Raw genomic sequence first — 72,089 nt, 5'->3', positions numbered from 1 at the left:
TGTTGGCAGTCTGTATATCTTCTTTGCAGAAATGTCTATTTAGGTCTTCTGCCCATTTTTGGATTGGGTTGTTTGTTTTTATGTTATTGAGCCGCATGAGCTGCTTATAAATTTTGGAGATTAATCCTTTGTCAGTTGCTTCATTTGCAAATATTTTTTCCCATCCTGAGGGTTGTCTTTTGGTCTTGTTTATAGTTTCCTTTGCTGTGCAAAAGCTTTGAAGTTTCATTAGGTCCCATTTGTTTATTTTTGTTTTTATTTCCATTTCTCTAGGAGGTGGGTCAAAAAGGATCTTGCTGTGATTTATGTCATAGAGTGTTCTGCCTATGTTTTCCTCTAAGAGTTTGATAGTTTCTGGCCTTACATTTAGGTCTTTAATCCATTTTGAGCTTATTTTTGTGTATGGTATTAGGGAGTGTTCTAATCTCATACTTTTACATGCACCTGTCCAGTTTTCCCAGCACCACTTATTAAAGAGGCTGTCCTTTCTCCACTGTACATTCCTACCTCCTTTATCAAAGATAAGGTGACCATATGTGTGGGGGTTTATCTCTGGGCTTTCTATTCTGTTCCATTGATCTATCTTTCTGTTTTTGTGCCAGTACCATACTGTCTTGATTACTGTAGCTTTGCAGTATAGAATAAAATATCTAGGAATAAACCTACCTAAGGAGACAAAAGACCTGTATGCAGAAAATTATAAGACACTGATGAAAGAAATTAAAGATGATACAAACAGATGGAGAGATATACCATGTTCTTGGATTGGAAGAATCAACGTTGTTAAAATGACTCTACTACCCAAAGCAATCTACAGATTCAATGCAATCCCTATCAAACTACCACTGGCATTTTTCACAGAACTAGAACAAAAAATTTCACAATTTGTATGGAAACACAAAATACCCTGAATAGCCAAAGCAATCTTGAGAACGAAACACGGAGCTGGAGGAATCAGGCTCCCTGACTTCAGACTATACTACAAAGCGTAAATCCATTTTAAAATCCAGCTGTCTGCCTCTGCCTGCGTCAGGCTGGGGAGGAAAAAGCATGAACCTTGGTGTCAGACAGACAGATTTTAATCCTTCCTCAGACAGAAATCAACTGTGAGACAATATCAAGGAGATTTAACCTCTATTTCTTCATCTTTAAAATGGAACTGCTTCTACTTATCTCACAAGGTTTTTTTTTCTTATTTTTCTTTTTAAAGACTAATATGAGAAAAAATGCCTATAAAATATGGGGAAAGGTACTCAGTAAACACCAACTCCCCTAGGACAGTGGGTTGTTTAGATGTGTTACTTGGAGTCTTGGAGTTCTTCAGAAATTTTCAGAAGCTGTTTTTGAAGGTGTCGGGGGTGGGGAAGTTCTGGGTAGACAAAAGCTGAAGCCTCAGCTACCCACACCCTACTCTTATTAGAGCGCTGGCGTCCTATGAAAATTTTTGTTTAAAAAGGTGAGGAGAGCAGAAAGAGAACTACTGGGACTAGCACTGAATTTAGCAAGGTTTCAGGATACAAGGTTAATATATAAAATTCAGTTGTATTCTTATACACTAGTAGCAATCAATTGAAAAATAAAAATTTAAAAACAATTCCACCTAAATGCCCATCAACAGAGGAATGGATAAAGAAGATGTGGTATATATATATATATATATATATATATATATATATATATATATATATATAATGGAATATTACTCAACCATATAAAAGAATGAAATAATGCCATTTGCAGCAACATGGACGGACCTAGAGATTGTCACAATGAGTGAAATAAGTCAGCCAGAGAAAGACAAATATCATATGATATCGCTTATATGTGAATCTAAAAGAAGGCTACAAATGAACTTACCTACAAAACAGAAATAGTCACAGATGTAGAAAATAAATTTATGGTTACCGGGGGTAAGAGGGGGGAGGGATAAATTGGAAGATTGGGATTGACACATACACACTACTATATATAAAACAGATTACTAACAAGGACCTATGTACAGCACAGGAAACTCTACTCAATACTCTGTAATGGCCTATATGTGAAAAGAAGCTAAGAAAAGAGTGGATATATGTATAACAGATTCAGTTTGCTGCATACGTGAAACTAACACAACATTGTTAGTTAATCAACTATACCCCAATTAAAAAAAAAAAAGCAGAAAACAATTCCAACACAGTAAGACCAAAAGCAATAAAATACTTCATAATAAATCCAACAAAAGATGTATAAGATCTCTACATTGAAAAGTACAAAATATTGCTGAGAGAAATTGAAGAAGACCTAATAAATGGTGAGATACATCAGATTTGTGATATAAGACTATATTGTTAAGGTGGCAATTCTGCCTAAATTGTTCTGTAGAGTCAATGAACTGTCAATTAAAATTCCAGCAGGCTTTGTTTGTTTGTTTTAGAATTTCACAAAACAAAGCTGATTTCAAAATTTATACAGAAATGCAAAAGACCTAAAATAACCAAAGTATGGTCAGTTAGGGGCCTTTGAGAAGCAGGCAGCAAGACCGGATTTAGATATGCAAGAGATTTCTAGATGAAAATGACTAGGGAGGATAAAAGAGGTGGGAGCAGGAGAAGAAAGGAAGTTGTCAGATTCCAATGCAGGTATGACACCCATGAAAGGAGAGGGGGAAGGAAGAATTGTGTGGAAAGGGCAAAAGGGCTTCAGACTACAGTGTAGTGCTGAGAGTTTTAGTCAGGAAAGGGGAGTTCCCAAGCAAAGACTGCCTGTTGGAAGAGTCCTGCATTGGATGGAATGGGCTATCACCATACCCCCACCATACTCAGTCATTGGTTGCAAGCTACCAAGAGAAAGATAACCTTTTTGTGAACTTGGTGGTGAATCCAAAGGGTGGAGCCATCAACTATGCAACCAATAGCAGGTTCTTTGGAAGGAGATCTGAGCAGTACACCTTCATGGCAAAGTAATATTTAAAAAGAACAAAGTTGGAGAACTTACCTTCCAATTTACCAACCTTACCTTTATATTTCAATATTTTCTATAAAGCTACAGTAATCAAAACAGTTTGGTATTGGCAAAAAATAAACATATATATCAAAGGAACAGAATAGAGAGTCCAGAAAGAGTCTCACACATATACTGCCAATTTTAAACAAAGGTACCAAGGCAATTCAATGGGGAAGGAAAACTCTTTTCAACAAATGGTGCTGGATCAACTGGATATGGATGAGGCGGTGGAGGATAGAAGAGGTATCAAACCTTACCTCACACCATACACAGAAATTAACTCAAAATGAATCACAGACCTAAATGTAAAACCTAAAACTTTTAAACTTCTGGAAGAAAACAAGAGAAAAATCTTTGTCATCTTTAAGTGGCAAAGTTTCTTTAGAACACACACAAAAAAGCATGAACCATAGAAGAAAATTGATAGTTGGGCTTCAACAAAAATTTAAAACTTGATTTTCAATAGAAACTAGGAAAATAAAGCAGACTACAGACTAAGAGAAAATATTTTGAACACATACATTAAACAAAAAACTTGAATCCAGAATATATTTTTTAAAAACCTCTTAAAATTCAGTAAGACATACCAATTTTAAAAAACAGGGGAGGGAGTTCCCTGGGGCCTAGTGGTTAGGACTCCAGGCTTTCACTGCCATGGCCAGGGTTCAATCCCTGGTCAGGGAACTGAGATCCTGCAAGCCATGTGGCACCACACACACACAAAAAAAACTCCCAAAAAACAAAACAAAACAAAAACACAAACAAAAAACCGGGGGAAATATTTGACCAGATGTTTCACAAAAGAAGATATGTGAATGGCCAGTAAGCTCACTAAAAATAGCTCAAAATTACTAGTGATTAGGGAGATGCGAATTAAGACCATAGTCAGATACTTCTAGAATGGCTAAAATGAAAAGACTGACAGATAACAAGTGTTGGTGAGAATGTGGAGCAACTGGAACTCTCATATGCTTCTGGTGCTTTGGAAGATTATTTGGCAGTTTCTTAAAAGGTTAAACATATAGCTACTGTACAACACAGCCATTGCAATTCTTGTATGCTAGTATTCATTGTAGCCTTATTTGAAACAGCCAAAAAAACTGGGAAACAACCTGAATGTTCATTAACAAGTGAATGGATAAACTGTGTTTTAACTATATAATAGAATGCTACTCAGCAATATTAAGGAAGAAATTGATATGAACAACAACATGAATGAGTCTCAAAATCAATATGCTGAAGGAAAGAAGCCAGACCAAAAAAAAAAAAGAGTACAGACTCTGATTACACTGAGATAAGACTCTAGAAAATGTAAGCTAATCAATAGCGATGGGAAGCAGATTTGTAGTTGTCTGGGGATGAGAGAGGAAGGGATGTATTACAAGAGGGTGATGAAAATGTTATCTTCATTTTGGTGATGACCTCATTCATATATATAGATATACAAATACATATTAAAACTCATAAAATTGTACACTTTAAATATTTGAGGTTTATTGTATATCCATTATGCCTCAATAAAGTGGTTTTAAAAGGATGAGGGAGGTAGGTGAGAGCTGGTGTAACTAATGCAATCCCACCAATACAATAAAAAGATTTGAACAGTGTCCTAGAAGTGCCCAGTCGCTCCAGCTGTGGACTGCCACCAGTACAGGAGCTGGGCTTATTTTATTCCTAAGAGCTTCCAACCACACTCAGGGGAAGGATGTGGCTCAATTCAGCCTGCCCAGGAATGATAGAGACCCAAGCATTGTAATGAAAAGTCTGGAATACAGGGCAGCTTTGCTCTACAGAGCAGGAAGTATATCAGGGTAGAAGCAAGGAAAATCTTGCCCTCATAAGATTCCTCTGGATGCAGAGCTCCCTGTTCTCTGATTTCCTCTCCAGTGTGGAATGAGGGTAAAAGACCCAATTTGTTGTTTTGAAAAAAGTAACCATGACAACAGCCAAGTCCATAGAGAGAGTAGTAAAATGCATTAAAGCTCACTTTCAATACCTTGCCTTCGCTTCCAGAATGAATGCTCCTAGTCAGACAACGCTCCAGCTTCAACAAAAGAGCAAAAGGGAAGAGCAGACCTAGAAAACCTTTGTGTGCCCAGGCCCGTCATAGATTAGTGGTATCTCTTTGATCTGGCAGTCCATTGCCTCTAGCTTTCTCCACACAGTCCAGGTCAGCTTTTAGAAAGCTTATTCTGAAAGGGCAGGAGCAGATATGAGCTCTTTTTAGGAAACATAGCTGTTAAGCTCACACGTTTAGAAGTAAAAATAAACTTGGAAAGTTTCATTAAGTGAGTCAGGGTATGATCAAAATTGTGCCCTAATCCTTGACTCCATGGTTGGAGAATGAACTGGCAGATGTGCTTTTCCTTCTGTCCCAGGGGAAGGGCCTCCCATCAGCCCTTCCCTGAGGCAGAATGAAGCAGTCTAATCTTCAAGGGCTTTGGCTGGGAAGAGAGGAGGCCTGGGTCCTAAACTCTGTCACTAATTAGCTGACACGACTAAACCTCTTGGGTGCCTAACTTAACCTCTTAGGCTGGGCCAATGTTTGCCCTGCTCTGTTAGCGGATATAAATCATTGTGCCAGTAATGTGACCTGTGAGAGCATTATCACATATTCCTCTTTGCTTTTCTCCAAGCCTGGCAGAAAAGCGTCGCGTCTGGCATTTTTTGCAAGGCGAAAGATAAGTCTTTCCTCCACTGAGTCTGGGCAGACTTGGGGAGAGAGGAAAGGGTTATTGCAGCTTTCCACCAAGGAAACCAGCTATTTTTCTGTGTTGGGGGAAGGCAGATTTGCTTTGTCTCTGAGGTTATAACTAGATGTATCAAGACTGGTCATATATGCTAGCCTGTAGCCCGACACTCAGCTCACTGGGCATCAGGGATCTGAGGCTCTAGAGCCACAAAGTTCAGGCAGGCATCAATTGGAGGATAATATTCAAAGGGAATGGCGAACCCCTGCCCATTCAAAGGGACAACAGATTGTTGCCACAGGGAATGTGGGTCCAGTGTGGGCAGATCCTCAGAGTTTTCCTCAAGAGAGGCCTGAAATCTGGGCTTTTAAACATACGATATCCAAAACTTTAAATAATGGCCATGAAAGCAAATTTAAAGCATAATGTAAGTCAAAACGAGACAGGTTAGCAGGCTGGGTGGGTTAATGACAGAAACTCTGGTCAGGAGGGGGAAATATAAGAGCAAGGCAGTCATGCCTTGCTTCCTGCAGAGAGCCCAGAGAGGAAGCAAGGTCCTAGGCTGTCTTTATTCAGGCAACTTGTCTCCTGTCTCTCAATTCTTCTCTTCTGTCTCTCCTTCTCCCTCAAGCCTAAGGAAGCTTCAGCTCTCTGTGGGAGGAGGAGGTAAGAAGCCTTGGCTCCTTTCCTTTTCCCAGAACCACCATTGTAGCCCATCCTGCCTACCCCTACAGGGCCTGGATTTTGAAACTCAAAAGGCAGCAAAGTATTTTTTTCCCTCTGCATTCTGCTTTCCTGAGGCAAGGGAAAATGCTCAGCTGATTTGATTTAATGAGGAGGGGATAAAGGTAAATCAGGTAACACTAGCTAACCTGCCCACAGCCCAGGGGTTATACCGGATGCAGGAACATCACACACACAACCTGAGGCTCGAATGGGGGCGCAGCATGCTTGGGAAGTTAGGACTAGTTTGGTACCGCTGGGTGGAGTGCAGGGCAAATGGCAGGGGAGGGGACTGCTAAGGCAGATGAAATAGGACTTAACATAAAAAAATTTAATTGGCTTAGATGTCTTAATACTTATGTGTTGTTTTTGTAAGGCTAGTGGCACAATCCTACATTGGTTTTGTGTAATTTATCATCTATGCACTTTAAAGTGACATAAAGGGCTTCAGAAACCATGATCTGGCCACCACGCTCATCATAATTTGGGTGGTCTAGCCATCTACAAAGTGTCCAAAGTTGATACAGCTGAACTCGTTTGAGGGTAGTAAGTATCACCAGACATCACTGAGAGGTGCTGCCATAGCTGTTACCAAGTCTTCTTGCTATTTCAGAAACTGCTACTGCTTTCTACCTTCCCTCCCTCCCCCACAACTCCAGCTCCCATTCCCTACTTCCCCAGGCTCCACCAAACTCTTCTTCTTCCCCAGTGACCCTTCCAATTCCATCTCTTCACTGAACTCAGGCTGACCCCTGAGGACCCTGTTTTCCTTTCTACCCTCTCAGGTAGAGGATGTATTTTCAATCATACATACTCCAATTTCAGTGTCGGGAGCTGGGGTTGGTGTCTTCCAGGGTGCTGCCTCTGGACCACTACTCTCTTTTTCTTTCTAAAATACTGTAACCTCCTTGAGGTTCACACCGTCCACCCCCTTACCCTGACTCCGCTAGTCACTGAAGGCTTTAGCCTCTTGCTCCATGTCTTCCTCTCCATGCCATCATCCTAAGGCACTAAATGTCCTTATGGCTGATCGAAGCAACATCCTGGCTGCAGAGTTCCTTGACGATTATACCTTCAGTGACCTTCTCCCTCCAGCTCAGCACACTCCCAGGGGCATAGCTCTGAGCTTGTCATCATCAGAAACTTCACCTCCTCTGGCATCTCATTCTCTCACCACCACCTTCCAGCTCATTTGCTTAAGTCCCCTCACTGAAATAATTCTCTAGCCTCATTGAGATCTCCGAGCCAGTGGCCTCACCACTTTCTCTATGTCCGTGAACCTCCTCCTATCTTTATTTTCTTCTGTATCTAGCTTAGAGGCCGTAGTTCTTCCTACAGTGTCCTAAATCCATTGTGCCCCTCTTCATTGTCCTTGCCTGGCAAAGCCCCACAGACTTATTTATGCCTGTGCCGGAGTACATCAGTATTACTGGAGAATATGGCACCACTGAGTACTTGGGCATAGCTCTAACTTCGTGTTCTCCAACATTGTTTGGTCTTCAACACTGCTCGGCAGTTTTACCATGCTTTGCTAGAAGCTCCTGCCACTTTCACAAATTTTATTTCCTTTTCTCAGAGCTTTATGCTTCCAACCCCTTTATTCCCAGATAAGAAGCATGGCAGAGAAAACTGATGGACTGAATTTGCACCTGTCCTCTCCTCCCATGTACAGTACAATGGAGCACATGTCCTTCTTCCAATCAAGGCCAGTCCCTCCACACATTGTGCCCCGGATCTCATCCCCTCCTACCTAAGCAGGGGTCCTGTTCCATTAGGTGTACCTTCTCCTTCCCCAATCTTCAACCTCTTCTTCACACCTGGATTCTTCCCATTAGCACTCAAATATATGCTGGAATCCTTCATTACCAATAAAGCCAAGCAAACAAAACTTCCCTTCATTCCACACATCCCTCAAGCTCTTACCTGCTCTTCTTTTATTAATACAGGATTCTTCTTTCTTCTTTCCATTCTGGCTTCCTACTTCACCAGCTTGCAGAAACTGCTCTTGCTGGGGCCACCAGTAGCTTTCTTGCTTTATCCACTGTGAAGTTCCTGCCTTCATTGGTCTTGATCTCTTGGCAGCATTCAATACAATTAACCACGTCTTCCTTCTTGAAACACTCTCTCCTCTTGGCTTTGGTGACAAAAATACTTTTGTGGTCATCTTTATACCTTCTGACTGTTCTTTCTGAGGATCTTTTGCCTGTTCCACCTCCTCCCAAATTCTAAATTCTTGAGTTCTTTGGAAATTCTCATATCATACTCTCCCTTGGCAATTTCAACTTTTTTCCCAAGGCCTTAAATCCATCCCTATCCTGCTTTAATCTTTCCTGAATTCTTACCTTTTCTATCACAGAACTGTCATTAAGTACTTATTAGGGTGATGATCTATTTATCGTTTCCTCTGCTAGAACCATAAGCTCCATGAAGGTGAGCAATGTCTTCTTTATCTACCATTCCTATAATCCACTGGGTCAGCCTAGAAAAAAGTGACTGAGCTTCAATGCAAAGTTCTACCTAGTGGGCCTGTGTCTGCCAAAAGAGGAAGCAAACATCTTCCCTCATGGAATTGTCTAATAGTTAGAACTTCTCACCACAGTCTTTTCTCCCAGATTTACATTCAAACTATCTTTTCCTTAGTGCAGAATAGGAAATCTAGATAATTTCTTTTGCCAAAAATAGAGGAATCCTGTATTAATAAAAGTAAAGTGAACACTGAAGAGTGAGGGAGTCTTCAAGCTTTGAAGCAGTGGAGTGATATGGTGAGTTCTGTATTTTGGAAAGCTAGCTGTCAGCAGTAAGGAGGAAGACTTTGTGGAAGGAGAGAATAGGGGCAGGGGCATTCGTGTGAATCTGTTCCAGGGGAGAGCTTATGAAAGCCCTAGGTCATGGGTGGCATTGAGAATAGGAAGAAAGAGGGAAGGTGAGACTTTTCAGAGATAAAATGACAATTGAATATCAGGGTAGGATGATAGGAAGTGAGAGATTGCCCCGAATCAGAGGATTCTCGTACTGACCCATCATCCCCTGCAGTGGGCCCTCACATACATGCTGTTCTTTTTCCTTGGAAGGACCTGCCCCCACATTTAACTCCTTGGAATTCTGTTCCTCCATCATGATCTTTAGAAAGATCTCCTGGATCACTCCAGGGAGAACGACTCTTTCCCTCCTCTTCATCCCCACAGCATTTGATTCAAATGGTCAGTATTACTGCCAGTTGTGTATAACATGAGTGCTTATGTAGTTGACTGTATCCAGGCATTGTGCCATCTCTGATGAAATAGTTACTTCAAACTAGAACAGTTGAAAAAAATCATAAACTGAAAGAAGCATATTTACTGTATTTTCTTGGCTTACAGTTAATTAAAAGCATCTTCTCATCTTTAATTTTTAAACAAAGTTCTGGTGGGGCAGGTTAATAATGCTTATAACTCATTTACCTTACAAGATTTATATAAATGTCTTGGATGAGCCTGGCCTGTTCCTTCCTTTGGTTTTGGAGGAAACAATCTTAGTTCCACAATAGCTTGAGGCACCACCTCTGAGCTTCTAAATGACTCATATCCTAAAAACCCATGGTAATCTCATTCCTGCCCTGCTGATTCAATTAACCTGTTTGTAAGCTATTTATGTGTGCATGCTTTAGCCTTTTAAAAGGGGCCAGGCATTTTTAGTCACACTGGATGAAAATAATAACATGGTTTAACTCATATATGATGTGGGTTGGCTTATACAGACGTCTTCATATTTAATGCCTTTCCTAAAAATTCCCAACATTGACTAGGGCTTCAGCAGCCCTGTAGGACCAACGCTTCCATGAAAATACTCAAAATATGTTTGAATACATGTCCCATGTTGTCACCAAGAGCACCCTGCCATCTAATTCCAGTGGAACCCCGGATACCGCAAGACCAGAAAGACTGCCTCCTTGGGAGACATCTCCCTGATCCCCATCTTCCTCCTCTGAGCAGAGTGTAATCCGTTTGCTGTTCCACCTTTGTCATTTGCATACTCATTCCCTGTGGAGTTTATCACATAAAACCTTGCTATTTTTATTTGTATTCATGTCTTCCTCTTTAGCTGTATCAGAAGCTTCTTAAAGGCAGAGAAAACATTCTCTTAGTGTCCTTCCTACCTGCCCCCCACACCCTCCACCCACGCAAACTGGAATCCTAACACCTTGCTTTGCACTTAGTTGGAGTTCAGGGTTCTAGAAAAGTTAATGAGTGAATGAATCATAAACATATTTTGGGTCATCTTCCCCATGTGGTGCATCACCTGCCTTTGCCCGCTCTGAAACCCTCAGCCTCTTCTCTGCCCACTTCCCCGGCCTTCTACAGTTTCTCCCCATCTGTCTGACATTTATGTCCACCTCTAAAGGGCTTTCCAAATCTGCTGAAACGCTGCTGCCTGCACTATAACTCCCTCTTTTGACTCATTTTTAAAGCCATTTAGTAAGACTTAATTCTGAGGCTTGGCACTCTTCCATTTGGAGAACTGTCCTACCATTTCTGGTTTCTCCAGCCCTGATAACACTGCCCCCTCAACGCTCAACCTATGGCAACTCTGCAAGAAAGCCTTATGAAGTCTCCCTCAGCAAACGAGCTGGTTGTCTTGGAACCAAAAGAAGCTGTGCGCAGTGTCCAATTTACTCCCTAAAATCCCTCTTGGGACTGAGGAGTTGAGCAGAATGTGTCTCGTTCAAGGTTCTTTCCTTATACCATCTTTTCTTGCACATAGCAAGAAATTTTTTTTTTTTTTTTTGCTTTAGTGATTGCTTGACAGATGTTCCTGGCATTAGTGACCCTAAATCCTAACTGCCTACCATGATTCTGTAGGTGTTTTCACTAACTTCTATCTCCTCTAATGATCACATTGTCCTCTGAATGGTGGGAGGGCAGGCATCATTAGCCCTGTTTTACAGATGCACAATCTGGGGCCGGAAGAGAGATTTTGTGATTTTCCTAAATTGCCATGGTTTGTAAATGGTGGTGGTGGGCAGAGGCAAGGGTACTTAACCCACAGCTTCCTCAGACTTTCCCACTTTCTCAAGCTTTTGTCAAAGTTGTCGTGAGTAGCATTTGCTGCAGCCAACTTTGGTTCCTTAGACATTTAGTCATCCACTCAAGCTGGCTCCCCTATTTTTTCAGATTAAACTCTTCTAATTGAATAAACCAGATTTACATTTTAAAGGGAAAACCACCCTTATAATCCTCTTACATTTTGTAAATCTTTGTAACATTTCAACAGGCCCTAGCTTAGAATTACAAGCAGCCCGACAGATATGTACGGAGCACCACCTTGTTAGCCCTTCTGCCAGACACAGGGAGGTTGGTTCAGGGTGGGAGATGGTGGGGGACACGGTGGGGAAGGAGTGTGGGGAGCAGGAGGGCCTGGAATCCAGTCCAAGCTCCACTGAAGGGACATCTTTTCCAAAGTTTATCCTCCCAGAGGTGGCTTTCTCTAAATCACACGAATGTGCTGCATAGACTAATAGGGGTCCTGCTAGAAGGGGAAGGGGGAGAGAGGCAGGATAGTTTACAATCTAACCTGAGAGTCAAGCCACACACCACAAGTCACATGCACACAGAGGCCTGCACCTAGGTTGCACTGGGATAAAGCCATGCTAGAAATGTCACCAAGGATGTATACCAAAAGCTGACTGTGGTCGTGGGCAATAAAGGAAAACAAAGGCAGGAGAGGTGATTGTAGGCTGGGAAGATCTGGAAAGCTTTATAGAGAAGAGACAGTGATTTGGAAAGCATGCAATCCTAGCTAAAAGGAGGAAAACATCATCCCCTTCCTTGGCAGGGCCCTGGAGTCCTACCCAGTGCCTGCTTAAAGAGACTCCAGCCCTCTGGAAGTAGGTAGGATATAAAATGCCCAGTACAAAGGAGAGGAGAGAGAAGAAAGCAAGGGGCAGAACACTGCCTAGATCTGAGTCTTGTTCTACCACTCAGTAGCTAAGTGAACTTGGGTAAGCTGCTGGTAGATTCTGGACTTCCATATCAGTAGTACCTACCTCCTAGAGCTGGTATACAGATTAAATGAGAATATTACCTACAAAGTGCTTAGAACAGTACCTGGCACAGAGTAAGTGCTCAATAAGTGTTAGCTATTATTATGATCACACATGCATGCATGTGTGTGCATTTACTGATATGTACACACAGGCACAAACAAAATGCCTCTGGTGATCCAAAAGTAGTATTAGGATCCATAGATTGAGAGTAATTCTAAAAGACACCAGGAGAGGTCAGAGAAAGAGGACTTGACTTTCATGTGTTGCTGCTGTTTTTACATGGTTTAGCACTTTGGAATAACACTCAGAGGAAAATATGGCAATGAAAATGGTGCTGTTTGGGACTGATCTTATGCCCTGGGCTCAGACACTGGGGCACAGGGTCCAACAAGCCAAGGTCAGTTTGGATTCCCCACACCACAGCCTGGAGGCAAAGCTGCTATTGGCTATGAACTCAAGAGCCAACAGTCTTTTGAGCTGCACCCTTCCCAGAGGTTTTTGTGGTCCAGGCCCTGGAGGTCACAGAGACCAGAATCATTGCTAAGGGAAATTTCCAGGGTGGCTCTCATCACTCTTACAGAGTCACCACCTGCTCTACGCTGCTCCAGACTGAAGGGCACATGGAGGCATGCCCCAAAGTGTAGTTAAGTTGCGGCCATCACCCCCACTTTCTACACTTGGTGAAATCTATACTCTTGGGCAAGCTACTTAATCTCTTTAAGCCAAATTTGTAAAATGGGTATAATAATAAAATCGCTGTGGGACTGGTTGTGAGGTTTAGATATAGTAAGGTAACGTTTAGCATTCTATAAACTGTAGCCATTATAATTATTAAACAACCACTGTTGTTTTGATGCTGTAGGCAGAGAGAAGGGGGTGGCCACTGCTGAAAGCACACCTGAAATTCACATATAATTTTGGCGACCATAAAATTTATTGATCATATGGAAAAACTTTTGAGAGTAAAGGGAGTGCTATTAGTGATGGCGCTGGGACAACAGGCATAAATTGGGACTGTCTTGGGTAAACTAATCCATGATTCTCTACCCACTGCCCACCACTCATTTCCAAGGCCACGCTATCTGACTGTACCTCTTTATTCAAAACACAGTTCTTAGTGATTGAAGGAACAAAATAGGAAATCTTTTCTCCTTTTTGACATCTCTGTCTTTTGGAAGGTGTTTATTTTACTGTTTAGGTTAGCTGTCACTGATTGGGGAATGAATATGTGTTAGCCCTCGTGCCCAGTGCTTTAAGGAAATGAGCTCTAAAATCCTCATGACCACTGTGGGAGGCAGGTGCAACCTCTACTGCACAACTATGGAACCTGAGGCTCAGGGAGGTTAAGTAACTTGCCCAACCAAGGTTACAGGTCCATTCAATGGTATGCTGGGGATTTACCTCATAGGCCAAAGCCTATGACCTTTACTGGATCAGAATGTTTAGAGGTGAGTCCAGAATGCTTTTGGGGAGCCCTCACTCCCACCCCTCACCTGCTGGACTTATAAGGTGGGCTGCCAAGGTGTATATCTTCCTCCCATGTGTATGCCAGTTCCCAAACCCTCAGGCCTGAATAACCATTGGCTGCCCTCTGATTTTCACAGAAAGGGGAGCTTCATAAATACAGTTATTAAACCTACTCCTAGTTTCTTTGTAAATAGAATCTTGTGCAGTTTTCCTAAGACCTAAAGAGTATATAGCTAAGCTGGCAGCAGATTTTATCCTTATTTTTTTCCATTTCAATATTCCCAGGGTGGGGTGGGAGCAGGGGTGGGGAGCAGCATCTCTAGACCCGATGCTCTTCAGAGAGAAGCTGTACAGAAACCCTTCTTTCAGGAATGCCCACTTCCAACTCTGCCCTGGTGATACACATGCACTGCCTTACCCAGTAAGTAGCTATTGGTGGAAAGCAGTAACCTTTGAATGCCTGGTTCCATGGGAGCAAAGCTAGGTCTCCCATAAAACTGGGAATGATACTCAGAATTCAGCTGAACTATTTGGGCAACTTTATCATTTCTGGGGCCCTAATTTTCAGGAGGATAGTTCCCACGGTGTAAGAAAATGACTGCTTCCGTATAGCACCAGCGTGGGTATGAAAAGAGCTCTTTGGCAAACTCATTACTCATCCGTCATTACAGAGTCTGTCACCTCCGGGGTGCTTGTCCAAAAGTAATCTCATTACCTACATCCTATCGTAACAAATGCAAGTTTTCCTCTGTATCCCCTGGGGCTGATTTCTTAGGACTACTGATAACAGCTTCCATGTAGATCTTGGCATCACCAGCAGGCAAGTCACAACTTTTGTCTCAACTAAACTTGGGCCCCAGGGACAGTTTTCATCCAGGGGGTGAAGGGTTTCCAAACTTTCAACAGTGGTGTTGATGCCAGTCCTGAGGAGTGGGAACATCAGAATGCCTCCCTCCCCACCCACTTGCAAGCATACAAACTGAAAATTACATTTATTCTCAAATATTCTGTTAAGATTCCTTTGCGTTACTTTAACTGTTTTTATGGAGACAGGGATTCATTTTTGTGTCCCATGTCATGAGTGACTTTAATGAGAAATGGTAGAAGTCAATTCAGGGGAGCCCACCTGTACAAGGGTCTAGTCCCATACTTCACTTCCATGTCAGGTCAAGAAACCATGTGAGATAAACGAAATTGAGTTATTTGTAGTGAGGTGGATGGACCTAGAGTCTGTCATACAGAGTAAAGTAAGTCAGAAAGAGAAAAACAAATACCGTATGCTAACACATATATATAGAACGTAAAAAAAAAAAAAAGGGTCTGTAGAACCTAGAGGCAGGACAGGAATAAAGACGCAGATGTAGAGAATGGACTTGAGGACACGGGGAGGGGGAAGGGTAAGCTGGGACGAATTGAGAGAGTGGCATGGATATATATATATATATATATATATATATATATATATATATATATATACACTACCAAATGTAAAATAGATAGCTAGTGGGAAGCAGCCACATAGCACAGGGAGAGCAGCTCAATGCTTTATGACCACCTAGAGGGATGGGAGACGGAGGGTGGGAGGGAGACGCAAGAGGGAGGAGATATGGGGGTATATGTATATGTATAGCTGATTCACTTTGTTATACAGCAGAAACAAACATACCATTGTAAAGCAATTATACTCCAATAAAGATGTTTAAAAAAAAAAAAGAAGAAACCATGTGAGAAATTACAGCCCAGCTCTTCCAGAGACCTTCTGCACAGATAATGTCTGCTCCCAATTACTGGAATAATGCTGCATAATTTAGAAAGAGGGAGATTTCCCACTTTTGGTAAGAGCCTTCTCTTCTTAACCATCAGGGTCTTTGTACACACTGTTCCCTCTCCCTAGAATAGGTCCCCCCTTTGCCCTTCTTTCTCCCAGTAAACACCTACTATCTTTAAGACTCAGCTTAAGGGGGCACTTGACCTCATCTGGGGTAAACTGAAAGAAGTTTTCTGTTACATAGGACCCAACATGCTTCCTTTGATAAACCTCCTCTCATTTTTCCACTTACTAGTTCAAGGCCTGCCTTCACTACTGGGTCATGAGATCTAGGTCGACCTGGACCTGTCAGCCATGTTCCTCACGTGCCCATCACCTGGCAGAAGCACAGAAGGCCCTCAGTGAAGGAGTGGAGTATTTGAGAATGTGTCTGGTGCACTGGTGGTGGCATATTAGGACCTTGTAGGGACCCCTTACCTGAGGCTGGAGATGCTTTCTATCTCCCTTTCAAGGGTCACTAGATGGTTCATTTCCGCTTTGCTCCTAAACTCCAGGGGAGTTAGAAGGAGCCTCCAGAAAAATCATGCCTGCCATTTGTATTATATCACTTTATGGTTTATATAGATATTTCATATCTCAAGGCAAGGAAGGTTCTATTATCTCCATTTTACTGGCAAGGAAACTGAAGTCTCAGAGTTGTATAGTAACTTGCCCCAAATCACACAGTACGGGGCAAAACTGTAAAGGGAATTGTTTCCTGCTATGATACAGCTACATTGACAATACAGCATCATAAAAACTGTAACAATGCTATTTATGTCTTACTTCCAAGTTCCAATTGGTCACAGATCATTCAGAGCCTTTTTCAAACTGTCTACCACTTATTAAGGATTCACCCAGTCCCTGTTTGCAAGTTTACCCTGCCTTATAGAAATTTTGATTATTTTATTGGAATTCTCATGCCTGGCCAAAATCTCCCATGTTCTCTGTTCCAACCATTCTCTGAGAAGCCATTTTTATGCACTTGCTTTTCTGCTTGCTTTTCTTTCCTCCATGCCACTGACCTCCATGTCTATACTATGTTTGTTCTTCTGGGTTTCCAAGTATATCTCTTTTCAATATTTATCCCCTGACACTTCCTTTGTTACCATATCCAGCTCTGGACCCCTCCTTAGGTGGTGTCTAGAGCACCTATGACATCAATGATGCTTCTTTAGTGTCACAGGGTGTGGCCTCAGAGCCCCAATGACTGATAAGTTAACTATACTGCATCAGACATTTCATGACCAAACAAGTGATTCTCCTGTGAGCCTAACTGCTCATTTCAATGATAACGCCAAAACATCACTGGAGCCCCTTCTTTAGAACTGCTTTTGGAAATCTGTGACACCTTATTTTTAATATCCTCAGTAAACTTCTGGTTCAAGATGGTGGGTGAAGCACACACTACAGCCTTCCCTTGTCACCCCAAATCTCTGGAATTGATAGATATTTTTAAAATTCACAACTGAATTATAAAACAAGCAGAGGAGCCCTCCTTGGGCCAGAAATTCCGGCAGTATAAAAACTGATGGGATCAACCGATAAAGGAAAGAAATCAAAACACATACAGGAGAGAAGAGTCTCCCTACAAAGCAGGACAAAACCCAATGGGGGTCCTCTCCTGGACAGTGGATAATGAAAGCAGGAGAAAACTGGGGCAACCAGCAGATTGTGAACTGGCCTCAGGAGCTCCTATATATCTTCTTTCCCCTACCAAGCAGCAGCTGAAGTGAGGCTCTGCCCAAAGAAGATTCAGATAGGGAGGGTTGGAGCGGGAGATGCAGGATATGCCCAAGCCCAGAAACCTAACTGCTAAGGTATTCTGACTAGTAGGACGTTCCACTCCTTCCTCACTCTTCCTGAAAACAGATTGGAGTATAATCCGCAGCAGAACATCCAGCTTCTTTCTGTCTTTCCCCAAAAGGTGGCCAAACAGAAGCAGCCAGCTGACTGATAAGGAATTTCAGCCCCAAAAATGAGCACATGATTAAGACTCACCAAACATTTGATGAATGCCAATACCATGGAAGGGAGTTTGTTTCACAAACTGTAAGTAAAAGATGAGTTTATACCCAGGGAAAGAGACTTAATGATCTAGGGCTCTAGAATATGCTGAACTGATAGCATCAGAGACACCAACAGATATTGCATCCATAAAAAACTAACAGATAATGGACATTAATACTTTGATTTTTGAGATATAAATCTGAATGAATGGACTGAAAAGCCAAATAGATAACAGTTTAAGTAATGGCTGGGAGATTCAGTCAAGGAATTATCTTAGAATGTGGCACAAAGTGATAAAAGAGATGGGAAATATAAAAGAGCAGGTAAGAAACATGAAGGATAGATCTGTAAGACCCAATACTTGTCTAACTGGTGATCCAGAAAGCAAAAATAGTTAGAATGGAGGTAAGGCAGTATTCAAAGAAATATTAGCGGGGGCTTCCCTGGTGGTGCAGTGGTTGAGAGTCCGCCTGCCGATGCAGGGGACACGGGTTCGTGCCCCGGTCCAGGAAGATCTCACATGCTGCGGAGCGTCTAGGCCCGTGAGCCATGGCCACTGAGCCTGCGCGTCCGGAGCCTGTGCTCCAAACGGTAGAGGCCACAACAGTGAGAGGCCCGCATACCGAAAAAAAAAAAAAAATATTAGCGAAGAATGTCCCAGAATTGAAGAGGACCTCCTAAATTCTCAGCAGTATAAAGAGGTCACATACAGGTATCTCAGCGGGGCCAATTCTTCACGCATTGAAGATGGACTTGATTCGGGAAGCACAAAAAAGCCATTTGAAGCCAAGTGTGGTGGAAAAGTTGATCAAACTCAGTTCTTATTGACGATGAGATGTAAGTTAAATTAGATATAAATTTAAAATATTGTTGCAAGGCTCATAAATTAGTTCTGAAGATGCTTGCCTCTACTATTAGCACCCACACAGATAGTTTAGCTAGTAGAATTTCCTGTTTTCTCAAAACTGCCTCTAGTTTCCTGGTATAAGGGTACACATATGCTACTTCCTAGCATAAGAGTATGTAAACAAATTAGAAGCCAGGGAGTCAAGTAAGAGAGCAATGTATCCTCTCATGTATCCTCTCTCATCATCCCCACCCCTACTTCCAGTTCCACCAGTGGATATTAATGCTTCCCAACATGAATCCATCTTCTTTGGTCTCGTTATCTCCAACCACCTCACTCAGTCCTACCTCCAAGCATTGCCAAAGCCCTCTCTTCTGCTCATCATCAAAATCCTAACCACATTTCAAGGCTCAGAACAAGTCCCACCTTTCATACAAAGGCTTGTTTGGCCACATCTCTATGCCAGTATCTCATCATGCTTGTGACGATATCAGGCTTATTAGTTTTTCCTGCTCCTAGCCTGTAGGCTCCCCCAGAGCAGAAAGAGTGCCAGACATGTCTTTTGTGACCTCCGCAGAACTGCTCCAGGTGCCTGTTAAAATGAAAATACCCCCAGGAGAGAAAACAAGCGGAAGGATTAGCCCCCAGAAACTATTTTGGTGAGATGATTTCCTCTGACTGGGGAGAACGAAGTGGGTGGATAGGAAATGTGGGGAAATAACACAGAAAAGAAGTGTGGGTGAAGAGGGGCCCTAGAGTGGTGTTCATGCCACCTCAGCATCTCACATGATCCCCAATTACTCTATGACACCAGGGTCACAGAATCGCTGACCTCTAGACCACCAAGGGAGCTTAGAGACTACCCCATTTCCCGGATCCTCTGAGTACCCAAGAGAGGTGCGGTGACCTGCCAGCAAGCACACATTTCTTCAGTGACCCTCAAGGACACTACCCTAGTCCAGAGCCTCTGCTCTTACCCGCTATTCCCAGGACTGTCCCTTATTAACCTATGCTCTTGTTGGAGACTGAAGACTAATAGCAATAACGACGTTTATTGAAATCTTACTGTGTGCTTCATATAGCTACTCTGATAAGGCCTCAACATGCTTTAACTCATTTCCTCCTCATAGTTACCCCATATCAAGAAACACTTTTAGTTTCACAATTTTTCTGATGAAGAAACTGAGGCAGAGCTGTAGCAGTAAATGCACATAGTGACAGGGAGTCCATCTGAACCCAGGAAAGCAAATGGCATGGACAAGCATGCAGAAGGACCTTTGAGTTTCCCCTGTCAATTCTCTTCTCATTCACTCAACCTGCAATGCCTTTCCCTCAACTTGACGTCTTGTAAAATAATAATCCTCCTTCAAGGCCTGCTCATTAGGCCATACCCAACCTTCCCAGGATAAGTTTCTCCTCTGTCCTGTCATTGTTTATGCCTCTGTTTGAATACCTGTAATCTGACTTATATTAATAGTAATATAGGTGACTCTGTCGGGTCCAAATTAACTCCTTGCGGGCAAGGGCCTCATTTTGTTCATTGCTATATTCCTAGAGCCTAGAACACTGGCTGGGTCACGGCAGATACTACATTTTGGAAGTGAATACAGTAGTCTGCACATGCACTTGCTCTCCATGAGATGGGCTCCTCCGTGGCAGAAGCCCAGAGACCCCACGAGTCTTGATGCCCACTGAGGCTAAGTGCAGCCATGGATAGTGCCAATGTGAAGTGGGCCACAGATGGGATTTCAGGGATCAGACATGTCCCCCATTCTCCCCGTAAATATTTCTCACTGGCTGCATAATCTACCACCATATCATCAAGGCTTCATCTGTAGATTTGGGGTCCAGGTGAAAAGTTAAATGCCCAAAGGAAAGTTCATTCACTTGCAACCTGGAAATCATACTCTACTGGTCAGTGAAGGTGGTTTTGATCTGGAAAGAGCCTCTGGAACATTGGGAACCTGAGGTGCAAGGTGGATGAAGGAACCTGACTTAGGAGTTGTTAATTTTAAGTCTGTGAATGGGCTGCAGTGGGTCCAGAACCCAGTATTGTATTCAAAGCATACTGATTACTGAGTGTGTTTCTCCACAGCTTTCATTAGATTCTCAGAATATGTCTGGGGCTCTAAAGAGAATGAGAAGAGCTAGAGAAGATGGCCGTTTGCACCTCACGTTCCCTGACATCCCAGATCAGCTCAGGGCACCTGGGCCTACAGATGCCACTGGCTGGCCAAAGGCAACGGTGCTGAAGGAAAGAACCAAGAAAGGTGAAGAGGGCAAAGGCATTGGGGAGGGCTATGAGGGGAAGCTAAGACAAAGGGTAGGAACGTTGGGCATCAGATACACAGCTAGAAGAGGTCATGTGGCCCAATACCCTTGTTTTACAGATAAAGAAAGGAGTTCCAGAGAGGTTAAGTAACCCCAGCATTTGGGGTGAGCTGGTGGCTCCCTTGCCAGAGATTGGCCCTGCTCTAGGCCATCTCTGTGGCCTCACAGTTTGTTCATTAAACAACAGATAAGCTCACAAGGAGAGGCCAGTATTGCTGCTGTTATCTGGCTCTTTCGGTGGCAGCTGCAGGCCTTTTCATTGCTGGAATTCGGCATTTGGAATCAGAGATAGGGTAGGGAAAACATTCCTCTGGGTACATGTGAACACATCATTCTTTGATGACCCCAGGCCTAAAAAGTTTAACTTGCCAACCACTCATTCATTCACTTCACCAACATTTACTGAGCGCTTACTAGGTACAGGCACTCATGGTAGCCTCCTTGGGGGCCCCAGAGAGGAGTGAGATGTGAGGCTTTGCCTTGGAGGAACTTGTGCTGTGGTAATTATGAAAGGACGTCCCACTGCAGAGGCAGCTGGGGCTTCTGTGCAGGAGGTGGGTTTGTTGCTGCCCTTAGAAGGACTTAATGACATCCAGGTAGGTGAGCCAAAGCAAGGTCACTTGGGACCTCGGTGTGGTAAATCTTGGATACCAAGGCTCAGGTATGGCTCTGAATCTCACCGTAAGAAAGAGGTTCCGTGGCCTCTCTCACTGGTGGTATTGGGGTTGCCCTGAGTAGCCCCACTTGAGAACCTCCCACTGTTGCCCCCAGAGTCATGGAGTCACATAACTCCATGTGCCAGAGAGACTTTGAAGGCTGAAGAAAAACTGGTGCCCAGTTCCAGGGGTTTCACTTTCACCCTCATCTCAGTGTCCTGAGGTAGAGAGAATTCACATCCTCAACCAGGGCTCAGGGAGGCTTCGGCAATGAACAAAGTCACAGGGCTGTTTAACCACAGAGCCGAGACTTGAACTCAGGTCCATGACCCAAAATCCTGTTGCTGTGAAACTGTCACTTCTGCCTTTTCTCACCTCAGGTTAAAAGCCAAAATTGTACTGAAAACTCCCACTACTGATACCCTCTGATGCCAGACAACATGTAAGATCTTGTACAAATGAGCTGAAAAGTGAAGTGGTAGGAAATCTCTTAGAGAAATGACTGCTGCTGTGGGAACGATACCCAGCCTGGGTATCATTTCTGCCTCTCCATGAGACAGGCTCAGCCTGCTAGTGAGAAAAAGTATGGTTTGGATGTCAGGCAGCTCCTGTACAATAGGCTCTGAAGGCCCCATGGTGGGCCTCTGGTCTTTCAACATCCCCTCCCCTTGTCTCATGGTCTGAAGGGGCCATGATCTAGAAGGCTTTTCCAGCGGTCACTGCTGATTATACCTGAAAACAAACTCTCTTGGGACAGAATATCAGATACAGCCCATTGGGAAGACAACGGATTAGGTATCTGAGGGACAAGAGGGCACCCTCAGAGGGGCAAAGGTGAAAGCTGAAGTAAAAGGGCAGCCAAGGCCTGCTGGTGGTTGGCCAGTAAGCAACTGTGAAGAAAAGCTCATTTCCATAGACATGCACTGAAGTCATGGGACCTCAAAGATGAGTAAGAAAGCCCCAGTCCTGCCTGATGCCCAAGAGCTTTGGGCCTGTGTGCTCACGTGAAATGTGGATTTTGGCAGCCTGTGCATTTACCGGAGAGGGAAACTTGCCTTTCATGCACCATTAATAGTCTTCCCTATGTGTTTGGAAAGCTAGTGGCTGAGGTTTCCCACTGGTGCCCTAAAGGGGAGTCCAGGCCAACCACATAATGTTTACCCCACCGGATTTCCCTTGTTGGTTTCTACAAGCTCTCCTGCTCCAGAATAAGAAATTCCCAGGGACTCACTTGGAAGTGTGTTGGGAAAAATGACTAAACCACCAGTGTCATGATCCCAATGCCAGGGCATGGAAGTCAGATAGCAGAATGTGCACACGGTAAACCTTTCCCACTTTTAAGTGACCACTGGCATGTTACCTTACTTCCCCAGATCTCATGTGGTTGGTTCCGTTTTCAAGTGAGAGAACTGTACTACTGGAAGATCTTGGAGATTTTTTCCAGCTCTGACAACCTGTGTTTCCACAATGTAGGAGTTCATGAGCAGTTCTGCCTGTCACCTCAGAGACCTGTGGTCCTCACATGATGTCCTGGCTTCCAGAACCTTCCTCGGAACTTTCCCTACATTCATGCCTGAATGTAGCACCTTGCTCAGACAGGGTCCTTAATAAATGTTTGTTTAATGAAAGTCTCCACGACTCTGAGTTATAGAGTGACTTGGCAGTCGAAAGCAAGAGTATCCCAGGACCCATGTCAAAGGGAAAGCAGGAGGGGTATTTACGCCAGGGAAGAGAAGGCTCAAGGAAGGCAAGGAAAAAGCAGACCTCTCCTGGGAGGCTTGCGGGGCAGAACCAGCAGAGCTGGGGTGACATGGGGGAGACATGAGAACTCCTAGGTACGATGCCTGTGGTTCAGTGAGGAGTCAGAGTTTGGGTAAAGAGAGCCAAGAAATAAGGCTGACTAAGGATAAATCTGGAAGCCTTGCAGTAACTGGAAGCAAAAAAAGGGTTTTTAACAGGGAATTGATGTAATGAAAACTGAGTTAGAAAACAATCTGGCAGCAGTGTGCAGGATGAACTGAAAGGGAAGGTCTGAGAGGAAGAACATCAGAGAGGTTACAATGGGGAATAAAATCTGGACAGAGGTGGAAACAGTACAAACTCAGGCAACAGGTTTGTAGCGAGCATATGCAAAGGCCTGGACACTGATCTAGGAGCGGGATACGGTTGTGAAGGAGGTAGACCCAGATCCCCAGCCTTGGGAAACTCATCTTCCAGGAGAGGAAAGAGTAGGAAGGAGATGACTTTTAAGAATTAATGCCTCATTTTATTAGGTAAGGGATTTGAGGAAACATACACATCCAACTCAGAAGGATAAATATAAACGATTTAATCTATTCTCTTTAACATCCCTTTAGATGAAACAATGAATTGTGTAGGGCTGATCCTATAAAGTCACTCATAGTCAGCTTAAGGCCTGACACCAGAGCATGACTAGGCACAGGCAGCTGCAGAAAGGACTCCCACACCAGGTCCAAGCGTGCAGCTCCTTGAAGTTTGTGGCACTTGATTCAGATAATTAGTAATGGCTGCGAATGGGCTGGAGTCTGGATTGGGCCCATGGAGAGGTGTTTTGTTTGGCATCATACCTGAAACTTTGAGAGGAGTTCTGGGCTCTATAACGCCTACCCATCTCCACAGCTGTGTCACCCGTGTAGCCCTTAAAGTCAGTAAACCTTGGGAATGCCAAGAGTGGAATGAGGGTCCACCAGGAATCCCCAATTTGGGGGGAGTTTTCCCAACAGGGGCTTTTGAAAACAATTGGGTATTAGAGATTTCGAGGTAAGTTTTGGAAAAACTCTAGAAGGCAGATTATGGATTTGTCTTCAACTGTCCACTGAGAATAGTCTTTGATCATTAATGGAGCAGAGGGTAGGGTTATGGTCCATTACAAAAATTAAGATATGGGCCTGAAGGTAAAGGAAAATCTTGTTCAGAGACAAGACATTTTTAGGGAATATCCCTAGAACTTTGTGATAACATTTTTTAAAATTAATTTATTTTATTTATATTTGGTTGCGTTTGGGTCTTCGTTGCTGTGCGTGGGCTTTTCTCTAGTTGTGGCGAGTGGGGGCTACTCTTTGTTGCGGTGCACGGGCTTCTCATTGCGGTGGCTTCTCTTGTTGAGGAGCACAGGCTCTAGGCGCACGGGGTTTAGGAGTTGTGGCACACAGGCTTTAGGAGTTGTGGCACACGGGCTCAGTAGTTGTGGTGCACGGGCTTTGTTGCTCCGTGGCATGTGGGATCTTCCCAGACCAGGGCTCGAACCCGTGTCCCCTACACTGGCAGGCGGATTCTTAACCACTGTGCCACCAGGGAAGTCCTATGATGACATATTTAGGCTGGGACAGCGGGTGAATATTCCTAGGGGGTAGGAAAGTAAGGGGAAGGGGTAAGCAAAACAACAACAACAACAACAAAAACCCAATATTTTGAAGTTGAATGACTGGGAAAATGATGTATGAGAAGGTTGGGGTGGGAGGAGGAGGTTAGGAGGAAGTCAATGGTTTTGGTTTTAACCATAAGTGTGGAGTGATGGTGAGGAATCTAAGTGCTGATGTTCATAGGTACTTGAGATATGGAGTTAAAGAAAGAGGATTGGGCCAAGAAGGGAATTGGGGGTGGGGCACCCACACAGCAGCAAGAGCTGAAGTCAGGAAAAGAAACGAGTTCTCAAAAGGAGTATGAAGCAGAGGGCTAAGCTCTTAGGCTGGGAAATTCTCAGGGTTCAGGGACTGCAGGGGAGCTAGGAACAGGTACAGAGGAATAAGAAGGAGCAATGGGAGAAAAGGAAAAGCCTATCACATCAGCCACGGGCAAACCGATACAAGAAGGAGAAATGGCCAAATGGGTCCAAAGCCACAGACTGAGATCAGAAGAACAAAGATGGAGGGGGAAAAAGTATGGATTAAGAGGTGGGAAGGTTGTATGTAACCTCTGAGGGACTGGTATCATGAGTGTAGTGAAAGCAGAAACCAGAAATTAAGAGACAATGGGTATAAAGGAAATGGTAACAGTAGGCATGGGTTACTTATCTGGAAGAAAAAGAAGTTAACCTGCAAAGAGGAGAGGAGGAAGCCAGAGATACAGAAGGAAAATGAGGAGAGGCCTGTATCATGGCAGCCAGGAAAGGAACCAGGCATGTAGTGAGGGGAAGCAGAAAGTGGTTTGGGTTAAAAGAATGGGCTTTCAGCTCCCACAGATTGGTGCTCACCTCCCACTTTACCACTTGCTTTGACATGCTGAGGCTCAGTTTCCTCATCTGTAAAATGGAGGTATAATGTATTGAACTCATTCCAGAAGGTCATTGTGATGACTGAGCCCTAATGCATGTAGAGCACTTGGTGAGAGTGAAACTGATGCTACAAGCATCAGGTCTTGGCCACACTCTTCAAGGGACTGCTGACACCACATCCAGGTTGTTTGTTCCCCTTGTAAAACAGCAGTAACAGTTGTCATAATATTTTTTAAAAAAGAAAAAATTACTTTTTGGAGATTTGTGCCTTTTGGACATTCTCCATCTTCTACCTTCCTCTCTGTCTCTATTATTGTAGCATCCCAGCCATGCCTCCTTGTTCATTAGAGATGCTGGCACTTAGCCATGATCAGCCTCTTCTGGTCTCCTGATAGCTCTTGGGCCAATCCTCCCCAGCTTTCTTTGTAAACTCACCTTTTCTTACAAGATTTATCCTCCTCTATTCTGTCATCAAATTTTGGTGTCCCTTAAGACACCCTTCTCAGTCTATACAGTCTCCATAGCTCATATGTCAGCTCAGACACCTCCCCTGAATTATAGACCGTATATCACCACTTGGATGTTCCAACAATTCCTCCAGCTCAAAATTTCCAAAATCTAAAAGAATTCTCCACACCTCAAAACTGGTCCAGGCTCAGAGAATGGCACACCACCCTTCTAGGTACACAGTATGGAAACTTAGGAAACATACTTAACACTTTCCTCTCCCTTATATCATTAGATTTAAATCATGAGAGTCATGCCAACTTAGTGAACCTATTTGTCTCTATTTCGACCTCCTAAGACCATGGTGACTCCCTCTCTTACCTGAAAAACTATGGAAGCCTCCCAGCTGCTCTCCTTCACCCACTCCAATACCCCTCCCTCCACTGTATTCTTCCCACTGCAGCCAAAGTGATTCAGATTTTTAAAATGTAGATATGACTTTGCTGATCCCCTGCTTAAAGCCCTTCACTGGCTTCTCACTTCTTTTAAGACAAATCCTAACTTTTCTAATGCACCTGCAAAGCTCTGCAGAGGTGTCCCCTGTCGCCATCGCAAGCCCCAATACACCTCATACTGCCCCTGCTCTCTGGGGCCCAGGTCACCAGCTTTCTTCCTGTTCCTTGCTGACCCTTCTTTCTGCTTCGCATCACGCTCACCCTCCCCCTGCTCCCATCCGTCCCAGGCTACCAGTTCCATTCCCCAGCCCCTCCCTGGGACAGGACACTGCAGCCACAGGCCTCCCTGCCCCCAACTGGATGTTCTCACTCACTTGGGGAAACATTCAGTAAAGATCTGTAACTCCTCCTCCAAGACCCTGTCTGTTAGCCCCTGGGGGCTGATCACATCTGTCTTGTTCCTTGCGAGAGCCCCAGGAGGCAGCCCCCTGTCTGTGGGGACCCAAATCAGAAAGTGTGGCAGGGAGAACCAAGGTGGCTGGGTCACATTCCTCTGGGAGTGGGGGCAAGTAAGAGAGATGGACCAGGTGTACTGGAGAGAATGAGAAGGAGGGCAGGCTTGGCACCCGGCCCTCAGACCCTGCTGGACAGGTCGCCTCCATGCTGCAAGGTAGGATTTGGTAGGGTCTGGCCAAGCCGGGCAGCACTTCTGCAAGGTGAGGGCCTGCCTTCCCACCCTGGCAGAGGGTCAGGGCTGTATCAGGGCATCTGGGAGCCCCTTTTGGTACTGCAAGGCCCAGAGTACATCCTGAGCCCAAAGCACTGGGATACCCAGTTTCTGCTGTGCCCCCAGCGGACTTTGCCCTGGCTCAGACTGGGGACTCTGGCCTGGCATTTCCTTATCCTGAGGTTGTGGGGCATTAAGGTGTCAGGATATCTGTGGTACACATAGCATGGGAGCAGAGGCCTGGTTCATCTGGAGGCCAAAGCCCCTGCTTAGGGCCAGGCACCTAGCGTGGGATGCCCCAGTGAATGAGACCACTTTGCAAACAAATGCCTGGAAAGCCAGGTATTTGAGATGGCTTTTGAAGGCCTGTGGCACTTTAGGGCCACATGTGTGTATATGTATGTTTGAGGGTGAGGGGAGGGTATTCCTGACACAGGGGACATATAAGTAACCTCTCTGAAGTTCTAGGACCTTCCTCCATTCCTGTACCACACCTCAAAGGCCTATGTTCAACCTGTCTGTGTGACCCATTGGAATGTTCTACTGGACAGGAAAACCAATGTGAAAGGAGGAGAGAATCTTTAAGGATCTCTCCAGCTGTGCATTCAGAAATCTGAAAATCTAACTCCTTTAAAGGGAGTCATTCTGAATAGCCTGGAAATGAACATAAATGACTGAAAAGTCCCTGAATGTTGAGACCAAATGAATCCCATAACAGGCACCAAATGGCATGATTCAGAGCACGGGCTCTGGAGACAGACTCCGTGGATTCCAATCCCATCTCCACGACAAACAAGCTCGGTGCCCAAGGGCAAAATATGTACCCACACTCCAGTTTCCTCATTTGTAAAATGGGTACCATCATACTTAGCTCACAGGGTTGTTTTGAAGATGAATGACTTAATATTTGTAAAGTGCTGGGAACAATGTCTGACACACAGCAAATGCTATGTAAGCGTTAAAAAAAAAAATTCTTTTTGGTCTTTAAATACTGCTCTTTTAGGCATCTTTATGACATACTTTTGAGCAAGATGAGGAACCAGGCTTCTTTGCCCCATCAAACTTTTCGAAATACAGGCAGTGCTAACTTTGCACAGTAGTGCAGGACAGTAAAAATGACCATGCAAACTGAAACTATGCAAGGTAATCTTAAAAATCAAGAAAAAAAATACAACTGTACTGTGACCTTTAAAAATTTTGTTGAAACATGAAAAACTCTCTTAGTATAGGTTTTAAGCGTATATGGAAGTGAAAAAAATAGTAAAACCAATATTTTAATACACTGTAATTTAAAACATTGCAATTCTTAGTGTTTTTTTTTTTTTCTTTGTAAAAAAAACTCAGCTAGAGTATTTGAACAGTTCTTGCTGCCTTCTTTTTGTAGAACTTAGAACACTGAGGGAACGTCTTTTCTATGCCTTGGTGAACTGTCATACTCCTTTATAAAGTTGCATCAGCTTCCAACATTTTATACTTTGTGCTTTCAACATTGTAACATCTCTCTGAGAGTTTGTTAAACGTGAAGTTTTTGCCCGCATCACTTCCTCTAGGATATCTTCCTCCTTTTTGTCACAACCACTTTCTTCACCTAAGCTTTTAACACTGGTTTCAGGTTTCATCAATATAAACAGAAACAGTGAGGGTCCTGACTGGCAGAAAGTCACAAGGAGCTTACTCAGAATGACGTAGAATTCCACTCTGGAAATTCAAAACCTAAAAACTCAACCTGTTCAAAGAAGCTGTTCATTAGCAAAGGAACCAGATGATAGCAGACACATTGCTGACATTTCAGTCTCAACTTATATATATTTAAAAAAAGAAAAAAACTGCCCAACATATGTGCAGGCAGTTTTAGTGCCTTGCACTTAACTGTTAATGATTATTTAAATGGTAGAATAATAGGATGAATCAATAGAATGAATCAAGCAACTGAATGAATTCAACTATGTCATGAAATTTCTGTACTTGCCAGAAATGGATCTTTGATTGTGTATCTAAGATCTCATATAAATCAGAAGAGAAATGTAATTATATATTCTTCAGGAACCTGATGAAAGTTACGGCTTCTTTCCCCCATAAAAGTGCAGCTGAGCAGATACAACATTTTACGCAGCATTTCAGGGAGTTCACAGAGCCCCCGAAATCCACTTAGAAGTCCTGGTTAAGAATCTAGAACTCTATTACTACATAAAACCCAGCCAAAGTCTGTTGCAGAGACATTGCAAGTCTTGGGAACTTAGAGCACTTTCCAAGAGAAGGTAATCCTTGGAGTGGTCACCTGGGACCAGGAACTGAATGGAATGGTTGCTCTTTCCTTTACACAAGGCTATTCGTTCTAAGTCTCTTCAACAAACCACCATCCCTGAAACTCTCTTCTGAGAGTATAGGTATTGGAAAACCTTACTGAAAATAAAGACTCAACATTCCATTGTGGAAAAACACAGCAGAGGGGAGTGGCCAAGACTGACGGAATAGGAAGACCGTGACCTCACCTCCTTCCATGGGCACTCCAAAACTGTAAATATTTACAGAGCAACTATCCATGAAAGTGATCTGAAGGCTAGTAGAAAAGATCTCTACAGCTAAAGATATAAAGAAGGAACTATAATAGGACAGGTAAGAGGGGCATATATGGAGTATAGTCAAGACCCATACCACCAGGTAGGTGACCCACCAACAGGAGGATAATTAAAATTGCAGAGATGCCCCCCAATAAACCAGTGGTCTGGGGCTCACACTGGACTCCCCAGCCTGTGGTGGGGGTGGAGGTCCTACGCTGGGAAGACAAGCCTCCAGAACATTTGGCTTTGAAGGCAAGTAGGGCTTGCTTTCAGGAGACCCAGAGGGCTGTGGGAAATAGAGACTCCACTCTTAAAGAGTGCACACAAAGCCTCACATGCCCCAGGACCAAGGGCAGAAGCAGTAATTTGAAAGGAGCTTGGGTCAGACCCAATGGCTGATCTTGGAGAGCCTCCTAGAAAGGCAGGAGGCAACTGAACCTCAACCTGGGGATGAAGACAACCAGCAGCAGCCATTTTGGGGAGCACATCCCACCACAAGGACGCTCGTGCTGGTAAGCACAGTTTTGGAATTCTCCCTCTAGCTTATTAGCACCAGGACCTGGCCCATCCCCACTAGCGCATTGGCACTAGTCCTGGAACCTCCCAGGCCAGGAAGCTAGCTGGGTGGGGACACAGCCTCACCTACCAGCAGGCCGGCAGCCCTAGGAACCCCTGAGCTTCTAGCCACCCTGGGATCTGGCCCTACCCACAAATGAGCTGGCACTAGCCCTGGACCCAGCTTCACTCATCAGGGAGGCACCAGCCCTGGGATCCCTTGGGCCCCAGCCCTGCCCATCTACAGGCCAACATCAACTCTGGGACCCCTGGGGCCCTGCAGCTAGAGACCCCAGAACCCATCTCTGCCCACCAGTGAGCTGGCAGTAACTCAGGACCTGGCTTCACCCACCAGTGGGTGGACAGCAGCCTTAGGACCCCCTGGGCCACAGCCCTGGGACCACCAAGGCCCTGAAGCCAGCTGTGTCAGGATCCAGTGTACTCACCAAGGGGCCAACACCAGATATGGGACCCCTGGGCCTATAGCCAGAGAACCCAGGACCTGGCTCTGCCCATCAGTGGGATGGCAGTAGCTCCAGGACCTGGCCTCACTACTGGGTGGGCACCAGCCCTGGGAAACCCTGTGCCTGAGCCCCACCCACCAGCTGGCAAAACAACAACTCCAGGATCACAGCAGCCCCACAGCCAGCCACGTCAAGACCCAGCCTACCCACCAGCAGGCAGACACCACCTCAGGATGCCCCGGGCCCTGGCCCCGGCCAACAGCAGACCTACAGCAGCTCCAGGTCACCTTGAGCCCCTCAGCCAGCCATGTCAGGATTTGGCTATAAAATATATGTCAAAAACAATAAATTTTGAGGGGAGGGAGAAAATGCAGGGTTGTTAAAAGGCATTCAAGCCTTTAAAAAATCAGCAACTTAGGGCTTCCCTGGTGGCGCAGTGGTTGAGAGTCCGCCTGCCGATGCAGGGGACACAGGTTCGTGCCCTGGTCCGGGAAGATCCCACATGCCGCGGAGTGGCTGGGCCCGTGAGCCATGGCCGCTGAGCCTGTGTGTCCGGAGCCTGTGCTCCGCAATGGGAGAGGCCACAGCAGTAAGAGGGCTGTGTACCGCAAAAAAAAAAAAATCAGCAACTTAAAATGACTATATATATATATAACCATATACAAACCTTTTCGTAACCACAAACTAAACATCTATAACAGACACACAGAAAAAAGAGGAAGGTATCCACACATAACACTAAAATTAGCCATTAAATCACAAGGGAATAGAGCAAAAGAAGAAAGGAACCAAAAAAAACAAAAGAAAAAAATCCTCACAAAACAAGCCAAAGAGAATTAACAAAATAGCAATAAATACATACCAATGAATAATTATTTTTTTATCTTTTTTTTTTTTTTGGCTGTGCTGCGCAGTATGTGGAATCTTAGTTCTCCAACCAGGGATCAAACCTTTGACCCCAGCAGTGGAAGCACGGAGTCTTAACCACTGGACCGCCAGGGAAGTCCCCATTTTTTTTTTTTAATAATTACTTTAAATGTAAGTTGACTAACTGCTCCAATCAAGACACAGAATGGCTGAGTGGATATGAAAACAAGACCCATATATATGCTGCCTACAAGAAACTCATTTCAGATCTAAAGAAACACACAGACTGAAAGTGAGGGGATGGAAAAAGATATTTCATGCAAATGGGAAAGAAAAAGAAAGCGAGTGCTTATATCAGACAAAATAGACTTTAAAATAAAGACAGTTACAAGAGACAAAGAAGGACATTACATAATGATCAAGGAATCAATCTAACAATAAGTCATAACAATTAGAGATGTATATGTACCCAACATGGGAGCACCTAAATACATAAAGTGAAATATTAACAGACATAAAGAGAGAAATTGACAGTAATACAATAATAGTAGTGGACTTTAACACCCCACTTACATCAATGGACAGATCATCTAGACAGAAAATCAATAAGGAAACACTGGCTATAAATGACACATTACACCAGAATAACTTAACAGATATATAGAACAGTCCATCAAAAAGCAGCAGAACACACATTCTTTTCTAGTTCATGTGAATCGTTCTCTAGGATAGATCACATCCTAGGCTACAAAACAAAGTCTCAGTAAATTTAAGAAGATTGAAATCAAATCATGTATCTTTTCCCACCACAAAGCTATGAGAATAGAAATCAACTACAAAGCAAAAACTACAAAGAAAACAATATAGGGCTTCCCTGGTGGTGCAGTGGTTGAGAGTCCGCCTGCCGATGCAGGGGACACGGGTTCGTGCCCTGGTCCGGGAGGATCCCACATGCCACAGACCGGCTGGGCCCGTGAGCCATGGCCGCTGAGCCTGCGCGTCCGGAGCCTGTGCTCCGCAATGGGAGAGGCCAAAACAGTGAGAGGCCCACGTACCGCAAAAAACAAAACAAACAAAAAAAACCACCACAATATAGAGGCTAAACAATATGCTACTAAACAACCAATGGGTCACTGAAGAAATCAAAGAGGAAATTTAAAAAATACCTGGAAACAAAGGAAAACAGAGCAGAAATGAAAGAAATAGAGACTAAAAAAAAAAAAAAGAAAATATCAATAAAACTAAGAGCTGGTTCTTTGAAAAGATAAACAAAATTGGAAAATCTTTAGCCAGACTCATCAAGAACAAAGAGGGCCCAAATCAATAAATCATAAAAAGAAGTTACAACTGACACCACAGAAATACACAGGAACCTACGAGATTACTCCCAACAATTATATGTCAGTAAGATAGACAACCTAGAAGAAATTAACAAATTCCTAGAAATGTACAATCTCCCAAGAGTGAATCAGGAAGAAATACAAAATATGAGCAGACCAATTACCATTAATGAAATTGAATCAGAAAAAAAAAAACCTCCCAACAAACAAAAGTCCAGGACCAGATGGCTTCATAGGTGAATTCTACCAAAGAGTTAGAAGATAGTTAACACTCATTCTTCTCAAATTATTCCAAAACTTTTCAGAGGAAGAAACACTTCCAAACTCATTCTACAAGGCCAGCATCACCCTGATATCAAAACCAGATAAAGATAACACACAAAAAGAATACTACAGTCCAGTATCACTGATGAACATAGATGTAAAATTCCTCAACAAAATATTGGCAAACCAAAGTCAACAATACATTAAAAGGATCGTATGTCATGATCAATTGGGATTTATCCCAGGGATGTAAAGATGGTTCCATATCTGCAGATCAATCCATTTGATTCACCACCTTACCAAACTGAAGAATAAAAATCGTAAGATCATCTCCATAGAAGCAAAAAATCTTCTGACAGAATTCAACATCCATTTATAATAAAAACTCTCAACAAAGTGAGAATAGAGGGACCATAACTCAACATAATAGGCCATATATGACAAGCCCACAGCTAACAACATATTCAGTGTTGAAAAGCTGAAATATTCTTCTCTAAGATCAGGAACAAGACAAGGATGCCCACTCTTACCACTTTTATTCAATATAGTTTTGGAAGTCCTAGCCACAGCAATCAGAGAAGAAAAAGAAATAAAAGGAATCCTCATTAGAATGGGAGAAGTAAGACTGTCACCGTTTGCTGATGACTTGACACTACACATAGAAAATCCTAAAGACACCACCAAAAAACCAAAAAAAAAAAAAAAAAAAAACCAACAAAAAAAAACTAGGGCTCAACAATGAATTCAGTGAAGTTGCAGGAGACTTCTGCAAGAAATCTGCAGAAATCTGTTGCACATCTATATACTAAAAAGAAACTAACAGAAAGAGAAAATTTAAAAAGCAATCCCATTCACAATCACATCAAAAAGAATAAAATACCTGGGAATAAATCTGACTAAGGAGGTAAAAGACCTATACTTGGAAAAGTATAAGACACCAATGAAAGGAACTGAAGATGACACAAACAGATGGAAAGCTATATTGTGCTCATGGATTGGAAGAACTAATAATGTTAAAATGATCATACTACCCAAGGCAATCTACAGATTCAATACCAGCTAGAAGGGTGGGATAGGGAGGGTGGGAGGGAGGGAGATACAAGAGGGAAGAGATATGAGGATACATGTATATGTATAACTGATTCACTTTGTTATAAAGCAGAAACTAACACACCATTGTAAAACAATTATACTCCAATAAATTGTTAAAAATAAAATAATAAAAAATAAATTAAAAAAACCACACCCATAACATTCTTCAAAGAACAAGAACAAGTAATTCTAAAATTTGTATGGAAACAAAAAAGACCCAGAATAGCCAAGACTATCTATCTTAAGAAAGAAGAACAAAACAGGAGGTATCCCACTCCCTGATTTGAAACTATACTACAAAGCTATAGTCATCAAACTAGTATGGTACTGGTACAAAAAACAGACACATAGATCAATGGAACAGAATGGAGAGTGCAGAAATGACTCACACTTATATGGGCAATTAAGCTACAACAAAGAGCAAAGAATATACAATGGGGGAAAAGACAGCCCCTTCAATAAATGGTATTGAGAAAACCAGACAGCTACATGCAAAAGAATCAAACTGGACTACTTTCTCACACCATATATAAAAATAAATTTAAATGGATTAAAGACTTCAAAATAAGACCTGAAACCATAAAACTTTTAGAAGAAAACACAGACAATAAACTCTTTTACATCAGTTTTAGCAGTATTTGGGGGGATATGTCTCCTCAGGCAAGGATAACAAGAGCAAACATAAATAAATGGGACTACAGCAAAAAATCTTTGGTACAGCTAAGGAAACTATCAGCAAAATGATCACCTACTGAATGGAAGAAGATATTTTCAAATGACATATCCAACAAAGGTTAATCTTCAAAATATACAAAGAACACATACAATTCAACATCAGAAACACAAACAACCCAATTTTAAAATGGACAGAGGACCTGAATAGACATTTTTCCAAAGAAAACATACAGATGGCCAACAGGCACATGAAAAGATGCTCAACATCTCTAATAATCCAGGAAATACAAATCAAAATCACAATGAGATATCACCTCACACCAGTCAGAATGGCTATCATCAAAAAGAGAACAAATAAGTATTGGTGGGGATGTGGAGAAAAAGGAACCCTTGTGCACTGTTGGTGGGAATGTAAATTGTTGCAGCCACTATGGAAAAAAGTATGAGGGTTCCTCAAAAAATTAAAAATAGAAATACCTGTGACCCAGCAATTCCACTTCTGGGTATTTATGGAAGAAAATGAAAACACTAATTCAAAAAGATATATGCACCCGTATGTTTATTGCTGAATTACTTACAATAGCCAAGATATGGAAGCAACCTAAGGGCTCATCAACAGATGAACAGATAAAGAAGATGTGGTGTGTGTGTGTGTGTGTGTGTGTATAAAATGGAATATTACTCAGCCATAGAGAAGAATGAACTATTACCATTGGTGACAACATAGATGGACCTAGAGGGCATTATGCTAAGTGAAATAAGTTTGACAGAGAAACACAAATACTATATGATTTCACTTATATGCGGAATTTAAAAACCAAAACAAATATAACTAAGCAGAAAGAAAGTCATAGGTACAGAGAAAAGACAGGTGATTGCCAGAGGGGAGGGGTCTGGGGGAGGAAAAATATAGGTGAAGGAGATTAAGAGGTACAAGTAAGTGAATTATGGGTATGAAATGTACAGTGTGGGAATATAGTCAATAATTATATAATATCTTTCTATGGTGACAAATAACAACTAGATTTACCATGGTGATTATTTTGAAATGTATAAAAATATCAAATCACTATGCTGTGTACCAGGAACCAACATAGTGTTGTAGGTCAATTATACCTCAAAAACAAACAAACTCATAGAAAAAGAAATCAAACTTGTGGCTACCAGAGGCAGGGGGTGGAGGGATGCGGAATTAAATGAAGGTGGTGAAAAGGTACAAACTTTCGGTTATAAGATAAATAAGTACTAGGGATGATAAAGTACAACACGATAAAGATAACTGGGAGGGAGACGCAAGAGGGAAGAGATATGGGGATATATGTATACGTATAGCTGATTCACTTTGTTATAAAGCAGAAATTAACACACCATTGTAAAGCAATTATACGCCAATAAAGATGTTTTAAAAAAGATAATTAACACTGCTGCATCTTATATGTGATAACTGTTAAGAGAGTAAATCCTAAGTGTTCTCATCACAAGAAAAAAATATTTTTTTCTATTTCTTTAATGTTATATCTGTATGAGATGATGGATGCTCACTAAATCTATTTTGATAATCATTTCAGGATGTATGTAAGACAAATCATTATGTTGAACACCTTAAACTTATACACTGCTGTATGTCAATTACATCTAAATAAAGCAGAAAAAAATATGCTTTCCAAGAAAAAAAAAAAGAAGAGAAAACCACATCAGAATCAGCAAATCAAACTGAAAATTGTCCTGCACAGGAGACCAGCTGTCGTAGGGAGCTCGGTTGCTGAGTGGCACCTGAGCCTACTGCTGGTGGCATCAACTATGTCCTCTCTTTTCCTCCTGCTTCCCCACTTCTTTTTTCTTCCTCTCCTTTTATTCTTCCTCTCCTATTCTTCTTTCCTACTACTTCTGTCATGGGCCCACGTGTACTGCTTCATCAAGTCCATGGTGCAAGATTTAAGCTTCGTCAAAGCCAATAGGAAAAGATTGTCCTGAGTGAATCATGTTGAATTCAATAGACAACCTGAGAATGCCTCAGTGATGCCCATGAAACACCTTCTTACTGAAGAAGCTTACCCTTTGGGGGAAGTAATTTTGAGCAAGGAAGAATATTGGGGAATGCTTTTTAAAAAAATTTATTTGGCTTGAAGGGAAAAAGATTGCCTAAACAAAATCTGCTGATGAAGTCATAGAATGACTCCACCTCTGGAATGAGCTTCAGTTTCATGTATTTTGGTAAGAAATTTGGCTCTCAATTGGGAATTCAGTCACTCTACCCACTCAAGGGCAAGATGATAAGGTTCTATCAGACCAAGCGTCTAAACGAACCTGAGACTCTACCAAGGTCAGAAATGCTGCACTTCAAGCCAAAAGATCTGTCTTGGGCTTGCTTGTTTTGACTTGTAACTATAAATTTGTCTTGTCTAAGTGTCCAATCACATTATAAAACAGAACATCCATCTCTACAGTACAGCATCCTCTGAAGTAAGAGGAGTCGTAAATGTACATTTTGGGGCATTCTCTAATTTTTCTGACCCTCTGATTTCCACAGGACTTTAAGTTGCTTCCCCTGAGTTCAAGCAATGCAAGATGGTTTTGGAAGTGCTGAACCCAAGGCATTATAACATCACCAGCATGGTGACCGAAGTTGCACCTGTTGCCAGCATTGCAATCCTGCTGCTCACTGGCTTTCTTCTCTTGGTTTGGAATTATGAGGACACATCCTCAATACCAGGTAAGTCAGTCATTTATTTCTGTACCTAAGAAGATTGTTTTCTTGGGCTTTTGATCCATGAGGGTAAAGGAAATTTTGCAAAACGATGAAGAGCAAACTTGGGAAGATGGCTGAAGCCCACGGCACATAAGCAAATGAGGACTCAGGTGAAAAAACTTTAGCGAATTATCTGCACACGTTTTTTGAAAACATTAAAACAATACCTTACATAATCCCTTCCAGTCTCCACTTTGCTTTGGTAGAATAGACTTGGCACTAGTATCCTTTAAAGTAAGTTTAAGATGGAGTGGAGCAAGGTAAAATTCCAGGATTGTTTTTTTTTTCTTTTGATTCAAATTCATTCCAGTTTTGCTCTAAAGGTGAAAAAGTCTCTGGAATGCCTTCTGTACAGATTTCTGTCTCCCTCCCACTTTACCTCATCCATGTCCTCTGCCCTCTCTTTTTTTTGAACTTATTCCTTCTCTTTATCCAATTCTTCATTTTTCTTTTATTCTTGGGCATGGTGGTGATGTTGGTGCCACCATGAGGGCTGGATGGGACCTGGACAGAGGGAGAAAATTGGGGACCACTACAGTTCCCTTGAAAACCTAAAAAAAAACTTCCACAAGCTCTGTGGATCAATCAAAAGTAGAGTATAATATAATTATCCAGATAATCCCAGTAGAAACCCCATCCCTCCACATTACCAGATTAACTCAGAATTCTTAGAAATATCAGACGGTTTTTTAGTTTTCAGGGAAAACTCCTCATAGCAGGCATCTGTCCCCAGTTCCATAAGATATCCGATAAGCTTTATTTCAAGAGCAGAGTCATTACACACTTTCAAGCGTCGTGGGCCTCTTCACAGAGTGATGTCGAGTGGGAGTGTGGCGCTGCTGCAAAGTGCCCTGGGTCTGGATTCTCTATTGTTTTCCAGAGAACTGACTGTCTCTCTGCCCAATTCAGCCTGGTATTTTAGTTTACTTTAAGGCCTAGTGGAATGGAATGTTTAGTTTGTTTTGTTCTCTACTCCTGATGGGGGTCTGAAGGAAGACTGTTCCACAGTCTTTTAACTTGAACCCCTTCCCCACCACTGCTCCTTCCTCACTGGATTTCTCCTCCCCCAGTGGGCACCCAAGTCAGGGTCGATGAAAGGTGGAGGTGAGGAAGGAGGTATTTTTTAACAACTCCCCCCAGATGTTTATGTTGCAGGTGATGGTAGAACTCCCTTGGACCTTTGGGGAGGGGCAAACACAAGAACTGGCATCCCTGAAGCCCTGGACCAGGAGCCTAGGTGGTAGCTCACTCTGTCCACCACCTCTGGGCTGGGGACATCATGCTGTCATACACTGACAGTCTATGACACTATCACATAGTCCTGTGGTTCTCAGCCCTGCCTGAGGAGGATCCCCATGTGGGTTTTTGTTTTTTTAACATCTTCCCAGGTGGCTTTCCTGAGCAGTCAGGGTTGAGAGCCACAGAATGGAGCCCAACCCATTCCTTTGACAGAAGGGGAAACTGAGCCTCAGAGAAGGGCTCTGCCTTGCCCAGGCAAACCACTGTGACAAGTATGAGTAACTGTGGAGTTCAAACTCCTCATTTCATGGGGGAGGGGTTAAAGCCACAGAAGGGAGATGGCTTGCCAGCATCTCAACTGGAAGGAAAGTGGCAATAGGGGGAGCAGAGGAACCACCAGGAAGACCTAAATCCCAGGTAGATGATCATTTTGCTACCAGGGAGCTTCTAGTTCCATGCTTTCCTTGGGAAAATGTGAGGTCTGGTCAGAACCTTCTAGTTCTAGAAACCTCTGGCCCAGGCTGAGATCCCGCAACTCCTGGTTGGGGAAGGGAAGGTGAGGACACTGGCCTTGTTGGATGGGTCTTGCTGACCAATACTTCTGAACTCCTTTTGCCAGATCCCTCCAATCACTGGCTCTCTGGGTTCTTAGCTTTATACATATGGGAAATCTCAGGGTCAGTGAAGCCAAAGAGTTGAGAGGGTACAATGAGCCAAAGCCCTCTAGTAAGTTACAGTTTTCAAAGCAGTTTCACACCCACTTTCTCTTGTGAACCTCTGGGTTCACAAGTGTGTTGATGCCTATTTTACAGATGAAGAAACTGCGACTTAAAGAGGCAAGGTGTCCATAACAAGTAAGTGATGAAACTGGGACTCAAATCTAAGGTCCTGAGAGGCCCTGCATTATCAGGTGATGGGGACAGGGGGGTCGAGGAGTGTGCAAAGGTGACACACATAGGCAGAGGACTTAGTGACAGCGAGGGCCATGAGGGATCGGAGAGGAAAGAATCATTCCTATTTGGGGGTTTTGTAAGCTTCAATTTGGGGAAACTGACCCAGTTCACTGATGTCTGCCAGGACTACAGTTGCCTGGCACCTGGCAGCTCTCCCTTCCCCGGTGATACAGGGCAATGCCCAACCTTGCACGTGGGTCCTCTCCCCCAGAGGCCCTCTCTGCCCTGGGCACCACATTCTTTATGGGAGCACTGGAAAAAAAGGACATGGCAATAGTCTCCTTTTGCTCATTAAAAATACAGAAAATACACAAATAAACATGTCATCACAGACAGGACAAGAAGTAGGATGTTAGCAGCATCCTGGAAACTCCTCTTGTGCCTTTTCAATCATACCCTCTCTCATTTCCAGAAGTAAATAACCTTCTATTTCTTAACGATCGCTCCCCTGCTTTTTTTTTAATATAGATTTTTCACCTAATTTCATATTCCAAACAACATACTTTAGTTTTGCCTGGTTTTACATGCTTTAGCAATAGAATCCTACATTATTCTTCTGTCTTGCTTTTTTGCTCACTTTTTTGCCTGTGGGTTTCATCCAGGTTGTGGCATGCAGCTGCAGTTCATATGGTATGCAGTTATATGAACACCCCATGGTTTAATCTCCCATTCTACTGTTGATGGACATTTAGGGTGTCTCCAGCTTGGGGCTATTGTGAACAGCGCTGCTATGAACATTCCTGTGCACTGGATTCTCTAGGGTGTACACCCAGCATGGAACGTAACAGCTTCTTGATTAGGACAGAGGGTGGGAGGCCCCAGCTGTTGGCTTCATGGAGGCCATCTCTGCACAAAAATGCAGTGAAGTATTTACTGCTCCTCTGAGGGTGTGCAAGAGACTCCTGTACTCACACATGCCTAGATGAGCATTCCCAAATCTGAGAAGCAGAGAGCAGTGTAATGTGGATACAACCAGAGTATTTCCCTGATATTCTACCAAAATTTCTCCCCCCCACCCCCAGAGCATTCTTCTCTCCAACCGGAAGGTATAAGATATACACGTTAACTGAAAGGATCATATTGTGTGATAATTATTTGATTTTGTGCTTTTTTTCACATTCCTTTTCCCTGCCCAGGATCTGATGGGGACCTAGTTATACTTACCATACCATCACGGGTCCCTAACTTGGAGCTAGTGTCTATACCTAGTAAGATTTCAGGGTTTGTTGGATGAATTAAGTTGAAATACGATTGACTGCTGAAGACTCAAACTCTGATTCTCTTATGGTTAAAACAGTCCGGTTCTCAGCCTTAGCAGAGTTCATCACAATCTCCCTTTTTCAATAGATACAGCTCTTCACTGTCATATTTTAAATTTGATTGGCGGTTTCCAAATACTAAGACTTTCCACATAGCAACAAACATTTAGATAAAACATGGAAAGTGCAGCCTTTCATTTGTATGTCTTTGTGCCTCATGGCCATAGTATATGAAGTAAATCTTTGTTGAAAAAGTCTATTCCCAAATAGACTGCTGTTTGACTTCACATGGATTAAATGTATGAGATATAAGATATTTTTCCATTTTTATCAAAATGTAAATACACCTAAACTATTCTAAATAAGGATGACATTTAAAACTTCATTCTTTACACATGTCTAATAAATTGTAAAAATTCATTCAGGAAACATTTATTGAGGATCTACCATGTTTCAAGCTGTAAATACAAAGTGTTTTGTTAGGGCTTCCCTGGTGGCGCAGTGGTTGAGAGTCCGCCTGCCGATGCAGGGGACGCGGGTTCGTGCCCCGGTCCGGGAGGATCCCACATGCCGCGGAGCGGCTGGGCCCGTGACCCATGGCCGCTGGGCCTGCGCGTCCGGAGCCTGTGCTCCGCAACGGGAGAGGCCGCAACAGTGAGAGGCCCGCGTACCACAAAAAAAAAAAAAAAAAAAAGTGTTTTGTTATTATGCATATTTGTATTGATAAAAGGTCAGTATGTCTGATTAAATTTTAAGGAAATATGTATACAATCAAATCAGCTTATTTCTTTTTGAGAACTCAATGAAATTAGTTTAATATAGAGTCCGTCATCTGACTATATAACTGTATAATGTAGTGTTATGAGAACAATCTTAAGATTAAGAACCCTTGATCCAAAGAACTCAAATTCTTATATTGGTTCTATAGACATTAACAAAGAACTTTAAAGACAAAAGAACCTGGTAGTATTTGCTACATTAATCCTGCTAATGCAAAGTTATGGAGTAAACCCTGTTTGCCAAATTTGGGACTGAACTTCCGCTTTAGATGAGTCATGCAAAAAGTCAGATTATCTAAGGAGTTCACTGGTGGCCTAATGGTTAGGATCCCTAGCTTTCACTGCCATGGCCCACGTTCAGTCAGGGAACTGAGATCCTGCAAGCCATGCTGCACAGCCAAAGAAAACAAAACAAAACAAAACAAAAACTTAGATTATCTAAATTATTATAGCACTGTACTGTCTCAGACAGTTGTGTGAGTTTTGGCTCCAGGACTATTTCACTGACAGAATGGAATTAAAGGAGTAAGATACAGAAATGGTATAACTTTACAATAAAACTCGTAAAACCACTCCAAACAAGCTTCTGACAAACTTTTCACCACCACCACTAAAATCAAGCTACCAAGTTTGTTCTCTGATACAAGCAACAGCAACTCCCCTGGCTGCTCACCAGATTCACACTCCTCACAATTCTGTCATTGCCTACGTCAGCAAGGGTGTAAGGGCCATGGCTCTTCACTAAAACCACATCACTGGACTCAGACTCTGGTCTAGACACAGATCAGACCCACTGCCTCATTCCTCAGTGCTTAGCTTTATTTCGTCTAATGAGATTTAGCTTAAGATTCTCTTCTTAAACCAAATCCTTTTTTAAGGAAATAAAAAAGGAATGCATGCTTTTTATTTTTTAAACCCCACATTTGTTTACTTATTTATTTTTAGCTGTGTTGGGTCTTCGTTTCTGTGCGAGGGCTTTCTCTAGTTGTGGCAAGCGGGGGCCACTCTTCATCGCAACATGCGGGCCTCTCACTATCACGGCCTCTCTTGTTGCAGAGCACAGGCTCCAGATGCGCAGGCTCAGTAGTTGTGGCTCACGGGCCTAGTTGCTCCGTGGCATGTGGGATCCTCCCAGACCAGGGCTCGAACCCGTGTTCCCTGCATTAGCAGGCAGATTCTCAACCACTGTGCCACCAGGGAAGCCCCAGGAATGCATGCTTTTTGTTTGGACATTGTCTTTGCAGGCCATGTTTCTCACAGTTAAAAAGATGACACCAAAACCACAAATTAACTCAAATCCACCCACTCCATTGACTGGTGCTTTCAAACCCAGTTTTCAGACAAAACTAGCAGCCAGACAGATCTGTCAACTTGTCACTTGTCCTGGCTTCCATGCCTGTTACCAGAGGGACTGATCGACTTGTATTTGAAACCCATAGACACCGTTTAACACAGCAAGAATAGACTAGACACCTATTGCAGTTTGTTCAGACAGAAGTGATTGAGACCAAATGGAACTGGTGTGGTGTCAACTGGACAACTTTTTACTCATAGAGCTGTGAAGAGCCTCATGTTAACTTGTGTTGTGGTTTTAATCATTTTGTGTATGTGATTCACCTCTATACATCAGAAGATGTAAAAGGACGTGTAGATATAAAGGAATAAGAACAACAGTAATTTAAAGTACTTTGTCTTTTTGGTGTTACGGAAATACTGACTGTAATCTGATGACTTTCCTAGGTCCTGGCTATTTTCTGGGAATTGGGTCCCTCATTTCCCACTGCAGGTTCCTCTGGATGGGGATCGGCAGTGCCTGCAATTACTACAACAAGACATATGGTGAATTTGTGAGAGTCTGGATATGTGGAGAGGAAACCCTCATTATTAGCAAGTAAGTCTGTTAATAATCAGTGACATATTTTAAAAATCAAGGCTGGGATATTTCCTATTAAAAATCAAACTTATTTTGATATTTTGCCATCTTTGTTTCCAAAGTTATGTTTTCATTACTTAAATAAAGGTGAGTGATTCCCAGGCAAAAATCTAACATTTGAGACAAGTAGAATAACTGGGTCTTGTTTGAAGCCAGAGGTACATATAAAGAACTCTGGGAAGACTGAAAATTATTCAAAATCTCTCTGAGCAGTGAATGTGGAAACTCAGAATACAGGTGATTTGGTTCTGACAAAACACACTTGAGGGAGAGGTATTATCTTTTATGCTTTCCTATTTCCTAAGATTTTGGTCTTAGCTGTACAAGTAAGCATCAAAACAAACAAACAAGCAATAATAGCAACAACAACAAAAAACACCTGAGGAAAAAAATTCTGACTGTATCAATTCGCTGATGTGTTTCTAATGCCAGGCTACTCAGAAACTCTGGGAGGATAGACAGCAGATGAAGAAGCCATTCATACTCTGCTCTCCTATTGGTGACTGTGTGCCAGTGTCCTTGCTGAGTGATTTTACATAAATTAGGAACAATATTGCCTATTAAAAGAAATGGTATTCTCCTGCTCCCCATACACTTAATATTTTCCAGATAACTTTAGCAGACTGAATTTACTCCAGGGTTAACAAAATATGCATTGACTAAAGAACTAGCTTTGTGAAATATTAGTTTTCTTACTGATTGATCATGGAAAATGAAGAGTTTATAAGAGAGCACATATCATAGATGTTCAGCTATCTTTGCTAGATTTTTAGCAAAGCTATCTGCCAAAATGTCTCATGAATGAGTTTTTACATTTATAATCCCTGACAGAGATTTACCCACAAACTAAGACGGACCAGGGTGTTTTACTGATTTATTAGAATTGTTTCTTCAGATACACAGACTATTGCCCAGAAGTAAGTGAAGCATTTCTGGAAACTGCATTGATTTTTTTTTCAGGCCATGATGATATACATCATTTCTGAAACTACCATGGTGAACTCAAAGCCCAATTCTTTGAACCAAATACTTGAAAGAAGGGAGCAGGGGAGAAAAAACATGTTATCCTTCCAAATATTTCTACCTATCCAAGAATGTTATTTTCAACCAAACTAATATCTCGGTTTTTGCCTGTTTTTTTTTTTTCCATTTCACTCAGTTTGGTGGTGTAAAAGTTTGAAGAGTAGCTAAGGCAGACCATGTTACACATCTAACCATAAATAGCTTCAGGTGGAAATGTCATTTCATTGGGTTCACAGTGAAACACCCCAGGGCAGAGGTTCTCAGACAGTGGCCCCCAACCAGCAGCATCCACGTATCTGGGAACTTGTGAGAAATGCCCATTCTTGGGTCCCACCCTGACCCACTAAATAAGAAAATCTGGGGGCGGGGCCCAGCGATCTGTTTCCACGAGCCCTCCAGGTGATTCTGAGGCACACTCCAGTTTCAGATCCACTGCTCTAATGGCAAGGCCAGAGTTACTCTTGGATTTTACTTCTCTTGGTCTATGGAGCTCTGCCTAGCCAAATTTAAGTGAATCTGATATGCTCTCATTTTCAAAATCAACACTTTACTCACTTGTGCAACTGACTAGAGCCTCAAAAATGTTCTGGAACAGATGGCGATTGGGCTTGGAGGACTGGGACACTGCCTTCTGCTCTTTGATCCCCCAGCACAGCAAGTTGCTTTCCAGCCCTCCTCAAGTCAGTGTCTGCCTTCCCTGTCACCGCTTTCCCTCAGATACAGGCAAAGGGACCTGCAGGATATTCATCCAAAAGGATCACGCCTGCAGCTCAGTATCTAGAGCAGCGCTTCTCACCCAGGCTGCACATTAAAGTCACCCAGGGAGCTGTTCAAAACCCCACTGCCCAGGCCACAACCCAACTGTTACAGTCTCTTGATGGGGTAGACCCAGGCATCGGTAGTGTTTAGAGCCCCAGGTGATTCCAATGTGCTGCAGAGCTTGAGGGAGGAGAGAAGGTAAGAAGCTTCTGGGGCAGGGGGCCTTTCCCTGGGGTTGGGGAAACACCTAAGCAGGTTGGAGGGGTTTTGTGTAATCTTCTTACCCCTAAGTGTAGCTCAGGTGCTGGGAGTGCAAGACTAGACCTGGAGGGAAGAATGAAGCACGTGAGAAAGGACCAGAGGACCAGGACAGAAATTGCTCTTAGACACTAGGTACTTAGATCACCAGATAAATTCCCAGGAACCCCAAAGGCAATTCCTGTAACAGGACCCTCATTACAGCACAGGTGGCATCTGATCACTTTGCTATCTTAGTTAGGGAAGTGACCTTAGCCACCCTGACAGGGTCAGGTGCTGATTCACGCTGAGGACCTGGACAATAACCCGCCCTGCCCTTCCCCCAGCTCTCCCAGTTCTTTCCCTGTTCTGTCCTCATAGGCTTTTCTCTGGTTGGAGTCTGTGTTCTCTATAATTGCCTCCGAGCCGCTCAATTTTGTTGTTAAGGGCTGAGCTCCCTGTGGGAATAGGACATGTTTGTCCCCATCTCCTTCCCTTGTCTGCTCTTCAGGTCCTTCCAGAACTACCGGTACCTCTTGAAAAGACTTCATTGGACCTCAGAAAGCCTTTTCTTTTTCTTTGAATAGTTTGCCAGATTTTTTCTCTTTTGAAAAGTTTGACAACTGTAGTCATTACAACTGTGCTGAGATTATGCCCCAACTTTCAAGTCAGCCGAGTTCTGAAGTCGGGGGAGCTGCAGAACTTCGGGGGGCGGGACGTCAGGCACAAGTGCTGCCGGGATTCTGCCTGAGCAACTGGGCGCTCTGGGGGGAGCTCCACCTGATCATCTTAAAGTGCGTAAAGTGTGCAAGATTCCCAGGTGGGGATACTCTAAATTACTGAGGGTCTACAGACGTTACGCATGACACTTTATGTCGTGTGTATGTATTAGTGTTTGTAATAGTATCAAAAAGGAGAATGTGGGTAGCATCCATAAAGGGGAGCTAGAACTTAACATGCTAACTGGGGTCAAATTTGCACATCAGTTAGCCATTTATATACTAATTATTGTTATAGTATTTGTATGCCTGTTTTAATCATGTATAAATTTACAGGGAATTCATTCATTTATTTTGTAAGCATCCACTATTGAGAATTTATACTAAGCACTGGATGATCCTAATCTATCATAAGTCATTATTGGCTCTCCATTAATTCATTAAATAAATATTTATTAAGAACTTATTATGTACAACAGGTTATCATGAACAAATCAGCCCCAAATCCCTGCCCTTGTAGAGAAATATATTGTTACAGTGTTAATACACCAACAATAACAGGGTAAAACATAGTATAGCAGTAGGGTGAATGACTGTCTTGGTTTACTTGGGACCAGAGGATTTCCCACGTTGTGGGATTTTTAATCTAAAACTCAGATAGACCAGGATGGTTGTCCACACTATTAGCAGGTAGATATGGGCTATACAGAAGATAAGGTGGGTGGAGCAACTTCGGGATGGGGAGAAATCAGGATTCCATTTCAGATATTTTGACTTGACTTGCCTAGTACCGCCAAACGGGAAGTTAAGAAGGAAGGTCAGAAACTAGCAAAGGAGGCTGAGAAGGACAGCCACACAGAGAGGGGAAAACCAGGAGAGTGTGGTGGTCTGAAAGCCAGGCGAGAATGCATGTCAGGGAGGATGGAATTGTCAACTCTCCAGATAGTGCCACATGACTGGACAGAGATGTGAGCATTGCATTTAGCACCAGGGAGGTCATGGGTGACCTCGATAAGGGCAGTTTCAATGGAGTTCTGGGGGCAAAAGTCTGACCACTGTAGAGAATGGGGAGAGAAGAATTGGAGGCAGCAGGTACAGACACTCTTTCCAGGAGTTTGCCATAAAGGAGGCAGAGAAATGGAACAGAGCTGAAAGGGATGTTTGGTCCAAGGAGCTTTTATTTGTTAAGATACAAGATATTATGACATGTGTGTTTTGATGGAAATGATGAGTTACAGACGAAAGTGTTGATGCAGCACACAAAAGGAGTGTGCCAGGTGAGATGACAAGGGGGCCCAGGTAACAAGTGGACGTGGCCTTGAAAAGGGACACGCAAGTTCATCCACAGTAACAGGAGGGAAGGCTGAATATATGGGCACTGATCCTGGTGGTTGAACTTGCAGAGGTTCCAGTTGCTTCTGTTTTCTCAACAAAATAGGAAATGAAGTCTGTAGTTGAAATAAAGGTGAGAAGTACAACACTGGGGGACAGAGGAGACAGGATATAACAGTCATCCAGGAAAGCGAGAGAGTGACTGGACTTGGGAAATGTAGTAGAATTGCCAGCTGCACTAAGGGCTCACTTGAATTGAACTGAGACCTGCCTATGTGTGTGTGTGTGTGTGTGTGTGTGTGTGTGTCCATGTGCATGTATGGTTTTTTCCCTGGCCCCATTCAACTGCCAGGTGCAAGCACAGAGTAAGCTAAACTGAGAGTCGGATTTAGCCAGGGTTGAGGTTTTACCAGGCAATTAGGACAAAGTAAGCAGAGGGTCAAGGGACTTGAGGATGCATGGAAGGGAGAGACTCTAATGATCGACAAGAAAATAGTTTTCCAACTTTCTAGTAAGAAAAGTTCAAATGAACAGGAAAGTTAGAAGAGCAGTCCTCCCTCATTTTTCCCCATGACCTTGACCTTCTGAAAAGACCACATCAGTTGCCTTACAGGATGTCCCACATTCCAAATCTCTCTTACTGTCTCATTATGGTGTCATTGAACATATTCTTCTATTCACGGTATTGCTTATAAACTGAACACTAGGTCTATAGGCTCTATTCGATTCAGGTTAATTGTTGTGTAATAATACGTTCCTGTTAGTCCTACGCAGTTCACATTGCATCACATCAAGAGACCAGGGAAGGTGTTCCCATATTAGAGATACTAAATTTGGTCAGCTTAGGGTGGTTACACTCAGACCTCTCTGTTACAAAGATTCTTTTTCTCTTGCAGTGACCTCAGTATCAAACCTGGGTAAGGATATTAGAGGGCAAAGGACAGGGAAAATGTGGTAAGATTGATGGAGTGTAAGTCACAAGCACAGAACAGGTCTACACAAGGCAAGTGTTTATAAAATTTTGGTACCAAATATTCCATTGATTGTCTCCCTTTTATTCCTAGTACTCATCAATCTTGAATCTGACCACAGGTGTCTGAGTTCTTTAAACTCAGAATGGGAGGGTGGCTTTTTCTTTACCACCTAAGGACTTACCTCCTGGCTACTTTTCATTTTGAAGAGACAATAGGTTTGCCATCGTTGGAGATGTCTTTTGACCTCAGTCACATTTCAAGAAGAATAATGACCCCCAGGGATCAGGCATCTTATACTACCCACTGTTCCTTCTGAGGTTGGGGACTCACACTGTCTCTCCTCAGTGGTAAGAAGTCCTCACTCTCCCAGTCAGTCAGTCAGTCAATGTAACATCTCCCTCACCTGGTGTTACAGGCCGGCCTGCATTGTGGGAAGGAGGTCTCTACTATTCTCCTTAATGTCAGGAGAGCTCTGGGCTGGCATCCCTAGTTCATCACCAACCTTCCCTTCTTCACTTTCCTGATTTACTCCAGTTAGATAAAGCCTAATTTTCATAAGTGATCTTGTTTTAAATTGCTTGTTCTTAGTCACACTTGGCTTGCTGTGTGTATCACTTCTGTCTTGCCTATTTTGTTCTTTGCCAAGTCAGAGCCTCTATCTCAGGATAACTGAGATGTTGGTGCCCCCTAAAGAACACATCGATTTTAAATGGTAGTTCTTTATTAACTAACATTTAACTTAGTTTAAATTTGGGTTCAAGTTTTTAATTGACCAGTAATTCCTCAAAACATATGGACAGACCAATGTGTTTTATGATATACTCAAAAGCTCTAAAGGTCAGAGCAGAAAAATAGTATTGTTTGTCAACTCATCACTTAAAATTTGTAGATCTGAGTTTGTGAGTATAGAGTATACAAATTACTTACTTTCTGCTTTAAGTATAGAATGAGGTAGTGGAAGGTAAGAAAGCTAGAGGCCTGAAATCTATTAATTAATAAGAATTTCAGTCTTTTGTATAGCATGGTGTTTCCATACAGGACAAAATTTTGGCTAGTTGGTCAAATTAATTCCCTGGAATACAAATAGAAGCATCTGGATTTTTGTTTTTTGCTTTTATAGCTGCTAGGAAGATAAAAACTTGTCCAAAACTTAGGGTAATTTGAATATTATCTGGAATTATATCAAAAGTATATTTGACTTAGTAGAAAGTATTTTGATTTGAAAATAAGATTTTCTTCCTGAAATATATATCAAGTAAATAATTTATTCATATAATAATTCTGTCTTCATTTCACAGAACTGCCATTATTTCAGGGCCTTTCTTTTAAAGTTTAAATGGGAGCTTGGAATCCATCACAAATGTGTGGGTTTGGCTAGTACTTAGCCCACAGCATTATCTACTCAGCCAGAGCTGAGCTCTTTTAGCCCAGGGTCTCCTATGGCAATATGTCCTCACAGGCATTTACTGAACAACCTCATTAAGGCAAAGTCATCCGTTTAGGAGCCAGTTGCAATTTGGATAGAGAGGAGCTAGTGAGAAGATGGCCACCCTAGCCCAGTGCAAGAACAGTTATGTAGGTTATAGTAGCTACTCCCCATCTTTGAGGGTTATGTGTTCAGAAGACACCCATAGTAGGAGAATTTGCAGTTGAGAAACAGAATTTTAGTACAGAAGTGGCGAGGAAGAACTAAAGTTGTAGTGAACACACGAAAACGTGTACAATATTTACTTCACCAAAATAAGGGAAAAAATAACAACTAAAATAAAGCTAACACCAGAAATATGTTATGCATCTTGAATTTGCACAGTTGAGCACTGTGCAATTCCTTCCATCTTCTATCCCCTGCACACCAGATTCTCCCTCATTTGCAGTTATCAAAAAGATATTTATAAATATATTTTACTTTCCTGCTATAATATACATATTTTCTGTTTATTCCTCTGCCCAAATGTTTGGTTCCTTTCTGATGTCATGATTTGTGTCTCTGAACTGCACTCTGGCCTTGGAGACATGGGATAATGGGTAATCCTCATGTGGGAAAGTTCTGGAAGATCTATTTTAACTTCCCTAGCAGACCTAAGCAGGTTAGCTCTCGAGCCTCGAAGTTAAGGGTTCAATCACTTTAGCTCTGCCTATGGCAGCTCCTCACCAGAGCATACAGGATGGGCAACTTTTATATACTTTCTGGCTCCTGCCCTGTAAACATGGCCAAAACACAGACTAATGCATTGGCTTTCTTCATTCATGTCTCCTGTAGCTGCACTGCAGAAAACCTCTACTCCTTCTCTGCTCTCCACTCTTTTTATTTCCCAAACTCCACTTCCTTTTTCTGATTATCTCCAAGAAAAATGCCTATCAATTTAAAGCTACTCGAGTGGAAATTTTTTGAAGTTGCCGAACTGCCATGCTTACATGTTACTAAGGGGAATTTGCACTTGGCCATGTGGTCCATGTATAAACACTGTAATCTGAAGAGCCTGTTGTCCTGCCCCACAGAGGAGTCTGGATAACGTGCTTGGAACAGCTTTGCCAGCATGGGGAGGTGGAGGGTGCTACATGAGACCTTGTCTGTGCCTGAGCACAAACCCTGTGGTCCTATTGTCTACTCAGCAGCAGAGTCAGTCGAGGGCCCCACACCTCAGAGGTGGCATTACCAGGGTCATAGGTAAAAAGGCTGGAACTTGGAGGGAGGTGGCTGAGACATGACTTCTCTTTCCTCCCTCCCTCACCATATCTAGGTGCCCCTGTGGGTAAGGATTTTGGGGTGGCTGTCTGCACCTCCTTCTGCCCTGGTCTGTCTGCCGTGTATCCTCACTGAACTGACTTTCCTCGTTACCTTTAGATAATCTCGTTTGATTTCTCCAAGGGGTGTTTGGTGTTCAGTCTTCGCCTATAATACAAACAACTGGCACTTATGAAAAAAATGGACATACAAACACCACATGTCCTGCTTATATCTTCCTATGCTCTGATAAACTCCATCCCGTCTGTGTTCATACCCCCTCCATCTCACTCATCATAAGGAGGGTCAACCACATAGCTTATTAAGAAGGACATTTTGGACTTCCAGCTTCCTGAGCAGTGCTCATCATGGTCACAGACACCACTTAGCCCTCACCCAGGTAGCCTGCTTCTGTCTAGGCCCTGCATGAACCTTTTCCAACCTCAGCCCCTTTCCACAGGAAATGCAGTCACCTGCAGAATTTCTTAATTTTTCTCTTGGTAGATGAAAATTAGTTTATACCACCCACACTTGATTCTTAACTTCATGAGTTCCCAACAGACATTCTTTTCTTCTAAAGTCCCTCTTTTACTGAGCAGTGAATGAGGAGTCTCTCTCCTCCCCAAATCCTCATAAACATAGGTTCATCTCAGCTGTTTCCTCTCAAGCCTTCCCTGTGCTGCTTGCATCCACTATCTAATAAACCCACCCCACCTTTTATCCTGAAGAGAATAACTATCCATTTATGCTTTCAATTATTTTAAAATATTATTCATTAATTTTATTCAGGGCATATTTATCACATATGTACATTGGCAGATCTAATAAAAGTAAGCAAAATAAACAATGTGAAATCAGGGGCTTTTATAATTATTAGCATTTTTACATTTTATAGTAGCTTATAATATAGGTGTTATTATTTGTGTCAGTATTGAAAATAAAGGGAATAAATGTTTTCCCCAATGTCATATATATGGTAACTATTGAGGTCAGGATGCAGACCCATACCTTTTGGGGGTGTTTTTGAGTTTAGTCTTTTTAAAATTTTTTATTGAAGTAGAGTTGACTTACAATGTTTTGTTAGCTTCAGGTGTACAGCACAGTGATTTAGTTCTATACATATATATATATATATATATATATATATATATATATATAGGCAGACCCATATGTTTTGTTTTGGGTTTTTTTTGACTTTAGTCTTTTTAAAATTTTTGATTGAAGTAGGGTTGACTTACAATGTTTTGTTAGCTTCAGGTGTACAGCCCAGTGATTCAGTTATATATATTCAGTTTTATATATATATATATATATATATATATATATATATATACACACACACACGTTTTCAGATTCTTTTTCCTTATAGGCTATTACAAAATATTGAGTATAGTTCCCCATGCTATATGGTAAGTCCTTGATGGCTATCTATCTCATATACAGTAGTGTGTATATATTAATCTCAACCCCCTTTCGCCTTTGGTAACTGTATGTTTGTTTTCTATGTCTGTATCTTTCTGTTTTGTAAATAAGTTCATTTGTATCCTTTTTTTTTTAGATTCCACATATAAGAGATATCATATATTTTTGTTTGACTTACTTCACTTACTATGATAATCTCTAGCTCCATCCATGTTGATGCAAATGGCATTATTTCATTCTTTTTAATGGCTGAGTAATATTCCATTGCATATATGTACCACATCTTCTTTAACCATTCATCTGACGATGGACATTTAGATTGCTTCCATGTCTTGGCTACTGTAAATAGTGCTGCTGTGAAAACTGGGGTGCATGTATCTTTTCCAATTATAGTTTTCTCTGGACATATGTCCAGGAGTGGGATTGCTGGATCATATGATAACTCGATTTTTAGGTTTTAAAGGAAACTCCATACTGTTTTCCATAGTGGCTGCACCAATTTACACTCCCACCAACAGTGTAGGAGGGTTCCTTTTCCTCCACACCTTCTCCAGCATTTGTTATTTGCAGACTTTTTAATGATGGCCATTCTGACTGGTGTGAGGTGATACCTCATTGAAGTTTTGATTTGCAGTTCTCTAATAATTAGCAATGTTGAGCATTTTTTCATGTGACTGTTGGTCATCTGTATGTCTTCTTTGGAGAAATGTCAATTTAGCTCATCTGCCCATTTTTTGATTGGTTTTTTTAAATTGAATTGTATGAGCTGTTTGTATATTTTGTAAATTAATCCCTTGTCAGTCGCATCATTTGCAAATATTATCTCCCATTCTGTAGGTTGTCTTTTTGTTTTGTTTATGGTTTCCTTTTCTGTGCAAAAGCTTTTAAGTTCAATTAGGTCCCGTTTATTTTTTTTAATTTATTTACATTTTAAAATTTTTGGCTGCTTTGGGTCTTTGTTGCTGCGCGTGGGCTTTCTCTAGTTGGGGCGAGCAGGGGCTACTCTTCATTGCTGTGTGCAGGCTTCTCATCGCGGTGGTTTCTCTTGTTGCAGAGCATGGGCTCTAAGCATGTGGGCTTCCGTATTTGCAGCACACGAGCTCAGTAGTTGTCACTTGCAGGCTATAGGCGTGCAAGCTCAGTAGTTGTGGCGCACAGGCTTAGTTGCTCCGTGGCATGTGGTATCTTCCCAGACCAAGGCTCGAACCCATGTCCCTTGCATTGGCAGGTGGATTCTTAACCACTGTGCCACCAGGGAAGTCTGGTCCCATTTATTTTTGTTTTTATTTCCATTAATCTAGGAGACATATCTAAAAAGATATTGCTGCAATTTACGTCAAAGAGTGACCTCCCTGTGTCTCCCTCTAGGAGTTTTATAGTATCCGGTCATACATTTAGGTATTTAATCCATTTTGAGTTTATTTTTGTATATGGTGTTAGAGAATGTTTTAATTTCATTCTTCTACATATAGCTGTCCAGTTTTCCCAGCACCACTTATTGAAGAGACTATCTTTTCTCCATTGTATACTCTTGCCTCCTTTCTCATAGATTAATTGACCATAGGTACGTGGGTTTATTTCTGGGCTTTCTATCCTGTTCCATTGATCTATATTATTGTTTTTGTACCAGTACCATACTATTTTGATTACTGTTAACTCTGCAGTATAAACTGAAGTCAGGGAGCCTGATTCCTCCAGCTCCGTTTTCCTTTCTTAAGATTGCTTTGGCTATTCAGGGTCTTTTGTGTTTCCACACAAATTTAAATTGTTTTCATTCTAGTTCTGTGAAAAATGCCATTGATAATTTGCCATTGCAATGAATCTGTAGATTGCCTTGGGTAGTATAGTCATTTAAACAATATTGATTCTTCCAGTCCAAGAACACAGCATATCTTTCCATCCATTTGTGTCGTCTTCAATTTCTTTCATCAGTGTCAGTGTCTTAATAGTTTTCAGAGTACAGATCTTCTGCCTCCTTAGGTAGGTTTATTCCAGGTATTTTATTCTTATTGATGTGATGGTAAATGACTTTTTTCCTTAATTTCTTTTTCTGATCTTTCGTCGTTTGTGTATTTTTGCAATATCTACAAATCAATCAGTGTGACATACCACACTAACAGACTGAAGAATAAAAATCATATGATGGGCTTCCCTGGTGGTGCAGTGGTTAAGAATCCACCTGCCAATGCAGGGGACATGGGTTCGAGCCCTGGTCTCGGAAGATCCCACATGCCGCGGAGCAACTAAGCCCGTATGCCACAACTACTGAGCCTGTGCTCTATAGCCCAAGAGCCACAACTCCTGAAGCCTGCACAACTAGACCCTGTGCTCCACGACAAGGAAGCCACCGCAATGAGAAGCCTGCGCACCACAACAAAGAGTAGCCCCTGCTCGCCGCAACTAGAGAAAGCCCGCGCAGAGCAATGAAGACCCAACACAGCCAAAAATAAATAAAAATAAAATAAATAAAACATTTAAAAAAGTATTAAAAAATCATATGATCATCTCAATAGATGCAGAAAAAGTATTTGATAAAAATTAACATCCATTTATGAAAAAAACTCATCAGAAAGTGGGCATAGAGGGAACCTACCTCAACATAATAAAGGCCATATATGATAAACACAAAGCTAACATCATACTCAATGGTGAAAAGCTGAAAGCATTTCCTCTAAGATCAGGAACAAGACAAGGATGCCCACTCACCACTTTTATTCCACAAAGTTGTGGAAATCCTAGCCACAGCAATCGAAGAAGGAAAAGAAATAAAAGGAATACAAACTGGAAAGAAGTAAAACCGTCACTGTTTGCAGATGACATGATACTATACATAGAAAACCCTATCCTTTCAATTATCCAAATTATCCACTCTTCCTTCAAATGCCGTAGCCTTACTTATAAGCAGTCTTAATAAAACATCTTCACACCAAAGTGAGCTCCTCTGCAGAAGAATTCTGTACCACTGTCCTAAGAAGACAATATTCTCTTCAAACATAGAGGCCCCATGACGTCTTCAGCTAGGATTTTACAACATGTTATAATGCTCATTGCCTTATCGTGCCCCAATCAGAGTAGGATTTGGGGCAGGAAGCAAGACCTGAAGGAGGACATGGGTGGGGAGGGACTGCCTGCTCCTTCCTAGTTGCTCTGAAGACCCAGCTCAGGCCTTAAGAGCCAGGCCTGGGGGTGGGAATAGAGGGCAGAGCAGTGGAAGAGGAACCAGGAAGTTCAAGGAAGCCTGGGTTCCTGGCAAGGTCCCAGGGTTGCCACAGCAAGGGCTATCTAATGGCTCAGCGTGTCCTATGTCCTGGGAGAACTCTGTGACCCTGGAGACCTTGATGAATCACGATGGACGCAGAGCCCCAAGACAGCTGCTGTCACCACCACAGAGAGCCTTCCAGGCCCAGCCCAGCCAGCCAAGCCAAGGGCCAGAGGTGCCCAGGAGATATCATTCAGTCCTAGAATGATACTGCCCTGGAGGGGCCAGGCCTGATTAGGGCCTCTGGGGGACGGGTGGTACAAGGCAGAACTGCTGCTTCCAAAACTAAAGAGGTAAGACTTCAGTTATTCCAGCAACTTCCTATTATGAGGCTCACTTCTGCATGGGGAGCATTGTCTAGAGAGGGACTGCTTGGAGACTGGAGGCTCTCAGGAATATGGTGGTGTGGAGGGTTCAGTTTCTTACAGGCTTGCAGCTCTGACCACAGTAGTGGGTAATATTTTTGAGACTAGGAGTTAAAAAGAAGGGGAAATAATGAATAACTGTGTGTGTGTGTGTGTGTGTGTGTGTGTGTGCATGCGTGTGTGTATTGATCTTTAGTGATGCTCAAACAGGGAGCTAGTAGGTAGAAATGTTTCAACTGCCGAAGGAAGTTCTTGTGCTAACACAGGTGCTTATTTAATCTGAACACTAGAATTTATGCATTTTGTCAAGATCAACATGCATTTGCTATGAGAGCCAAGTGGTAGTCAAACTCATTACCGTGAGTTCTCTGGACCCTTAAAAATCAACACCAAGGTTTGCTTTCTCTGCAGGTCTTCGAGTATGTTCCACATAATGAAGCACAGTCACTACACATCCCGATTCGGCAGCAAACTTGGATTGCAGTGCATCGGCATGCATGAGAAAGGCATCATATTTAACAATAATCCAGCACTCTGGAAAGCCGTTCGACCTTTCTTTACAAAAGGTATTCAGGTGCTGGGTATAGTCTGCTCTTCTGTCTATGAATATGCCTGTCTTAAAATCATTTTTAACTTCTGCTCCTTCACAATTTTGAAATAATAAGAGCTAACATTCATTATACATGTACTACATAGTAGGCACTGTTTTAAACACTTGATACTTTAATGCCACAGCAACCCCGTGTGGTGAATACTCTTATCACTTACATTTTACAAATGAGAAAACTGAGGGATAAAGAGGTTAAGTACCTTACCCAATTTCTACCATTAGTAAATGGTAGCAAAGAAGACAACCCCAGAACCCACATATTTAACCACTTCAATTTTGTTCTTTCTGTTTTTACATCCATTTCATGGATGTAAAAAAGAATTAGCACTCTATATACTTAAGGTCACTTCAATTAGTGTGCATGTCAGTTAGTGTGTCAGCCATATCCTTGATTTACCATAGCCAACATGTTTGCTGAATCATTGGCTGACTTCCCTATGTTTTAACAGAAAGCAATTTGCAAATAAATTAGAGAATTTTAGAACTAGAAGGGCTGTATATGTCATCTCTTTCAGCCTCTGAGTTTTATACTTAAGGAAGTACATTTCTAGAGAGCTTGTGATTTTTCCCCCAGGCAACATAGCCAGATATAGATGAACAGAAACTGGACCCCAAACTTCCTTATCTAGTGATTTCCCTCTTTACTATATGCTGCTGGAATGGAAGCCTTTGGGAAATAATCATGACCAATCTTTGACATTAACATCAGAGAAGATGGTCATGTACTAGAAACCTTATCATTGATGGAATCTGGCACTAGATGGGTTGTAGGTCTGACCAGGGACCATGGATATTCTTCCCTCCAGCCAGCCTCTGTAGTGAACCTAGATGCCTCCTGTGTGGCTGCCGAGACGGGGAAAAACTACGCCTGTCCCAGTCTAGTGGTGATCCCCCTCCACAGAGCTGCCCATCACCAAGACTCAGCACAACTCTGGCACAGGTTCCACTACCTTAGTTTCCAACTGCTGCTTAACAAATTGACACAGACTTAGTGGCTTCAAACCACACATTCATTACCTTACAGTTTGATGGGTCAAAAGTCTGACATGGGTCTCATGGGGTGAAAATCAAGGCCCTGATATGGCTGTGTTCCTTTCTGGAGGCTCTAGGGAGAAAGTGTTTCCTTGGCTTTTCCAGCTTCTAGAGGCTGCCCACATTCCTTGGCCTGTGAGCCTTTCAGGGATATTACGTTCTGTTTATATGTTTGAAATGTGGCTTCAAGCTCTTGAACATAGAGGCAAATCATACATCAGCCTGGGAGTGATAATCAAAGCCATCCCTTCCATGCAAAGGATTGATTCATGAAGGAATCATCTGTCCCACTTCTGGATGTAACAGTCACCCAGGAAACAGCATCCCTACCTTTCATATCTCCAAGTCCTTCCTAAAGTCAGAAAGTATGCTGCCAGCCCAAACTTCTTTTTTATACGTGTGGAAATGCTTAGACTCTAGGACCACTCACCAGGTCTCCTTTCTTATTTGCAAAGTGTGACATCAGGGGCTTCTGCAGCACAGTTGATTTGTTTTGTTGGAGGATCCTAACAGCAAGTCTGAATAATAAAAGACATTAAAAAACTAATTACTCCTAAAGAAAACTTAAACTTAGAACAAGGAGAAAAAGGATTTTAAGAGTTAACCCTCATGTTAGACCACCTACCATCATGACTCACTAGTGCAAAGACGGTCAGGAGGAGAGCAAAGTAAGAGATCAGAGCCAGTTCACTCTACCGGGTTTCATTCATTCATTCCTCTATTTGACAAATACATAATATATTGAGAGCTACCACGTACTACAGACTCAAAGTACAACGCTAACAGGTTGTCACTGCCCTAAAAGAGTTCCCAGTCCTGTGAGGAAGACTGCTCAAACAACAAAGATTTGTTTTGCTGTTAGGACACTGACTGAGTACAATAAATCTGGATATAGATTGAAGAGAAACTGATATTAAAAGAAGGGTATGTTTGGTAATTTAGAAGACTAGCATTTTACACATATGACCTATAATTAAACAGGAAGCACCTTAGATCAAAAAGGTAAGATCCAATTTGAATAGTTCTATAGCAATATTCTACCACCCACTGAAACATAAAATATTACCCTGACCAAATCCAAACTGTCTTTAGAGGGAAAGGTATATAATAAATATGGAAAATCGCTGATTGGTGATTTATGATCATAAGTACTAAATATTTCATTTGTAATCTCACAAATGATATGTCATCATATGAAGAAAAGTTCAGTTTTGAATAGTTTGTTTTAAAAATATTTATTTATTCATTCATTCATTCATTTTTAACCATAAATGTGATAACCTGCTATAGAGAAAAATAAAAGAATACAGAAAAAGTATAAAGAATAATATGAAAATCTCCACCCATAATAAAAATGTGGACAATTAAGCTTCAAACACAAAATGCCAAAATTGCCTGATAGTTTGTGTGCCCTGGAGTTGGAGGCGGCTCACTCTGACGTGTACCCTTCAGCTTTGTCTGGCCCCGGCCTGGTGCGCATGGTGACCGTCTGTGCTGATTCCATCACCAAGCATCTGGACAGGCTGGAGGAGGTCCGCAACGAGTCGGGCTATGTGGATGTGTTGACCCTCATGCGGCGCATCATGCTGGACACCTCTAACAAGCTCTTCCTGGGGATCCCCTTGGACGGTACTGAAATTTTCATTCTTGTGACTTGACATTGGGCCCTTTATTAAACAGGGCATGAGAAGGATAACAGACTCAAGTAAAGATATGCTCTTTTGTACACTGCTCTTCTTTAAACCTTTCTAAGTATTCCTAAAAATTGTTCCTGGTATGTCTGCCTTGTTCACTTATATGATCATAAATATCTATAGCAGGGGCCATCTTCTATTTCATTTGTATCTATCTCGCCTCATTGCTCTAGGAAATAAGATTCTACCTACAGCTGAAACTTAACAGATGTGATCATTTGATTTGGTCATAAATATATCCTACCACCAAACCTATGTATTTAACCATTACCAACCATTCTTTTGGGCATGATATATACATATACACATGTATATATGTATGTATGTGTGTGTGTGTATATATGTATATACACACACACACACACATACACAAACACATATACACATTCTATCTATCTATCTACACATACATATAAGTGCACATTCATGCCTCTCCCTCAAAGCTACTAGGTATGAAAACTTTGACTCTATCTATACAGTGATAAGGGTACAGAGGCTGCTGGAAATGATGATGATAACTAACATTAATTTAGTGTCTACTATGTGCCAAGCAGTATAAAAAGTTGCTTCACATAAACTTTGTCACTTAGCATTTACAACAATCCTGGCAAGATGTCTCACTCAAGAAACTGCTTTCCTCACTATATTACAGAAACAAATATTAAACACATACAACTCAACGGCCAACAAAAGAACAAACATTAGTCATGTGGATCCACTAAATTCTGCTGCTGTCAGCTTAATGTAATTTCTCCTAACTTGATTTCTAGCAGTGTTCATTGATTCATACATTCATTCAACTAATATTTATTGATTGCCTATTTCATGCCAGGCTTAGGTTCTGGAGATAGACTAGCTGGACAAGACGAAGTCCTTGCCTTCAAAGAGTTTACATCCTAGTGGGTACATGGACAGTAAAAAACTATCTATCTAATAATATATTAGGCTATGATAAGTGCCTTAAAAAAAAAAACAAAGCAGGGTAAAGGGCTAGAAAGTGAAGGGGGAGGTCAGTGGGAGGCTGAAGCTCTTGTGGAGAGAAAGGGTGGTCAGGAAGGCCTCTGTGGAGAGGACGTCTGAAAATAGCCCAGATGAAGTGTGACGATGAGCCACGTGCAGATCTGAAGGAAGAACATCACAGGCACAAGAACAAGGCACGAGTTTCACACTTGCCCAAACCAGCTGAGCTATCACACCTGCTCCCTGATTGACCACATTTGGACAAGCAGACAAGCAATAAGCCCTCCCTTTCTCTGCTCCACTCTCCTCGCCTCATCTCCCCGGCTCTTTAATGATTCCTTACCAGAGTCATAGGAACCCCATCTGATTGACATTAGGATGGGAGCCCCATTCACTCTGAGGACATTAATCACAGCCTCTTGCCTCATCCCCTTTCACACAGGGATTCTGAAAGTCCTGTTTGCCTGTTCCACGTACATCTCTCCTAAGATATGACAGGTACCTATTTTAACAGTCCCTGCTCTTTGGTTCCCCACTAGCCTTGACTCTTAGGAGGGATCAAGTAAAGGGAATTGTACAGCTCTCTGTTAGCTTATGGATGCAGACTGCAGTCTAAGAACCTTCATAACCCATACAGACTTATGCGTATTTCCCTCTGCTCACCGGGTCCTTATTAAACTCTCAATTGGCCTGAGGGACCCAGTGCACCAAAGAGGAAAGGACATGGCCCTGAGGTTAGACAGAACCAGGCTCCAGCCTAGGGACTTCTTGCCATAGTGGTTCTACTTTGTTGGGCAAGCTTCTTCATTTCTATGAACTGCAGTTTCTGCATCTGCAAATGTCTCTTCCCTTCTCTTGTGTATAAGTTGAAAAAAAGGAGGGGTCTTCTTTTCTCTAGTATTCAACTTAATTCAAGAACATCCGTTAAGATCTGACTGTGCACAAGACTCAGGACAAGGCACTGAAGATTCCAAGATGAATTCCACCCTCTGAACCGAAATATAAACAACAGAGTGGGGAGGCTTTTTGCCTTTCCAGGCACCAGAATTGAGGCCATAACAGCATTAATTACTTATTTCAAACGGTCAGATAAACAGAAGGTGTTGGCAGCTCAGCCAAGGAGAAGGATGTGAGATTCTAGACTGTCTCTAACACAAACATGAAAACTGGCAAATCTCTGGTTAACGTGGCCAATTTAGATGCCAAGCAGAATAAATTAGTGTTGATTTGTTTAGTGGCATTCCCCTGGCTGAAACACCCTTTGGAGTTGGAACCTTGCCCTGCTTAGAGTCCCAGATGGTAGGAGAGTCTACAGGGGATCTTCTCTGAGCAGTGTACCATTCTTGGGCTCACATTTTTGCTCATCTGTTCTGATCTTTTTCTGTTTTTCCAGAAAGGGCCATCGTGGTTAAAATCCAGGGTTATTTTGATGCATGGCAAGCTCTCCTTCTCAAACCAGACATCTTCTTTAAGATTTCTTGGCTATGCAGAAAGTATGAAAAGTCTGTGTAAGTAACATATTTTGGAATATTTATTGCTGAGATTGGATTGATCTGTGTTGTGTCTTAGTTACTGCTGGCCTCTTCAGCAAGCTTTCTCCTCTCCAGACCGCAAGGGAGCTGTTAAGTTGCTGGTGAAACACTTCTTACAGCAATCTAGCAGCATGTGGCCAGACCACAGAGGAAAGGAAGACTTTGGCCCAGGGCAGTTTTCCCCTAGGAGGCTGAGAGCTCCATCTCTGGAACTAGGACACTGCTGTGCATTTTGAGTTGAAGAGAAGGGTTGGCTGAACCTATCCTTATGATTAGTCAAAATTCTCTTTGCATGTCTGGAAAAATGGAAACATAAATCATTTTATTGTTGTGTTGCTTCTGAATGAATTTAACTTAATTCAATTTGTCAGAATTGACAGTAGTTGCAAGAGAATTTTTTCATGATGAACTTTTTAAAGATGTGTTGTTTGTTTAGTTATGCATCTTATATCTTGGGGGATACTAAAACTGTCATTAAATGGTTTTGCTTTGGTGTCAGACTTGTCTAGCAGAAGACTAGACAAATACCCAATGGCCTATTGGATAATCAGTGGGTTTTTAGAGTGTTAAGTTTCCAGCCACTGTACTTGCCACCTCTAACCGCCAGTGGAAAGCACAGAGGATCTAAAGGTAGACAGACCTGGTTTGTATCCTATCTCTACCACTTAGTAACCAAACGTCCTTGGGAAGTTCTCTGAAATAAAATATAACATACCCTCCGTGGTGGCAATACAGGTTAATGAGATCCTCTATGTAGGGCAACCAGCACAAAGCATGACACATAGTAGGCAGTATACATGTTAGTTTTCCCCATCCCTCTGTTCATATCTTTCCCAGATGTCCCTGACTATCTTAAATTCTCCCCCAAAGTTCCCAAAGTTGTTTGAAGAGCTAACTTCATCCTGTTTGCGTGTTTTGAAATTCAGTAATATTAGTCTCCAGGACGTCAGCTTGATGTTGCTTTATGTATTTCAAGCAGATGATGAGTATTAGGTGGATGATTTGGACACCTGGTCCTTTACACATTTCTCTTTGTTTCTCCCAGAGCTTATTGTGATTTGAATCGATAAGATAAATGGTTCATCTCTTCACTGCTGTCAGAATTTGTGGTCGTCTAAAGAGTCTTATTGGTCCACAGTTAAACTTGGTCATTAGTTTAGCTTCTGTATGGTCAGCAGGCCCATAGAAACTTACTGCATGAGACTGTATAACAGTTTCTCTTTGGTTTCTTTAAAATTATCTTAGCAACTTTCCTCTCTCTGTAACATTTGCCAGTGGTTAGTGAACTAGGTAATATCTCCTATGACCTAAAGCAGTAAAGACCTAGAGAAATTCTTTTGCAATACCCTTGCAATGTGCCAATACTTTTTTGTTAAGGTATGAATGACATTTAAAATTATACTAGTTTCGGTTGTACAACATGATTCAATATTTGTATCAATATATTCTGAAAAATGATCATCTCAAAAGTCTAGTTAACATCTGTCACCATACATAGTTACAAAACTTTTTCTTGTGATGAGAACTTTTAAGATCTTAGCAACTTTCAAATATGCAACACAATATTATGAACTATAGTCACCATACTGTACATTACATCCCCATGACTTATTATTAAAGCCAGAAGTTTGTACCTTTTGATAATCCCCATCACCAATTTCGCTCCCACCCCCAACTTCTTGCCTTGGTAAACAACAATCTGTTCCATGTATCTATGATTTTGCACTTTTTTAAAGATTCCACATGTGAGAAAGATTCCACATACAAGTGAGAAAGACAGTATGCATCTTTCTCTATCATGCCAATACTTTAAAAAATATATTGGATCTAGCCTTTCGGTAACAGTTTTTAACCTTTAACTATAGGTTACAGCCTTGATTTTGCTACCAGTACCTAGACATGTTGGCTAACTCCGGTTCCTTAATATGAAGTGTAATGTATACGTAATTTATGGATATTTGCAAAGAATTAAGTATAAATTCAGTTATTCATGAGAACTAATGGCTTCAATTTAAATAGATTGTTTTATTTAAACAAATGGCAAATGAATCCATTTTTTTAGCTGTCTTAACTGAGTACAAGTAGATTATATTTTTACTTTTATTTCCAGCAAGGATTTGAAAGATGCCATGGAAATTCTGATAGAAGAAAAAAGACAGAGGATTTCAACAGCAGAGAAACTGGAAGACTGTATGGATTTTGCCACTGAGTTGATTTTTGCCGAGGTACAGACCTGCACTAATCATAATTCCCACACAACATACATGTATGACTGTGTATAGGTGTCTTAAAATTTTCCTCTTGTTAATTGTTGCATGTTTCTGTTTTTAAATATTTGGTTTAGTATTTCTTTTTTAAAAAAATTTATTTATTTATGGCTATGTTGGGTCTTCGTTTCTGGGCGGGGGCTTTCTCTAGCTGTGGCAAGCAGGGGCCACTCTTCATCACGGTGCGCGGGCCTCTCACTATCGCGGCCTCTTGTTGCGGAGCACAGGCTCCAAACACACAGGCTCAGTAATTGTGCCTCACGGGCCCAGTTGCTCCACGGCATGTGGGATCTTCCCAGACCAGGGCTCGAACCCGTGGCCCCTGCATTGGCAGACAGATTCTCAACCACTGCGCCACCAGGGAAGCCCTTGGTTTAGTATTTCTATAATGCCCAACCCAAACTGCCCACTATCAGACAATCAGATTAGACTGAACTTTAAGATTTAAATTTCTGTGTCTGCACAATATAAAATATGAAAACAGGGGAGTGCAAAGACACTAAATACATAGATAAATGTCTAAATTGTTCAGCTTTGAGCTGAAGATTATTAATGAAAATGTCCATTGTCAATTCCAGAGACTTGTTATTTCTGTAATTTCATTTTGTTGAGGTCTGTTGATCCTTGAGTGCCACCCGCCCTCCTGTTTTGAACCTTTCACTTTTCCAATGTTTCTCATTTCAATTGTTCAGAAACGTGGTGACCTGACAAAAGAGAATGTGGACCAGTGCATATTGGAAATGCTGATCGCAGCGCCAGACACCATGTCCGTCTCTGTGTTCTTCATGCTGTTTCTCATTGCAAAGCACCCCCAGGTTGAAGAGGCAATAATGAAGGAAATCCAGACTGTTATTGGTAAGAATTTATCAAGCAAACAAAAGAGATTAGAAAACAATTCCTTCTGAGTATCAGCTTCTAGGTCCTAAAAATCTTATGTCAAAATCTTTATTAGAATCACCCAGAGAACAATAGAGCAGTTCACTGTGTCATATTTTCATTATGCCAGACAGGTTTCTGTGTAAAAACACACGCTCATTGAAAAAATTCAAATAATAGATGTATAAGGCAGAAAGTAGTATCTCCTGATCCCTTCCACTCTCCTCCCCATTCCCCAGGGGGAATCACTGTTAATATTTTGATGTGTATTCTTCAAGGTCTTTTTTGATGGGCACATAAACACATATATGCGGGGTTTTTTTTAACATCTTTATTGGAGTATAATTGCTTTACAATGGTGTGTTAGTTTCTGCTTTATAACAAAGTGAATCAGTTATACATATACATATGTTCCCATCTCTTCCCTCTTGTGTCTCCCTCCCACCCTCCCGATCCCACCCCTCTAGATGGTCACAGACCACTGAGCTGATCTCCCTGTGCTATGCAGCTGCTTCCCACTAGCTATCTATTTTATGTTTGGTAGTGTATATATGTCCATGCCACTCTGTCACAGCTTGCCCTTCCCCCTCCCCATATCCTCAAGTCCATTCTCTAGTAGGTCTATGTCTTTATTCCCATCTTACCCCTAGGTTCTTCATGACCTTTTTTTTTCTTTCCTTAGATTCCATATATATGTGTTAGCATACGGTATTTGTTTTTCTCTTTCTGACTTTTCACTCTGTATGACAGACTCTAGGTCCATACACCTCACTACAAATAACTCAATTTTGTTTCTTTTTATGGCTGAGTAATATTCCATTGTATATATGTGCCACATCTTCTTTATCCATTCATCTGTTGATGGACACTTAGGTTGCTTCCATGTTCTGGCTATTGTAAATAGAGTTGCAATGAACATTTCGGTACATGACTCTTTGGTGGGAATGTAAATTGATACAGCCACTATGGAGAACAGTATGGAGGTCCCTTAAAAAACTAAAAATAGAATTACCATACGACCCAGCAATCCCACTACTGGGCATATACCCTGAGAAAACCATAATTCAAAAAGAGTTATATGCAGTTTGATTTGTGTTTTAAAAAACACGGGATCATCCACAAGGATTTGCTACCTTATCAGTGACAAAAGGCTTTTTTCACCCAGGGAAATGGCTATCATTTTCTGCAGTGTTTCTGGGTTTCAAGCAGCCCGTTCTTCCAGGTGGTGGCAGAGGGAGGAGGAAAGGGTGATGATAGCAGAGGCAGGGGAGCGATCAGTTTCCCTCCCCCACCCTCTCCTCCTCCTCTGCAGGAGAGCCTCCAGGTCCCTGCTCAGCTCTTCCCCTCTCTGTCCCCTCCCTGCTCTGCCATTGCTTCAGCATCACTCTGCCACTGCTTCGGATATCCCCACCCTTCCCTGGAGACACTGCCACGTTCAGAAGAAGTCAGAATTGCTTTCTGGAGAAAACAGAATGCCTTATTTGGAGTGTGCTTCACATAAGTAATCTCTTTAGGAACACACTTCAGACATATGCGAAGAGGTATCAGTAATGATATAGATTTTTCTTTCTTGACTTTACAGAATCCCTGGGAAACAACCTATTTTGCTGTATAAAGGCATCATATTATTAAAAATTTTTTATCTTATTTATCTTTAAAACCATTTGAGTGCTGCTTGAAATAGATGACAAGGGGAAATTTCATACACGGATTAAATATGTGAAAGGGTTCTGCAGACGCATTGCCATAGGAGGGCCACTGCCTGGGAAGGTAGATAGCAAGGAGTCAGAATGACATCTGGGTTTCAAATTCTGGAATGTTTTCTCAAGCACCCTTTTCAGGTTATGGGTCCTGTGCCAGCTGCAGGGGCACCGTGGTGAACAAGCCAGTGCCACCCCTGCAGTCCTGGGGCTCTCAGTCTCGTGAGAAGAAGAGAATTCAAGAAACAAGCTCAGTGGAGTGAGAGTCACAGAATGATGGGGGTACACAGGGGAAATTGCTCTTGAGATCATAAACCTTTAATACAATTTCCTTGAGAGGTGAAAAGTGCTTGTGCCCCATGATGTTCCACTGATGCTTCAACAGACCTCTGCACAGTTGGAAAGTCCAAACAACCACTAGCACATGTGTACGTGTTCCCGCTAGACCTGCATGCCTGGTAATTACTTCCAAGGGTACACCTTTGGTTACCTGCTCCATCATCTACCCTCTACCTCCCCACCCCAGATAAACACAGCCCATTAAACTCTTAAGTGTACAGAGAGCAGTATGTGAGGGGCTGGGTGGTTAGAGTTCTCTAAGTGAGACCACTCCTGAATAACAGAGTTGCACAGGAGACAGAGCTGCCTCAGGACCCTGGGTTGATTCTGATCCTGCAGAAGTGATACCCCATTTGAGGGTGCTTTGAAGTTTTGCCAATTCTGAGAGTAATCTGAACCTCTCTGACGAGTGTGAGGCCAAGCTGAGACGAGGGATCCGTCAATCCCCAGTTCACCCAGAGCTGATCTGAGGCACTCCTTTTGTTGTGGTGGGGAGAGGGGGTTCTTGCCACACTACCACACCAGGTTGTTCTTGATGAGGTGAGGAGGAGAGACTATCAGTGATATTTTCTGACAAATGACTGCACAGGATACCAGAAGAGAAAATTTCTTTGAACCTGATTAAACTCACCATCTCACTTTGACTAGAGAAGGAATGAACGTCTTCTAGAATTTAGTGTAGGAGACAAAACTCAAGAACCACAGAGGCGGCAGATAAATAAATGTTTGAAGCAGTTTGGGTAGGTCTACATGATACTGCAGAGCCGTGTGGGAATGTGGGTCCCATTTTACCTTTTTTTTTTTCTAGAAATTTAGACTTTAATATGAAAAGCCCAGGTGTTAAGATAATTGACTTCAAATCTGAATTTTCATAAGACACTCTGTGGACCAAATATAACATATTTAATGCAGGTTGCTGGTTTATATTAGAATTATAGATATAATTTTTTTCAACCAAGAGCAAACTGTTCTATGGAAAGCACAGTATTTTTAATACCAATCGTATATTAAAACTAACATGACCTACTTTGTCCTTTTTATCTGATCCCACAGGTGAAAGAGACATAAGGATTGATGATATGCAGAAACTAAAAGTGGTAGAAAACTTTATTTATGAGAGCATGCGGTACCAGCCTGTCGTGGACCTGGTCATGCGCAAAGCCTTAGAGGATGATGTCATCGATGGCTACCCAGTGAAAAAGGGGACTAACATTATCCTGAATATTGGAAGAATGCATAGACTCGAGTTTTTCCCCAAGCCCAATGAATTTACTCTTGAAAACTTTGCCAGGAATGTAAGAGCCCTTCCTTAAAACTGAGTGTGCCACTCTTGAAAATGTCACCTCTTAAATGCTCTCTGTTTCTGTGTTTGCACCATGTATATTTCATTCTATTTACTCATTCTCGTCACACCTCACCAGGAAAACACATTTCCCCTAGCTTGGAACACGACCACCATGTCTGTCCTCAAGCCAAGGAGGCTGGCTCTCCAGCTCTCAGAAATGTCTTCATGGAGGCCACACAATAGGTCAAAAGATGAATAATTCAGGCCCTTAATTTGCTTAAAATGAGGCAAATTTTCTTTAACCAACCCACTTAAACTTAACTTTTCCATTTAAACATCACCTTGTCACCATGTAGATTCAGCCGTAGCATCATCTAAGTCAAGGAAATCCACTTCTGCTTCAGATGGAAATCAAGTGAGAAGAAAAGATTTGGTTTTTGCAGTGGGCCTTTGGTTTCTCAAATGGCCCCACAAGCACTAGGCCTCATTCTATATACGACTTTGTACTTACAAGAGCCTCAGCTGCTTCTTTTTCTGTAACTGAGGTGTACTGGAGATTCTGCCTCCATTATGTCAATTCTAGGCAATGATTTTTTTAACCTGAATTATCCTGATAGTTCCCTCTGTGTCCCCTTTTTCCATTTGCATATGGAAATATGATCTTAGTTAAACCAGCTGTCTAATTCATTCCATTTCTATATAAGCAACCCACGCCATGTTGGCAATTGATCAAAAATAACTTACTGAGCGTGTATTAAGTGTCAGGCACTATGTGAGTCCAAATGGGGACAAGACAGGCAGAGGTGTCCCATTAAATATCTGTATAACTAAATATATTTAGATCCTTGGCACTAATATACAGGGAATCCACACCTTTGCCTAAATTTGTCCTTGTCATCATGTTATATGCCCTGGCACAAAAACAATCTTTGCCTCGATGACTGGCAGAACAGCAGTAAAGCCATGGTCTTCCCACAGAGCTAGTTGAGTATCTACATGAAAAGCAAAACAGGGGATTGTTTGAAGTTGTGACCGTATGACAAAGGGTGAATCAAACTGGAGGGAGAAAGAGGCTTATCTGAGTTACAGTCATTCCTCTCCGTGAAGGAGCAGTATGGCCAAGTCGCCGAAACCGAGCATTCTGACTCACAGTGTTTTCAGGGTGAATCAAACAGATATGCATGACTCTAGCCTTTACTTCTCGGGCTAATTGTCTGATCATTTTCCTAGGTTCCTTACAGGTACTTTCAGCCATTTGGCTTTGGGCCCCGGGCCTGTGCGGGAAAATACATTGCCATGGTGATGATGAAGGTCACCCTGGTCACACTTCTGAGAAGCTTCCACGTGCAGACATTGCAAGGTCGATGTGTTGAAAAGATGCAGAAGAAAAATGACTTATCCTTGCACCCAGATGAGACCAGCGACCTGCTAGGAATGATTTTCATCCCAAGAAATTCAGACAAGTGCCTCGACCACTAAAAAAGTTTGGTCAGTCCCTGCCCTGGAGCACTTCTCAACAGTATTCCACATGGAAACCACCCACCTTTGCCAGGTAGTCCTCCTCCCGTGAACAACCGTGGCCTCTGGCCTTTTATACACTTACCTCCTGTGGGGTGTTAGCGAGCCGGGAGACGCCGGTCATCTGAGCGCATCCAAACCAGAAACCAGACTGCAGGAGAAAATACGGAGGCCAAGATTTGTGCAGGAAACTGCAGCCCTAAAGGCCTGTTCCACAAAACATGCTTTGGGAAAGACAAGCCATCAGCAAGACTCACACCCGACTCCTCACTGTCCTGCCCTGAGATGGGAGCTTTGTAATGACTGGGGCAGAAGCATTCAAGTCAATTACAAAGGCCAGGCCGACACTGGGTACCTAGGGCTAAACACACCCACTAGTGTGAATAAAGGGCTTTTGATTTTGTTTTCGGTGGGTTGGGGACCGCAATATTCACCCTTTGGAGAAATGCTTACAAATTCAGCATGTGACTTTTCCTATGAATTATATTCAATTAACTCTTGTTTATCCACATGTGATTTGTCTGTGGCAAAAGTTAAATTGAAGACTACCCTTTCCCAGTCTCTCAATTTATTCCTCAGCCACTTACCTCTGATACAATAGGTATAGATTCAGGTAATACAAAGTAACTTATTAATAGCCTGAGTAAAATATATAATTAGTATCATTTATCTGCTGTAGGAAAAGAATTCACGCAATGCATTTCAAATTAAAATAAAATTCCTTTTTTCATGTTTGCATTGTTGCTTAGCTCCAGGAGTACAGTAACTAAGAAATAACTTCAGGTAATGGCATCTATTAATTCTTACCACAGCTTCAGTGATTTGGCGGAGGGAAGTCTCTGAATCTATATCTAATTCTACAACCCAGTGAGTTCAAACTTCTAAGGAGTGCTCCTCATATACCATAATCCTTCTCCCTCAACATTTCTCCCCCTCTCTTTCTTTCCATGACCCCAAAAGCCAAAAGCAACAGATCAGCAGAGAACATGGCTAGGGTAGAACCCCTGCAATCACATTTTATCCTACCTCAGATTTAACAGTTACCTTAGAGATCTAACATTTATCTAGTTTATTGGATCACTATATAGCCTTGGAAAAATGCACACCTTGGAATTTTCTGTCCAGGGCGAATCAAGTAGATGAGTGAAATTTCCAAATACTACTTTCCTTGTGTTATACTGATATCACTATAAGAGTGTATCTGCTGAATGCCACTTAAAAACTAAAAAACTAAACTCATTTACAAACATGTAAATGTTTTTCATAGAGTCAACCTGAATATTCTTCTTATCCTGCTGCTTTGCAATAGGGCAACAGCTGAGTATAAAAT

General features: G+C 42.2%; 1 protein-coding gene across 1 annotated transcript; it reads left to right on the top strand.

The window, feature by feature from the left end:
- Positions 1-21,441: 21,441 nt before the first annotated feature.
- LOC136118688 (aromatase) lies at positions 21,442-71,153 on the top strand. Its single transcript, XM_065871944.1, has 10 exons — positions 21,442-21,478; positions 37,750-37,932; positions 43,939-44,089; positions 57,358-57,512; positions 60,041-60,217; positions 62,636-62,750; positions 64,885-64,999; positions 65,734-65,896; positions 69,010-69,251; positions 70,472-71,153. Exons 2-10 carry the CDS (start codon positions 37,788-37,790, stop codon positions 70,718-70,720), a joined length of 1,512 nt encoding a protein of 503 aa, XP_065728016.1. The 5' UTR covers positions 21,442-21,478; positions 37,750-37,787; the 3' UTR covers positions 70,721-71,153.
- Positions 71,154-72,089: the final 936 nt, after the last annotated feature.

This window comes from Phocoena phocoena, chromosome 2 (genome assembly GCF_963924675.1).
Source record: "Phocoena phocoena chromosome 2, mPhoPho1.1, whole genome shotgun sequence".
Lineage (NCBI taxonomy): Eukaryota > Metazoa > Chordata > Mammalia > Artiodactyla > Phocoenidae > Phocoena > Phocoena phocoena.
Note: the sequence above shows the minus strand (reverse complement) of the source record. Positions and strands in the feature narration are given on the sequence as shown.

What these genes read in the sequence shown, in the direction of transcription:
- LOC136118688 (XM_065871944.1), top strand. Translation starts at nt 37,788, where the DNA reads ATGGTTTTGGAAGTGCTGAACCCAAGGCATTATAACATCACCAGCATG. An exon ending in GAAACCCTCATTATTAGCAA is followed by an intron (nt 44,090 to 57,357) that starts GTAAGTCTGTTA and finishes CTTTCTCTGCAG; the next exon opens with GTCTTCGAGTATGTTCCACA. An exon ending in CTGAGTTGATTTTTGCCGAG is followed by an intron (nt 65,000 to 65,733) that starts GTACAGACCTGC and finishes TCAATTGTTCAG; the next exon opens with AAACGTGGTGACCTGACAAA.